At 36.9% G+C, this 60948-nt stretch overlaps 4 protein-coding genes across 12 annotated transcripts; 2 read left to right on the forward strand and 2 right to left on the reverse strand.

Moving 5' to 3' along the window:
* Positions 1-2352: 2352 nt before the first annotated feature.
* On the forward strand, positions 2353-21526 carry LOC128514369 (E3 ubiquitin/ISG15 ligase TRIM25-like). Its single transcript, XM_053488190.1, has 8 exons — positions 2353-3167; positions 3867-3962; positions 4147-4380; positions 10639-10792; positions 18136-18177; positions 18261-18299; positions 18380-18409; positions 18513-21526. Exons 1-8 carry the CDS (start codon positions 2580-2582, stop codon positions 19061-19063), a joined length of 1734 nt encoding a protein of 577 aa, XP_053344165.1. The 5' UTR covers positions 2353-2579; the 3' UTR covers positions 19064-21526.
* On the reverse strand, positions 19585-22282 carry LOC128513857 (uncharacterized). The gene is made up of 3 exons (XM_053487407.1): positions 22181-22282; positions 21614-21945; positions 19585-19589 (listed from the first exon to the last, which is right to left on the reverse strand). The coding sequence occupies exons 1-3, from the start codon at positions 22279-22281 to the stop codon at positions 19585-19587; spliced, it is 438 nt and encodes a 145-aa protein (XP_053343382.1). The 5' UTR covers position 22282.
* A 3533-nt stretch (positions 22283-25815) lies between these two features.
* Positions 25816-28425, forward strand: tmem14ca (transmembrane protein 14Ca). 2 transcript variants are annotated; one of them, XM_053488043.1, is made up of 5 exons: positions 25816-25923; positions 26212-26296; positions 26425-26526; positions 27909-27996; positions 28253-28425. In XM_053488043.1, exons 2-5 carry the CDS (start codon positions 26221-26223, stop codon positions 28308-28310), a joined length of 324 nt encoding a protein of 107 aa, XP_053344018.1. In that variant the 5' UTR covers positions 25816-25923; positions 26212-26220; the 3' UTR covers positions 28311-28425. The 2 variants fall into 2 exon arrangements, with proteins under 2 accessions (XP_053344018.1, XP_053344017.1); XM_053488042.1 differs by lacking the exon at positions 25816-25923 and adding an exon at positions 26052-26143.
* A 148-nt stretch (positions 28426-28573) lies between these two features.
* mak (male germ cell-associated kinase) lies at positions 28574-59914 on the reverse strand. Of its 8 annotated transcripts, none has more exons than XM_053488037.1 (15): positions 59836-59914; positions 56490-56612; positions 53415-53469; positions 53139-53260; positions 50936-51018; positions 48911-49043; positions 47522-47693; positions 44665-44832; positions 43678-43938; positions 37971-38149; positions 37708-37808; positions 37181-37312; positions 29857-29976; positions 29486-29581; positions 28956-29230 (listed from the first exon to the last, which is right to left on the reverse strand). In XM_053488037.1, the coding sequence occupies exons 2-15, from the start codon at positions 56588-56590 to the stop codon at positions 29079-29081; spliced, it is 1875 nt and encodes a 624-aa protein (XP_053344012.1). In that variant the 5' UTR covers positions 56591-56612; positions 59836-59914; the 3' UTR covers positions 28956-29078. The 8 variants fall into 8 exon arrangements, 7 of the variants coding, with proteins under 7 accessions (XP_053344011.1, XP_053344012.1, XP_053344010.1 ...); XM_053488035.1 differs by having other exon boundaries at positions 37708-37841; XR_008356445.1 differs by having other exon boundaries at positions 29135-29230; positions 29857-29920; positions 37708-37841.
* Positions 59915-60948: the final 1034 nt, after the last annotated feature.

The following is a 60948-nucleotide window of genomic DNA, read 5'->3' on the forward strand; positions in this document are numbered from 1 at the left end:
ATCCTTTAAAATAGCGACCCCTGCTGATATATTACTGCCATTGAAAATGCCACACAAATGACATCTGTTTCTTAACTCCACATTTTCTGTTTTCAACATATGACTCTCTTTTACAACATCTCTGTGAGAAGAGATCTTTAAAGAGAAATTTTGCTAGAACTGCGAACCTCATTTTCAAATTACCTGCAGTAAGAGTGTTTGTGTGCCTTATGATGGATTGCCACCCTATCCAGGATGTACCCTGCTTAGTGCCCCAAATACCCTAGAATAGGCTCCAAGAATTACGTATTCGCTCATGCTGGGTATTGTAGTTTTATTACTTTAAAGTGTGCACTTCGAAACGTTGGTTTAAGTATGAAATAAAATCAACACTAAAACTCACTCACTCACTCACACTTTATCCCATATACACAGGGTTGCGGGGACCTGAAGCCTTTCCCATAAGATTTAGGGCACGAGGGGGGTACAGACTGGACAGGGTGCCAATCCAACAATAAAACCTTTTTTTTTTTAATTGAAAACTTGAATTTTGTGGTTAAAGCATGCACTGTTTGCATAAAATAAAAAAATAAAATATATTGTAGTGTATAAATATATACACTACAAATTCATTATGAATGTTTTAATTCAATTATTAATAATTAATTTACATCAGCCGAATGTAATAGCGCATGGCCTATACTGTAGTACGTATATTTAAAAAGAAATAAAAAAAATTGGGGCACGTAGCCTGGTAACAAAATACCACATTAATTTATTAATTCGTACAGAAATGTGTTAATGGTTTCTAAAACACTGTTTCTGAATGTCTGAAAAACAAACTAACTTCTCCGCGGTCATATTCGCTCTCAGGGGCGTAGCAAGCTTTTCAAAAGTGTGGGGGATGAATGTGGTTTGTTTGTTAACAATAAAAATGATGAATACAATGACAGAAGGGTTCAAAAGGTATTAACATACAAGATATAAAAAGCTTTCAATTTAAATAAGTGATAGTGATACTAGAGTGATACTAAAAACACACTCAGAACACACTTGCTAGACTTGCTAAAGATTTAGAATCAGAAATGCTTTAATAATCTCAGGGAGAAATTATTTTGTTACTCCAAATATACAGACAACATTTCATACAAACAACATACTGTATATTCACAACAAAAATATAAACAACTATGTACATAAATAAATGCAACCAACAACAACAACAACTGACCAAATAATATATGACCAACTATATCTCACATTTAAAAGAACCAAAAGTGCTCTTTCTGCTCTTACAAGAGACAAACTGTTCAGCAACCTTTTTTCTGTTTCCCCTGTCCAGCTTGTCTTTATGTCCAGTACATGGCACACAGCAACACTGTTGAGGCGAGTTTGGGTCAGTGAATATTGAAAAGTAATACAATGAAATAAATGCAAACAGAATCTAATGGTACAGTAATAGGCTACTGTTGTTTAATGTCAACATTTTTCAACTTTCATCTCTCAACTTCACTTACAGGATTTCTCTTAAAAAAGGTGTCAATCTTCTCCTGCCTCTTTCTTTTCTGCATCTTAATGATACTGTGTGACAAAAGGACAGTGGTAAGCTTGATAGTGGCATGGGCCTGACAGGACTGGGACTGCTACATTTTGCTTACTTGCAGATAAGTACTGTAACGACTTGCAGATAAGCAAGTAAGCAATGAAGATATAAAACAAAAAAAAAAGTCCTCACAAAACGCTTTTTCTAAATAATAATAATATAAACAAAAGTATAATAATAAAAATAATAGTATAAATAATGTAACAATTTACTGTTTTAAAACATTAAAATAATACACACATTAAAATAACATTTTGCCATAGTCAACAGGTATGCAAACTGACATTATTTCTCACTTTTTTCTCCTCAACAGATACAATCAAACAACAGGCAGGTCAGCTAATGAACAAACAATGCTCAAAATATCAAAATCAATTGCACTGGCAATAAACCCATAAATACATTGCTTAACATTGTCATTTTGTCCCTCCTCTGTTAGCTACTGAACACTATCCCAATTAGCAATTGCCATTAGTTTAAAAAACGAAATATAATACAGAAAACATTCGACATGTCAACAAAACATAAAGAGAACATCTTCCCAAACATATATCAAGCTTATTTAAAAACCTCAAAAGCATAAACATTCAAAGTACCTGTAAAACGGAGATGTAAATAATCATAACAACCATAAATTCCCGCCTAATCTGCACGAGCTGACCGATAAATCTAACAAACCAAGAGAGGCGGGACTTAAGGCAGAACAGCCAATCATCAGCCGGTGTCATGTTTGAGAGGGAGGGGAGAGAAGAGCTGAAGCAAGCGTAGACACAGAGCGGCCTGAGAAACGGAGGAGCGAAGGCGTTTGTTTAAAACTGCGGGAAAACTGTAGAAAAAGTGTGGGTATTGAACCCTCTCACCGGGAAAAGTGTGTGTGTTAAAACACCCACATCCCCCACGGGTGCGACGCCCCTGTTCGCTCTCCAGTAGGGCGGTTAATATGCCACAGGAAGTACCGCTGTGAATCAAAGAATCAAAACGGAAAGCATATTAAGACATGGCGGAGGCAAATATTTTCGTTGATGAGGCACAGTTCTGCTGCTCGATATGCCTGGATTTGCTTAAGGATCCGGTTACCATTCCGTGCGGACACAGCTACTGCATGGACTGCATTGGGCACTTCTGGGATCAGGAGTTTCAGGTGAGAGCGTGTTGTTGTCCACAGTGCAGACACAGCTTTACAATCAGGCCCGAGCTGAACCGTAACACTGTCCTTGCTGAGCTGGTTGAGAAACTTAGACAAACTGGATCCTGTCGTTCTTGCCAACAAACTTCCACTTCACACGAAGGTGTCGTGTGCGACGTGTGCAGCGGAGAAAAACTTCCAGCTGTCAAGTCTTGTCTGGTGTGTTTGGCTTCATACTGTGACGTTCATGTAAAACCCCACTACGAGGCTTTTGCTTTTAAGAAGCACAAACTGATTCCGGCCTGCAACTGGCTTCAGAAAAAGATCTGCTCTGTGCACGACCGCCTTTATGAGTTTTACTGCCGCAAGGACCAGAAGTGTGTGTGTTACCTGTGCACGGTGGGGGAGCATCAAAACCACGACACGGTGACAGTAGAGACGGCGCGAGCGGAAAAAGCGGTGAGTTTAACTTCATTTCAAAGACTCTCAAAGTAATCTGCTGGCTACACTTACTGTAACTTTAAATATTGAGCATGGTTTATATGTGTTGTAGTTTAATAATAATAATAATAATAATAATAATAATCCGCCATAACATTATGACCACCTGCCTAATATTAGGTAGCCCCCCCCTTTGCTACCATAACACTGGTGCAGTGTGTTTTAACACCTTTCCATCACAAGCAGAATTAACCTTTTCCCTCAATTTGATCTACAGTAGCTCTTCTACTTTACCCTGTACAGTGGGGAGCATATATTAGGCAGCAACTGAACCTTTTTTTTTTCCTTAAGTTGATGTACTGGAAGCAGAAGAAATGGGCAAGGATAAGGACTTGGGTGATTTTGACAATAGCCAGATTGTGATGGCTAGAGGATTGTGATGTCTATTAAATTGATGAAAAGGTTAATGCTGGTTGTTATAGAAAGGTTTCAGAAGACCATTATGGCAAAAAGGAGGACCTATTTAATATTAGACAGGTGGTGATATATTATTAGTGATCAGTGTATCTCCAGAACCTATCTAAGGATGCTATATTTTTGTCGGCTGGAATACTGAAATGTACTGTATACAGTATCTATCTATCTACCTATCTATCTATCTATCTATCTATATATCTATCTATCGAATCATAAAATTGTTGAATTTATCTTTTCAAGGTTGAGCTTAGTAGGCTAAACAAGACAATAAATCAAAGGATACAACAGGAGGAGAAAGTGTCTGAGGATCTGAGAAAAACAATTACCAATACCAAGGTAAGTTCTGACTTAAAATATATTTCACCGAATTCTGAATCCAAAAGCTTACAGGGTTGCCTAGCAATGCTCTAAACAGTAAACATCATCCCAAGTTTTAAATCCTATTCAGAAGGTTGGGAATTTATTATTTTTGTATATGTTTTACAGTAAATGCTTATTGTTTCTGTGTTTCTACTAACAGCGTTTGGCAAAGACAGCTTGTAATAAACTGGAGCAGATTTTTGCTGACCTGTTAGCCTCCATAGAGAGGAGACACTTGGAGGTGATGGAGCAGCTTAGGGCACAGGAGGAGATTGAGTCAAGAGAAGCTAAGCAACTGTTGGAAAGGACTGAGCTGGAGATCACAGATCTCAAAAAGATAAGCACTGAGCTGCAGAAGACATTACAGACTGATGATCACATTGATTTCCTTCAGGTTTGTCCATAAGTACAATTGCATTATGAGTCAATGTAGAATAAATTAATTTAGAATATGAGCGATTCCCTTTTTAAATGAAATAATAATAATAAAAAAAAAACTTTTTCACAATATGCACTGTATGTTCACATATAATACATCAGTTTTTGTTCATCTTCTGTAAGTATTTTATCATAAGCAGGATAGTGGTAGATCCAAAACCTAACAATACTGGACATAATTTGCAGTCCCCATTCCATGTTTTTGCCGGTGGATAGGAAACCGATTACAACTCGGGAAAAATGCACAGAAGCTCTGTATAGACAGTAGCCTGGGCTCAGAATCTTACCAGGGACACAGTTGTGACAATGCTACTGTACCTGCTGCACTGCTTACTTGATTAATAACTAGCTTAAAAAATTATTTCATAGCTCTGCGATTTAATGATGATTTGTACATAAGCTAGGCTTGTGTAGGTAGGTGTATGTTTAACATTGGAAGAGGACAATCACTTGTACATTTACATTTAGGCATTTGGCAGACGCTCTTATCTAGAGTGACTTACAAAAAGTGCTTTAAAGTTTACATCACTTGTAGAAATTATGTGCCGTATATGGGTTATAAAAACAGTTTGTGGTGTATTACCTATATTTATTAGTGATGCTTCGATTGATCGGCCACCAATCATGATCGCCCGATATTGGTTCAAAATAGCTTGATCGAACCCCAAAAGCGCTAATCAAAAAAGCCGATCACTTGACGGAAATTACTCTCGCGACTTTTTCACAGGTGCATGCACGGCGCACAGGTAAACAACAGCAGAGCGGAGCTTACTCAGTGGCAACATGAGTTTTCCTGTCGTAAATTAAAATAAAGACGTAAATTTAGCCGTTTGCAATGTATTTCGTGATGAAATCCCTTGAGGTGGAAGCAAGCAATGGCATTTTAACACCACAAACATGATTAGGCATCTTAGAACCTGCCATACAACTGAATATGCCGAGTATAAGAAACTAAACCAGCCGAAGCCAACAACATCCCCATCCCTCAACCAGCCGACTTTGAGTGATGCATTTAAACAACATGAACCATACAGCAGGGATAGTACGAGGTGAATAGACATCACGTTCAGAGTTATGGAATTCATTGCCTTGACGAGCAACCTCTATCCGTTGTGGAGGATGAAGGGTTCCGTCGCCTGCTAAGCTGCCTTGATCCACGATACGACCCCCCAGGCAGGAAATACCTAACTGATGTGTGTCTTTCCACGCCGTACCAAACAGTGAACACGACCATTTACAGGCTTCTGAAGGATAGTGTATATATTAGCTTCACAAGCGATATATGGAGTGCAGATGCCTGTCCAATGTCCCTGCTAAGCTTAACAGCACATTTTATTGACTCAAACTTCGAAAGACACAACATTGTGCTACACTGTCAGGATTTCACAGGGTCACAATCTGAGGAGGCTTTGGTGAACGCATTTAGTGGCATGTTTCAGTCACGGGGGATCCAAAGAGAAAAAATCCACGGAATTTTAGCAGACAACATGTTTTTGTTTTCATTTTTGTTTCTCTGCCTTGTTATTTAGGAAGGATGGCATTGGCTTACAGTAGCTGGCATTATTTTATTTTTTGGATCTGATGTAGCTAACGTTTATAATAATAACAGAAAAAAATAAAAATTTAGTTTTGTCCTTTGTGGCAGTAGCCAGTTTTGGTGTAACAAGTTTTACATTTTGCTGCCAATTATAAACTGTAATCAGTGTATTGAGAGGCTACATCCCATTAGGCTGATCTGATATGTGTTGGTCTGCCTGACCACTCTTTGTTTGGAATAACAAGTTACTCTGTCTTATTTGGGAAAGATGGCCTACAGTACCTTTAGTTCTCATTTTCTAAAATTAACACTTGGTGGTTCTTCAAGATCTTGACTATAGCCTATTTCTATAGTTTTATTTCAATATAGTTAATTTAGAGTTAGTTTCATTTCTACAAATGGTGCAAGCTAGATTATAGATAAAAGATTCCCATTTCCCTGCCATTCTGTGATCGGCAGTGATCGGCAATCGGCAGATCATGATCTTGGTGATCGGCTCCAAAAATGCTGATCGGAGCATATATGTGTGTGTATATATATATATATATATATATATATATATATATATATATATATATATATATATAGTGGAACCTCGGATTACGAGTAACGTGGTTTACGAGTGTTTTGCAAGACGAGCAACAATTTTTAATAATTTTTTACTTGAAAAACGAGCATTGTCTTAGTTAACGAGCACCGAGTATCATGTTTCACGCATGCGCTTCTTGTTTTAACAACGAGCGTTACGTCATCACAAGTGAGCCAACGGTTTTTCTCTCTCTTGCAGCAGAACACACACACACACACACACACATTAACGGAGAGACCGTTTTTAAAACCGTTTAAAAATTAGCAAGGAACATCGCTAGTCACACTCCAGTGAGTGCATACTAACGGGATTACTAATGTAAAGTAAAACAACAACAACAACAAAAATTAAACAGCTCCTCACCTTTGAAAACAGTCGCGACAGAGAAGAGTTTGTGTGTTTATTTGGCAACCTGAGAGGAGGCGAGCTGTAAAGCCGAGACCTATCGTCTTCCCTGCTGGGTCTTAGTGCCTGCAGTGTTTTTGAGTGTGCGCGTGTGTTTGTGTCTGTGTAAGGCAGAGAGTTTGTGTGTTTGTTTGGCAACCTGAGAGAAGGGGGGCCGTAAACGCGATCGAGCCCCCCTTCATCCCCCCTCCTCTCAGGTTGCCAAATAAACACACAAACTTCTCTCTGTCGCGATTGTTTTCAAAGGTGAGGAGCTGTTTAATTTGTTTTTTGTTGTTGTTGTTTTACTTACAGCAGTGATCCTGTTAGTATGCGCTCACGTGAGTGTGACTAGGAATGTTCCTTGCTAATTTTTAAATGGTTTTAAAAAAGGTCTATCCGTTAATGTGTGTGTGTGTGTGTGTGTGTGTGTGTGTGTGTGTGCGCGCACATTTTACACACATACACTCTGCATGCACAAACGAAAACCCTTATCTGTCGGGGTTTAATTTTACATTTTTTTTAAGGTAAAGTACAGGTTAATTTGTTTTATTTTTACTTTATATTTTGTATTAATTATATTTATGTATTTATTTTTTTGGGCTGTAGAACGAATAATTTAAGTTTCCATTATTTCCTATGGGAAAATTAAATTTGGTTTACGAGTGTTTTGGAATACGAGCCCACTTCCGGAACGAATTAAGCTCGTAATCCGAGGTTCCACTGTGTATATATATATATATATATATATATATATATATATATATATATATATACACAGTGGTGTGAAAAACTATTTGCCCCTTCCTGATTTCTTATTCTTTTGCATGTTTGTCACACAAAATGTTTCTGATCATCAAACACATTTAACTATTAGTCAAAGATAATATAATTGAACAAAAAATGCAGTTTTTAAATGCTGGTTTTTATTATTTAGGGAGAAAAAAAATCCAAACCTACATGGCCCTGTGTGAAAAAGTAATTGCCCCCTGAACCTAATAACTGGTTGGGCCACCCTTAGCAGCAATAAATGCAATCAAGCGTTTGCGATAACTTGCAACGAGTCTTTTACAGCGCTCTGGAGGAATTTTGGCCCACTCATCTTTGCAGAATTGTTGTAATTCAGCTTTATTTGAGGGTTTTTTAGCATGAATCGCCTTTTTAAGGTCATGCCACAACATCTCAATAGGATTCAGGTCAGGACTTTGACTAGGCCACTCCAAAGTCTTCATTTTATTTTTCTTCAGCCATTCAGAGGTGGATTTGCTGGTGTGTTTTGGGTCATTGTCCTGCTGCAGCACCCAAGATCGCTTCAGCTTGAGTTGACGAACAGATGGCCGGACATTCTCCTTAAGGATTTTTTGGTAGACAGTAGAATTCATGGTTCCATCTATCACAGCAAGCCTTCCAGGTCCTGAAGCAGCAAAACAACCCCAGACCATCACACTACCACCACCATATTTTACTGTTGATATGATGTTCTTTTTCTGAAATGCTGTGTTACTTTTACGCCAGATGTAACGGGACACGCACCTTCCAAAAAGTTCAACTTTTGTCTCGTCGGTCCACAAGGTATTTTCCCAAAAGTCTTGGCAATCATTGAGATGTTTTTTAGCAAAATTGAGACGAGCCTTAATGTTCTTTTTGCTTAAGTGGTTTGCGCCTTGGAAATCTGCCATGCAGGCCGTTTTTGCCCAGTCTCTTTCTTATGGTGGAGTCATGAACACTGACCTTAATTGAGGCAAGTGAGGCCTGCAGTTCTTTAGATGTTGTCCTGGGGTCTTTTGTGGCCTCTCGGATGAGTTGTCTCTGCGCTCTTGAGGTAATTTTGGTCGGCCGGCCACTCCTGGGAAGGTTCACCACTGTTCCATGTTTTTGCCATTTGTGGATAATGGCTCTCACTGTGGTTCGCTGGAGTCCCAAAGCTTTAGAAATGGCTTTATAACCTGTACCAGACTGATAGATCTCAATTACTTTTGTTCTCATTTGTTCCTGAATTTCTTTGGATCTTGGCATGATGTCTAGCTTTTGAGGTGCTTTTGGTCTACTTCTCTGTGTCAGGTAGCTCCTATTTAAGTGATTTCTTGATTGAAACAGGTGTGGCAGTAATCAGGCCTGGGGGTGACTACAGAAATTGAACTCAGGTGTGATAAACCACAGTTAAGTTATTTTTTAACGAGGGGGGCAATCACTTTTTCACACAGGGCCATGTAGGTTTGGATTTTTTTTCTCCCTAAATAATAAAAACCATCATTTAAAAAATGCATTTTTTGTTCAATTATATTATCTTTGACTAATAGTTAAATGTGTTTGATGATCAGAAACATTTTGTGTGACAAACATGCAAAAGAATAAGAAATCAGGAAGGGGGCAAATAGTTTTTCACACCACTGTATGTGTGTGTATATATATATATATATACAAACAAAGATAATATTACTGTATATATACACTACCGTTCAAAAGTTCAAGAACTCCATGATCGTTTCTGGTTTTTATTTCTTTTTACATTGTAAAGGAATGCTGAAGGCGTCTAAAAAATGCATCAATCTCCTTTGAACAGTTGATAGAGATTTATCTGCTTCTTATGCTCTGTAAAGACTTCATAACCCCTCTAATCTGAGGTTAGATTGCTGTTAATTGGTCATTTTTCAGGCTGATAACTCTTAATGAAAAAAAAAAAGAAGAAAAAAAAAAAAAAAAAAAAATATATATATATATATATATATATATATATATATATATATATATATACTGTATATAGATATTGACTCATAGAAACTCTTTGATGTTTCAGTAGAGTATAACAAGATACTGGAATATAGTTTGATTCCGTTAATTATTCACCTTTGTTTAAATTAGAGAAAACACAAACAAAAAAATGAATCAAGCTTTATTAATTACTATAAAACCTACATGACTGAAAATGCCTATATCCACTAATAGTTCAATAACTATAATGGTTAAAGCAACCAGCGTTTAATCAATCTGACCAAGAAATTATGTCATATGTATTTCTGCTGCAAAGTAGGTGGGTAGTTGGACAGGTAGAGATTTGTCCAAGGGACATAGATCTTCAGAAAATAGTAGCATTTTGGGGTCATCAGGTCTCCAAATCAAATTTAGGTTCCACCACAGAGACAAAAATATAAATTAGTCACTGTTCATATGTTTAATACAGGGTGACCCAAAATTATAGATCCATATAAATTTTCACTTGAATAACATAAAATTTTTATTTTTTATTTTTATTTCACACTTAAAACAGCTACGAAGCTAAAAAAAAAAAAGGACGTCACATAGAACCAACTTCCAATCAACTTATTTCTTTGAGGTCACGTGAAGTCAGTAGTCTGCTGGAACAATTAGAACAATCATTGCACTAAAAGAGAAAATCATCTTTGCAATTAACATCAGTTCAGTTCTCATACATTAAGAAATTATGAACATTCTTGTATTCGACATAATCCTCTGCACTGAAAAGTCAGTGCCATTCACAGCAATTGATGTAATTTATTCTTTTTTTTTTTTTTTATCAATTGATCCAGATTTTTTGGAAGGGCCACCCTTGTATATAAAATATGCGAATAAGTTTATTATCCACAAAGACATCTAATGTTTTGACCCATATTTACTAACGGTACCAATAATACTGAAGCCGAATATGTAGATTATTTATAACATGTTGTTGTACCAATCCACAGAGCTTCCTGTCCTTGAAGTATCCATTGGAGTCTCACATCACTGTCAGGGCTACCCAGAAAATCACATTTAAGCATGTTGTTCAGGCAGTCTCAAAGCTGCAGCAGAGCATGGAGGAAATCTGCAATACAGAAATGAGGAATATTTCTGACACAAGTAAGAGGCTTATAATGTTTATCACCTAATAACCTATCTCTGGAAAACATGCATTGTATGGCCAAAAAAAAAAAATAGTGAGCATTGATATGACTAGTATACAGTAGGATCCAACGCATTATTCAACTTTTGAGGGACAGGGCTAGACTTATCAGCCTTTTGGAAGATATGTGGTTGGAATACATGAATGGGCCACTCCATTCCCCTGTGTAATCAAATCTAAAGGCAGTCAAATGAAGTCTTGGTGTGTGTAACTTTTTTTTATTTGGCCAGGCAGTGTATCTTATTTTCAACCCTGTCACCTATACAAGAAAGTTTATTTTGAAAGGTTAGATTAATTAGCTGCTTACTTGACCGATTGTGCCCCGAGGGACACAAGGGACGTAAAATGTAGGTGTTTGTCAATATAGCATATATATATATATAGCTACAACCGCTTGCAAAAATTATAGAATAACCACTCTCGGAAAATGTTCATTTAATCATGTAGAGAAAAAGAAATTACAGACATGCCATATTTTATTGAACATTCCCTGTTCTGACTGTAAGAAAATCTTTTTTTAAAATAATAAAAAAGAAAGAAAAACATTGTCAGTTGCAACTGTTTTTGTAGACCAAGCAGAGGAAAAAAAATGGAATCACTCAATTCTGAGGAAAATAGTATGGAATCATAAAATAAAAATACAACAGTATACCACCTTTGGCTTAACAGGTTGAATTCTCTGAGGCATGGCTATAACTATCGTCAAACAGTATTCTTCATCAATCCAGCACCAACTTTCTCTTAATGCAGTTGCCGGATCAGCTTTGCATGTACTATTTTCTTTAATTTCCTTTATAGATTTTCAATCAGATAGAGGTCCAAACTATTTGCAGGCGATGTCTTTGACATACTGTATGTCTTTCTGAAGGAACGTTTTCTCTGCTTTTTCCCTATGATAAGATGCATTATAATAATGAAAAATGATGTCATCGTCACCAAACATTTTTTTAATTTTATGGAATAAGAAAAGTGTCCAAAATTTCAGTATAAACCTGTGCATTAATTAAAGATGTTAGGACTGTCATTGTAACCTTGTTTTTTCTGTTCAGTTGTTAATGATGGTTTTTCATGGCTTTTGTGTACATAAAATCCCATTTCCCCCCATTTGTTCCTCATTTCTTTTTCTGTTTTTAAGGCATATTGCAAGTTTTCTTTCTTGATGTTTTCTAAGACTAAAAGGCAGATGTAATCTACATGGTGATTCCATAATTTCTTCCTCAGAATTGAGTTTAATTTGTTTATTTTTTTATTTGTATATTTAATTTTTATTTTAACAAAATTTCACAGGGAACTGATGCAGTGTTGGGTAAAATAGAAGTGATATGCTTGTAATCTTCTAGTGAAGTCTGCTGCTGCATTCTAACTAAAACTTGTTTCTGCACCTAATTGAACAACCAGACAGTAAGGCGTTGCAATAGTCCAATCTAGAGGTGATAAAAGCATAAACTAATGTTTATGCATCGTTTAGTAAAAATATCTTTCTTATATTGGCAATAATTCTGAGTTGAAAGAATGCTATCCTGGTAATATTATCTACATGTGCTTTAAATGAAAGACTGGAATCTATATTTACACTGGAGTCTTTTACTGTTGCATTTGATGAAACAGAAAGGCCATCTTAAGTTACAGTGTGATCAAAAAGCTTGCTTCTAGCTGCATGTGGTCCTATGATTAAAATGTATCTTATCAGAATTAAACAGAAGGAAGTTAATTAACATCCAGTTTTTTATGTACTCTTATGTACTTTACACATTGCTCAACTTTATTAAGCTGTATTTTTCTCATCTGGGTTTGTTGTGATAACTTTGTCATCAGCATAAAAATAATACCATGCTTACAAATTTTGTTGCCCAGAGGAATCATGTAAAGAGAAAAAGCAGTGGGCCTAAACCTGAACCCAGTGGAACACCAAACTCCACTTGAGAACATGCAGAATAGTCACCATTTAAATCTACAAATTGATAAAGATCATTTTCCAATCAGTGAAGGAGAATACTATCTGATTATTTTGATTTATACACATTCACATTTCATACAAACTTTCATAATTCATCTTATAGAAATTATGGATTCTGAAAAGCTGCTTTGCGACAGTAACAATTGTTAAAAGCGCTATACAAATAAAATTTAATTGAATGATACTATGATCAATGGTGTCAAAAGATGCACTAAGGTTGATATGGCCTGTGGTTGGACAGCTGACAGGGGTCGAGGCCAGGTTTCTTAATTAGTGGTTTAATAACTGCTTATTTAAGCTTTAAGATTTACTGCTTTAAGATTTTGGAACATACCCACTGCTGAGTGAAGAATTTATTCTTTTCAACAGGGGTTCTGTTATTGCCATACAGTAAGTGTAGCTACAAATATTAAGTCTGCTCAGTTGATCGAGCTAATTGTTACTATAGAGAACTTCAAATGCATTAAGTTTGCAGAAGCTTTATTTAATGCAACATACGCGTTCTATTTAATCCAGGTTTCTGTTAAACACAGTATATCAAACTCCTGAACAGTGATCGTTTCATTAACAATAACTGCTTTAGATATTAGAGATCTATTATTTAACAGCTTCAGATCAGAGGTTCTGGCTTTGTATTCAGTCTGCTCTGTACTTTTGCTCTCTATGATAATTAAATTACTAAAACAGACTTTCTGGGTCTTCCTACATTTTTTGTTTAGCTCGAGGTACAGACACAGTCTCAATATGGTGAACCCTGTGTGACGACTCTATGCAGCTGGCAGACGGTTGGTTTAGCTTGTTTGTCTGCTTCCTGGCCGGGGCATTGAGTAGTCACCAATTAACTAGGCCTTTTCTCGTACCATGAGGTATACCACAAGAAATGAGAGCAGCACCTTCCCGAAAACGATGGACGCCGTCCTGGCCTAACAGGCCAGCTTTTCCCTTAAAGGTACTCCAATTGTCTATGAAGCCCAAACTGTTTTCGGAGCACCACCTTGACATCCAGCGGTTCGGCGCCCCTTACCTGCTGTAAGATTTGTCACCAGTTCGCATTGGAATGGGGCCAAAGGATATTACTTCATTGGACATTGCCTTTACTAATTTAAACACTGTTAAGTTACTGTTACTTACCACTGAATGACGAAGGGGTTATATCTTCTACAACCTATGCCGTCCTACATACCTTAAAGATTACCTGCTATTCAATTCAATTTTATTTTATTTGTATAGCGCTTTTAACAATTGAAATTGTCGCAAAGCAGCTTTACACATTCAAAAGAATTATTTAAGTTTGTATGGAATGTAAATGTGTATGCATCAAAATGGTCAGATACTCCCTGATGAGCAAGTCGAGGGCGACAGTGGCAAGGAAAAACTCCCTGAGATGCCAATAGGAAGAAACCTTGAGGGTAACCATACTCCACTGGGAACCCATCCTCAATTGTGTGAAACAGAAAGCAGGAATCGATCTGCCTTTATACTAGGGCTGTGTATTGGCAAGGGGCCTCACGATACGATACGTATCACGATACATGGGTCACGATACGATAAATCACAATATATTGCGATACAATACATATTGTGATATATTGCAATATTTTGTATTAGTATGTGTGTCACATTATATTGACAACTTGATAAAGTAGGCAGACGAATTAAAATTCCAATTTATTTTCCATCCATTCCAATTCATTAGAATGGCACAGTGTGATTGAAGTCCATATTGTTATAAAACACTTAACACTTAAACATTCAACTAAAATGTATATGCCACTAAAGTTACATATAAATTAAATAAACAATTTATAAAACTAAAATAAATTTAAGCAAAAAAATTTAAGTTCATCAAGTAAACATAAACTGGAACATAATGCTCTAATATGAGGTATTAATTGTCACCAAACTGTTAGACCAAAAACTCTCTTGCCTCCAAACTATTAGAAACTTAAGTGTCTAAAATATTTTGATAACTAATAAATGATTACATATTAACCATGTTTTGACATGTAGCTTTACCTCTTCGTGAATTGTGGGCACTGCTACGTCCGTTATGTGTCTGCGAGTGGGGCTCACGTAGCGCGGCTCCATAGTATTCACCATATGCCTGAAGCCGGCATTTTCAACCACACTATACGGCCGCAAATCCTTACAAATGAAATGCACAACTGATTCCGTTATCTTCTTTGCGCGAGTTGAGGTAGAAGGAAGCTTGTTAGTGATGTTATCCAGTGTAGTTTGCCTTAAATCAAGAGGTTTCGGCTGAGGTCGCAGTGCCGCTAATTCATCTGCGTGGTGTCTTGTTAAGTGATAACGCAAGTTCGTAGTGTTTCCTGAATATTTTAGGATAGATTTGCAAAGCTTACAAATGACATTTGTTTTGTCTAATTCGTTACTCCCTGGTATCGTATTGAAACCGAAGTGCAGCCACACATCAGCCCTAAAAGCTGGAGGTGTTTTTATATTTTCCGCCATGCTCACTCATGTCTTGCTTACTTACTTGTTCTGATACTGTACTGCTTAGTGTTTTGTTGATAGCGAGTTAGCGACATCTTTTGGAGTTTTTTTGGCACAACTTGGATCGATACTTGAGGTTTGACTATCGATACACTATCGTAAAAGAAATTATCGCGATAGTTAGATATATCGATATTTTTGCACAGCCCTACTTTATACGGTGTTTTAGGTGTCAGGCAGTTCAGCTATAACAGTTGATGTTAATTTATGTTTATATGGAGTCCAGGTAGTTATTGGAGACTCGGATAGACTTGTAGAAAATTCCAGTCCTGAACTATCGAACTGTCAACACCAGAACCATCTTCTTGGTAGAGTGAAACCGTCCCCAAACACCAGATGCATCCCAAGAGACACACAGGGCATCCATGTGATGAGATCTCCAACCAGAAGCGGGGCACCAGGATGGGTCAGACAGGATGACCTGCTATATCCGGTGCTCTGGCTCCCGAATTACACCTAATCACTGCCACTGGCACCCCTAAAGGCCAAGCTAATTTCTTATGCCTCAATATAGAGTCTCCTATAACTAGAGCTCTTTCAGGTTTCTCAGAATGCAGGAGGAGAGCAAACCTGTTGGACACTTGAAGCGTGGAAGAGGTGTGCTTCGGTGGTCTAGCCTTAGCTTTGGCTGAGTGAGTATGCCACAGAGTCGTCACCCACTCACGCCCTGCTGTGAGTAGCGGGCTGGCCATTTCCGTATGTGGCACCCAGACTTTCCGCTTCAGGAATAACACTGCTCTCGCGCTTTCTAACCCTTTCTAAAGTCTGGATGCACTCCACTAACTCTAATATCTTCTCCATCAGAATGCTAACTTATATACACTTATCACAAATAAGTCTAGTCTAGACATCCTGCACTCCACACACTGAACAAGCTGAATATTAGCCATTATAGCGTACCTAAGTGGAAGTTTTGTTGTTCGGAGCTGGTTCTTCTTAGACAAAGAAACTCTCACATTCTCCAAAGTGTACAAAAATTAAAAAAGACAAAAGTGAAAAGTCAAATGATATTAAAACTTTTTTTTTTATGTATACATTTAAAAAAGCAAAATAATTTTAACGTTGATACAAACGAGGAACTTTCGCGGAAACAATTTAAAAACAGGAAGCTACAATGAGTGATTGCATTTTTTTCCCTCTGCTTGATCAGCAAAAAAAAAATTGTAGTCAACAAGTGACTAAAGTTTTTTTTTTTTTTAAGTGTTACTTAAAGCCAGAAGGTTGGAATGTTAAAAAGAGAATAGTTTTGTGTCATGTCTGTAAATAGTTTTCTTCACAATTAAACAATTAAATCAACATTTTTCAAGTGTTCATTCTGTACTTTTTGTCAGGGGTTGTATAGTGAATTGGAAAATTAACATTGTGTTAAAACCACCTCCTGTTCTAAGATGAAGATATTTGATGGCTTAGGTGATCTATTCCATAAACTTAGTTTAATGAAAGAAAAGGGAACAACCTTTAGAGGAAGAATAACATGTTGTTTTACCTGTTGTTCTAAATATAATTCACTATCATACTGATGATTTTTCATGTCAGCCAAGCTTTCTTAATGTTCCAACATGCTTTAAGTTATCATGGAACATCATAAAATATACTTCCACAAGTATATGCATGAGGCGCAATCAATTGAAATCGGGACTTGTGATTTTGCCAAATAACAGAACACAGTGATGACATTTAAAAACTACTTTCATTTTTCTATATAATCCCTGCTACACTATTGAACTTAAACCAGCATTTCACTAGTGCCTGGATAGAAGGTTTTTCCAGTACGCCACAGCATGATTGGGCTTCAGGTCTGAAATGCTGGCTTCCCAGGAACTTTTTTAGTGGCCCAAACAAGTGGAAATTAATAGATGGAGTCTAGTACTGTATGGGAATACCTTCCAGAAACTCCCAGCCAATTTTTTCTAATGTGCAAGTGGTGTTTGTGAATGAATGTGTGTATAGTTCCCACAGACAGATACATAGTTTCACTGCAATGTTTCACTGCGGCTAATAGTCTTATCACCGTACTGTGCTTGAAGTCTTCTGTAAATGTCAATTAGTTTTGTACCTTTTATTCATGAGAAACTTTCTCAAGAAAAATTTCATCAAAAGTCCTAGATTGACTCGAACACCCCTTGTAAAATCTGGAATTTAGAGACCTTTTTCTTCTAAGTCTGTTTAATTATTAAGTAAACCCTCCTCTCTGCCCCCTTGTTTATATAAGCCTTTAAGTGTAGTAGTGCTCTTCATGTCTTTATATACAGTATTGGAATAGTAAGGCCAATTCTTTTGTTTTATCTGTACACTAAAGACGTTTTGGTTTGATATCCAAAGATGAATATGAGATGGTGATTTGGAATCAGCTTTCTTTTTCTGATAATTACTTTACGTTTTAAACAACTTAAAATATTGCTCCTTTCATTTAATCCACACATTTTAATAAAAAATTTTTATTGAAATATATAATTGGTATATATGTTTATACATATAAACATAAATAAACTTGGCAGGGGCACTAAGCAGAGAACACCCTCAACGGGGTGCCAGTCCAGCACAAACGCATATGCCCTGACATATTACATTAGATTTTAGGTAATTTGTAAACACCAATTAGCCTAATCTGCTTGACATTGTACATAGTGAAGGGGATCCACCAAGCACGGGGAGAAAGAGCATACTTTAAAAGAGGTACAAGACCACTGTGCCACGATCAGAAATTCTGATCCATCATATTTATCTTTTAATCAAACCCAAAATGTCTTGAGCGTGTTGCAAAACAGGGAGATCTACAGTATAATCTTGTTGGCAGTCCATTACTCCGTTTCTTCTGTGTGTCTGTAGTTAAGGATGTACATATCTTTCATGGATGTAAGGCAAAGAGAAGTGAGTATGCAGATCATTTGTTATTGTATTTATTTTTACTTTTGGAAATGTGTATATTTCTGTTACTCTTTCTCTCTTCGCAGCCAGAACACCAAAACCAGAAAAACCAATTTCTAGCTCAGGTTAGTGCCCAAAATTTTAAATAAGCACATGAATGATCTTTTACCTGATCACTTATTCAATATGTAATCTGGTGTTTTAGAACCAAAGACAAGAGAAGACCTTTTACACTGTAAGTTTGTGTGGAAAACACACACACTAACATAATCAGAAATATAAAAATGATTTCTGGTATTTGGTCACAATTTCACAATTTCTTGTTATTGTAATTACAGATGCCTGTTACCTTACTTTGGATTCTACAACTGATAATCCAAATCTGCATGTGTACGACAGGGCAGTTGAGTGGATTATGCCTGTTGATCAGGCTCCATCAGAAAGCAGGTGGCCTTATGTGCTGTGCAGAGAACGGCTGACAGGACGCTGTTACTGGGAGGTGGAGTGTAATGGCCTTGGCATTTGTTCAATTGGTCTTTGTCAGGCAAACGAAAGTGCAACACCAAGTCTAAAGATTGGCTTTGGCAGAGACGATCTGTCCTGGGGCCTGGACTGCTTTCAGCTCACGTACATGTACCGTCATGCAGATGAAAACATTCTGATCATGGTCCCCAAGTCAACCAACAAAGTGGGAGTTTTTTTAGATCATAGGGCGGGAATTCTATCCTTTTATAGTATTACTGACACATTGAATCTTCTTCACCGAGTTCATACACACTTCACTCAGCCACTCCACGCTGGCTTTGCACTCTGGGGCAATGGCTGGCTGAGCAGCGCACGTTCAAATTTCTGGACAGGGTGTATGTCTGTTAAACTACTAAACCTATGATTGCTTTTTACCCCGAAATGTTTAGTCAGTATTTACTTAGTGCTCAGAAATGTCCAATGTAAGGACAGAGCGAGCCCGGTGCAGCTCAGCTTAACCTAACTTTACATTTATATAAACAATTTAAATATTATACACGTTTTACTAATATTTAGAAGCACATCTAGGTAAACAATATCTTCCAATCGGTGGTCCTGGAATACCCCTTGCCCTGTTAGGGTTTTCATTTTCCTAAATGCATCTGATTGAAATAATCAGTTATGAATTACATGATGTACATGTGTTAGAGCAGGGAACACACTAAAATGTGCAGGGATGGGCGTTCTCCAGTACCACTATTGTGAATCAGTTAGTTAATTCTGTAGTTTTTTATTCTGTAAAACTGCTTTGCAACAGTGATCATTGTTAAAAGCTCTATACAAATAGAATAGAATTGAATTAAGTAATTATCACTTATCACACTTTTTCTTTTGCCATTTTGCGTTTTTCATCACAGCTTTTTAGATATTTGCTGACACAGTCGTTCACGCTAAAGCAAGATATAGATGTTTTTGTACATCACCCTTCACATGGTTAATGTTGATAATGCTAAGTACTTTGATTATTTGAAAATGGCAATGCAGTTTTGATATGCGAGAGCCTGTAATGTCTATGCAATTGGCCCCCTGGAATAAAACAAAAAAAAATCAAGTTTAGAACTTTTAAAACATCATGGCAAAACCAATTGGTCGGAAAATGATTAACAAGCTACATAAATTTGTTTGTTATAATGCAGTTTTTTTTTTTTTTTTTTTTTTAAAGGGTGTAAAAATGTGGATGAATGATAGAGGTTAATTTCATGCAGACATTTTAAATAAATGCTGAAAAGATGGAATTTTACAAGTACATTCGAAATCACTTCATTCATATTTTAATTCATGTTAATTTAATTCATGTTAATTTTATTGAGATTTCTTATTCTTCAAGGTTTCTTCCAATTGCTATCTTGAAGAGTTTTTTTTCTTGCCACTGTCACCCTCAGCTTGCTCATCAGTTACAGTCTGATAATTTCTTGCCTTCATACTGTGCTTTAGACTATCAGTTGACTTGTGCAGAGAAAGGGTGGGTACAAAGTCAATAGCCCTATTAGTGCTAATGGGTCATTGACGGACAAGACTTTTTAATAGGCCAATTTTAAAATACCAAAAATATGGATATGTTTGCCAATTTTCTAAACATTTGGAATGTAGTGTACACATGCCTTTATAAAGAAAAGTAAAAAAATTGACATTTTAGTGTTTTTTACACTTAAGTTAATAATACATAGCCTTAAAATGTCATCTGGGGAGACCGTAATATATCGCAAAATTCACATTTTTATGTATCATTAAGACTAGTTGAACTCATATCAGTAAGTAGATAAACTGATGAAGAAAGATAAACTTTAGTGCCCTTTCATTTTATGAAAACCATTATTTCACAAGTTTATTCTATAATATCAGAGTCTCCCTCATTATCCAGTTACAATACTGATTTTTACTTCAAAAGCAAAAAAACTGATTTAGCATTTATACAGATATTACACATTCAACAATAGCATACCACTGATTAATATTTGAGGCTAAACTGATAGATATTTGGTTATGAATTTAGTGTAATTATTGCCATTTTTTGGTTACCCCACATGACATATGGTCGCCCCAAATGATAAGGAAACCACAGGTATAAAAATTTCAGTTAAAATGTACACAAAAGAGTTCAAGACGAAAGAAAATTTAACTCTTTTTATTCGAATAACATTTCAAAATTTAAATATAACAAATCAGAAGGACATTAACATTTAAAATTATATAATTATTTTTTGCAACACACATTAAATGCTTAAGAACTTAAGAAGCTAAGTAAAAATCTCTTTTTTGGAACCTTTTTAAATTTATTGGAAAGGGGTGAACACTACTTGCATCTCAATTAACCTTTCAACATTCAAATATCACAAATAATAAGTTTATTTTTCTGGCCCTTTCCTTTTCTTTTCTCATTGAAAGGGCCATATTTCATTCTTGTAATTTGTTGTTGTGTTTATTTCATTTCAATTTGTTAGTTAAGCATTATACATTTAGTCCATTGAGTTTATTAGTTTAAGCACTCAGTATTATACTCGTAAGTTGTATTGTGACATCATTTCATAAGTTCTGTGACATCATCCTACAGTTGTGTAGCTGCATGTCTATCATGCACGTTAGTTGTAAGTTGTTGTTAAGACATGGAAGGATACAGAAAGGTGTGGAGAACACAAGCTTTTGACCGTGATACTGTAAGCTAAAGGATACAGTAAAATAAGTTGTTGTAACTGTAATCTACCGAAGCTACAGAACACAGCAAACGACTTGTCGTGACTACAGTGGATTTATGCAAGAAACTGTAACAACCGTTGTACTTTGATGTTGAAAATAAAACAAGAGACAAAGAAATCAACGGACGTCTGGAGTCGTGAGTAACACTGTGTAACAAGAAAGAAACGCATCAGAACTTGTGAACTTCTTAATTCATGCTTCTCAGCCTGGAGTTGTTTACAGCGTTTCTCAGCTTTCTTTTCTCTATCTTTTCTTTCTGGTGTGGAGGACATTTGTGGATGGAAATCCTCATTTTGCGGTGGAGCATCCACCACCACACATCCCCCTGGACTCTCTTGCTGCCCCTCCACTGCTTCTACACCTGCTGGATCTGGCAAAGTGTTCTTTATGGATTGAGGCGTCAGGTCCAACATTGCCTTCTCCATCTTTCTTCTCTCCCTGTATCCTCTGGATGCAGCCTTCCACTTGTTTCTCAGATTATTCCTCTCCCTCTCTGATAACTCATCTGACTTCACATATGGAATCTTCCCCTCATGCTTTCTTTTTTGGTAGCTGAAACAATAGTGTACAGAGTTGTTCATCAACAACAAGATAAACATTCTACACCTGTGCTCTTTCCTCTTTATCCTGAACCTACTCTCTTTAGAGAACAGCTGTTTCGTTGACCAATGTTTAACAGCTCATTGTAGCATACAGTCTAAACTGTTTATTTGATCTACCCTGGTCTCCTACTTTCTGTAGCTCTATTGACTCTAGCTCACTGCTACAAAAGCTCTTACTTCTTTACCTCTCTCTTTTCCTTGCATGATACTCTGCTCTTGCTGCAGGGTCGGAGTTGACTTTCTGTCTATGACGAGCAGTCTTCTCTTTGCTTGTTAATCGTGCCATATAGGAAATAGGTAAAATAGGTTAAAACTTGTTTTAAATGACTAATTCATGTATAGTCACATAAATAGAATGTCATTGTGTAGTTGTTTTTGTTTTTAAACAAAAAAAAAAAAGATAAAATATACAAATAATGATGCTTAAACAATTAACTCTATGCATATAATTGATGTATAGAATATGAAAACTACAAATATAGGACATACAGGGGTGTGAAAAACTATTTGCCCCCTTCCTGATTTCTTATTCTTTTGCATGTTTGTCACACTTAAATGTTTCTGCTCATCAAAAACCGTTAACTATTAGTCAAAGATAACATAATTGAACACAAAATGCAGTTTTTAAATGAAGGTTTACGTTATTAAGGGAGACAAAAAAACTCCAAATCTACATGGCCCTGTGTGAAAAAGTGATTGCCCCCCTTGTTAAAAAATAACTTAACTGTGGTTTATAACACCTGAGTTCAATTTCTGTAGTCACCCCCAGGCCTCATTACTGCCACACCTGTTTCAATCAAGAAATCACTTAAATAGGAGCTACCTGACACAGAGAAGTAGACCAAAAGCACCTCAAAAGCTAGACATCATGCCAAGATCCAAAGAATTCAGGAACAAATGAGAACAAAAGTAATTGAGATCTATCAGTCTGGTAAAGGTTATAAAGCCATTTCTAAAGCTTTGGGACTCCAGTGAACCACAGTGAGAGCCATTATCCACAAATGGCAAAAACATGGAACAGTGGTGAACCTTCCCATGAGTGGCCAGCCGACCAAAATTACCTCAAGAGCGCAGAGACAACTCATCCGAAAGGCCACAAAAGACCCCAGGACAACATCTAAAGAACTGCAGGCCTCACTTGCCTCAATTAAGGTCAGTGTTCACGACTCCACCATAAGAAAGAGACTGGGCAAAAACGGCCTGCATGGCAGATTTCCAAGGCGCAACCCACTTTTAAGCAAAAAGAACATTAAGGCTCGTCTCAATTTTGCTAAAAAACATCTCAATGATTGCCAAGACTTTTGGGAAAATACCTTGTGGACCGACGAGACAAAAGTTGAACTTTTTGGAAGGTGCGTGTCCCGTTACATCTGGCGTAAAAGTAACACCGCATTTCAGAAAAAGAACATCATACCAACAGTAAAATATGGTGGTGGTAGTGTGATGATCTGGGGTTGTTTTGCTGCTTCAGGACCTGGAAGGCTTGCTGTGATAGATGGAACCATGAATTCTACTGTCTACCAAAAAATCCTGAAGAACAATGTCTGGCCATCTGTTCATCAACTCAAGCTGAAGCGATCTTGGGTGCTGCAGCAGGACAATGACCCAAAACACACCAGCAAATCCACCTCTGAATGGCTGAAGAAAAACAAAATGAAGACTTTGGAGTGGCCTAGTCAAAGTCCTGACCTGAATCCTATTGGGATGTTGTGGCATGACCTTAAAAAGGCGGTTCATGCTAGAAAACCCTCAAATAAAGCTGAATTACAACAATTCTGCAAAGATGAGTGGGCCAAAATTCCTCCAGAGCGCTGTAAAAGACTCATTGCAAATTATCGCAAACGCTTGATTGCAGTTATTGCTGCTAAGGGTGGCCCAACCAGTTATTAGGTTCAGGGGGCAATTACTTTTTCACACAGGGCCATATAGGTTTGGATTTTTTTTTCTCCCTAAATAATAAAAACCATCATTTAAAAACTGCATTTTGTGTTTACGTGTGTTATCTTTGACTAATAGTTAAATGTGTTTGATGATCAGAAACATTGTATGTGACAAACATGCAAAAGAATAAGAAATCAGGAAGGGTGCAAATAGTTTTTCACACCACTGTATATCTATTATTTAAAACACTCAGCAGTGGTCGCCCCACATGATGTTTTCAAGTTTACTCAAGTATAACAGGCTAACAGCTAGCCTCAGAAACCAAACTAGCTTCTTCTAGTGACAAAGCACTATCAAATGTATTATCAAAATATAGATTTGTGTGAAAAAAATTATAATTCACAGTTTTGGGGTGGTCGCCCCACATGATGACCAAAAGTGACTACGACATTACAGCAGTTAAAAAACAGCTTTTTCTTACTATATGAAAGAGACTGATTTACCTTACAGTTGTTTCCAGGGGGTCTTCACTTGTGTCTGGTTGATGCAGTATCCCATCCTTGAGATGTTTTTCAAAATAAAAGTCCCAAAATTGTGGTTTGTTGATGGTCGCCCCGGATGATATGGATAGAATCAACATAATTCGGACAACATGAGTTTGTATATCATGACAGAAATATATGTGCAAATGATTTATAGTTTTGTCAATGGATGTAAAACATGTTTGAAATTATGCCAACTAGGAAAAGTGATGTATTTAAGTTGATTTAAAGTGTTTTCAAACCACTTGTCCTAACCAAAGTCAAGGCCGGACGGTCGCCCCATCTGAGGTTTTGGCACTTCGGATAGCAGAAAAATGTTGAAAAACTTAAAAATTTGGAGAAGTTAGAGTGGTTTAGTAGGTAAAGAAGGTATAACAAGTAAATGAGAAATTTTTATGTATTTTTTAGTTTTTTCTGCAAAATAAAATTAACCCGGACAGAAAAAGGGGGAGTCACGTCATTGACCTTAATACATCTACAGTAATCCATATTATACAGTAGTAAGAAACACTCAGTTAGATAAAGGAAAAGACAGTCCATCAATACTTTAAGAAATGGTCAGTCAATCTGAAAAAATTCAAGAACTTGGACTTTTGAACCATCAAACGCTGTCATAAAACTGGCTCTCGTAAGGACAATTCCAGGAAAGGAAATTAAGACTGCTGCAGAGGAGAAGTTTATTAGAATGACCAGCCTCAAAAATCTGCCGATTTACAGTTAGTGTTTTATCAGCTTCCAGTTCAGATTATCTAAAAGGCGAATTAATGTTTTTTAACTGAAGTGGGTGTGATAGTGCAGGCAAAACACAAAAATGTGTAGAAATTTGGGAACCGCTAATCTAGGATGTCCCAGTATGATTTAAGATTTCCCATCACTAAAACAGAGACCTGTTTGATAATGCCCCTGGTTCACACAGTGAGGTCCATGATGATATGATTTGCCAAGGTTGGTGTAAAAGCACCTATGATAGATAGAGTAGATAGATAAAGAAAGAGAGAGCTGTTGCTAACTGAATGTGCAGTCTGTGTGTTTACGCTCTAACCTGTAGGGGGCAGCATAGGACTGTTCTTTTTGTGATAGATATTGATACACGTAAATATTTACTTGTAAATTTAGCTATACAGTTATAGTGTCGGAAATTGTGTATTTTATTTTGTGTGTGTGTGTATGTGTATATATATATATATATATATATATATATATATGTATATATATATACACACACAAAATAATATATATATATATATATATATATATATATATATATATATATATATATACACACACAAAATAATATATATATATATATATATATATATATATATATATATATATATATATATAAAAATTAGTTGAGGGCGTATTGTCTTGAAAAACTCAATATCCCGTGATTCATGAGGTCAGCGCGTCACACCGGAAGCTTTCTGAAGGATATTTCAGCGGTTGGTTTTGCGAGGACGTCGACTCCAAGTTGCTAGCTGTTAGTTAAAGCGACTCGTTAAAACGTGAGTATATAATATTATGCGTTTATTCTGTTTGTTCGAATCAGAGCAGTTGTAATATAAGCCGAGCAGGACAGCCTTTTTGCACACATAGTTTAAAAGATATTTAACTTTAGCTCAGTGTATTTAGCGTAAACTGCAGGGCTCCTGTTTCATAGCTGCTTCAGCGGTGTGTAAAGTGTTTTCGGTCATGAACTCTACTACAGTTGTTGTTTTTAAGCAGGTATGTGTATGGCAGAAACAAGAGTTTCCCTTTTGGTTATTAAGTGTCAAGGGTTTGTGCACTGACAGGCGCTGGTGATGGCTGTGGACTGGGCTGGATATGGATATGCAGCTCTCGTGGCGTCTGGAGGAGTCCTTGGTTATGTCAAAGCAGGTCTTTTTTTTAATCTTTATACAATATAATAAACGCAATCTATTACATTTAATGTATGCTTTATTCAGTTATTTGTTTGATTTAGTTTTTTACATGAAAAATGGTATTCAATGTTTCTCTTTCTGCAGGCAGTGTCCCTTCTTTAGCAGCTGGACTGCTGTTTGGAGGTCTAGCAGGTTTTGGTGCCTACCAGATATCACAAAATCCCCAGAATATTTGGGTGTCTTTAGGTTGGTATTTATAGTCATTTATGCATTTGTATAATAATCACATCAAATCATTCTGGGGTGGGGGGAAACTTCGATAATTAACGAACAATTCATGATAGAGCTTGTTATAGAAAAATAATCATGTGATCTGGTCAGATGCTAGGTGTTTTTCACTCAAATGTTAATCAATTTCCAATATTAGCCTTATATCATAGCATGTTTTCTTATTTTGTTTCAAGACAACAAGACAAGTTATGTCACAAAGACATTGGAAAACCTTTTGTCTAAAAACTTATAACCTTTTAAGGGTAGGGTGGGGAGGGCACTTTTTTTAACAAAAACATTTTCAAATTTATTGTACAGACTGATGACATCAAGGTTTATTGTATAAAGTTGTACTATGTTGTATAAAATTGTATTATGTTGATCAACAAAGTATATATTATCCCTGCTCTCGTTCCCCACTTTAATTGAACAGGTGAGTAATACTCCCAATTCTATGAGGGGGTGAGCAGGGATGATATATTCTTTGTTGACCAACATAATACAATTTTACAGTCTCCACCATTAACACGTGACATAAACAAAACACATAAACTCTTTCATGTCCACTACAGGAGGTAATTTAAAATAAGTTAAGGATAGGTATTGGAAAGTGCCCTTGAAGTAAATTTAGGACAGATTAACTAGACAGTGAGAAGACAATCTAGAATAATTAATATTTTTTAACAGACCAACAACAACATTTAGTTTATGCAAAGAGTTTATGGCAATATTTACCTTTTTTGACCAGATTCTGACTGGTGGCAGCCCATTCTTGCATTATCAATGCTTCATCAGAATTTGTGGTTTTCTGTTTGTCCACCCACCTCTTGAGGATTAACCTGGGAAGTTTCCTGTCCGTAGACCCAGAATGTTGATGTTTTGTTGTTGAGCCACTTAGTTATCACTTTTGCCTCATGATAAGGTGGTCCATCATGCTGTACAAGGCATTGTTGGTCCCAAACTGTTCTTGGATGGTTGTAGAAGTTACTCTTACTTAAGGGATGTCCTTGAACAATTCATTATTCATGGCTGTAAATATAAATGGCCTCAGGATGCTCAATTATGTGAAGTCTAGCTAAAAAGCCTTATTTTTTTTTATTTTTAGCATTTTTCATTAGACATATCCCTGTCAACAGTCAAGAGCCTATTTAACTTTGTCAGGGAACTGTTTACAATAAGTTGAATACTGTCAGACAATCTGGAATAATTTATAAAGCAATAAAGTAATACTGAAATTAAGAAAATCTATGGATATGAAATGTGGAACTCTAATACTTTAATTTTTTTTTAATGACTGAACTGCATTTATTAGAGACATCCTTTACTGCATATTTATGATTATCATGTTTGTTGGCTAGCTACATCAGGCACCTTGGCTGCTCTCATGGGGAGACGATTTTACAACTCAAGAAAAATGATGCCTGCTGGAATAGTGGCTGGGGCAAGGTAATTAATGTTCACACTTGACAGACTGGAGGTTGTGATTACAGGGCTTTCAAAAATATTCACATTTTACTCACATTATCCTTTAATAATCACAGAATTCTACAGCAGATAAGATTCTGTTTAAACATATTCTTACACTAAAGGGTCCTTTGCTAGTTATACTAATTATGTGGCTGTGGGCATGACGTGTCCTGTCTCATTCATAGGTGTGTGTGTGTGTGTGTGTGTGTGTGTGTGTGTGTGTGTGGTTTTACAGTATTCTGATGTTGGCGAAGCTTGGTATTGGAGTCTTGCAGAAGCCTCAAGATTCATAAACAGTGCTGCAAAAAATATTTTGTGCTTTACCTGTACAGCTTTTAAAATAATTTGACATAACAGGTGTCATTTTCTAGAAAATGTTTAATAAATAAAAATTTAAGCAAATGTAAATTCTGCATTTCCATTTTAATTCACATGATTAATTATATTTTAAAATACTTATAAAACTCTTTTAACAAAGCTAAAAACCAGATTATTTAGATTTTTTACAAATCTAGTGTGGATCCTACATTTTAAAAAAAAAAGAAATGAAAAAAGGGCAGGTTGTTATTGGATAATAGCAGATTTTCAGCTGTGTCTGTGTTGGTTGTTATTATTATTCAATGGCATAGCATTTCACCATTTTCAAAAGCCTTGGTAATCCTATTCAAAGATATCAATAGCTGAAGTATTGCTGGACTAGAAAGGCTTTTCAGTTTAACTGTATACCAGTCATTAAAATGCCCCAAACTGACTTCCTCAACAAATAGTAATTTTGTGTGTTCTGCATTAATCAAGAAAATAAATAAAGTATTAATATAATTTCAAGATATTTTACACAAGCATGACCTCCTTGTAGTTATGTAATAAAACTAGGATCTGGTTTAGAATGAACAGCTCAATACTAAATCAAGGAATTTAGTCCATTGACAGTTAAAAAAAAAAAAGAAAAGTTTTGATCCAGGTTGAAAATCTTTCTACAAAGCAATTTTGAGACGGAGATGTCTGCCACCTTTGCATTGAGGTAAGCAAAAAAATTGAGACAGTGAAGATTTGAAGATGTGCTACCGATGACTTCCATACTTTGCTGCCCAGTCCACTCGACCATGGACAGGTTGGACAGGAGCAGCATGAGGGACAATACTGCCAGAGTTCTTCCCCAGGACTGAGTAGCTTGTACCTTTGACTTGAGGTCTTTTTTTCCGTCCATCGGCATCTGAGGACCATTTCAAGAATGTTATATACATATGTCATAATATAAGAATGTGTATGTATGCGTGTGTATATCTATCTATCTATCTATCTATCTGTATGTATATATATATATATATATATATATATATAAAGAACATAGCCTATAAGTTTGCTTTATGAAAAAATTTCATTTTGTTATTGTATGTGATTTCACTCTCACAGCAGGAACAAAATTGGTTAGAATTGCCTAAATGAACTGTATGGCCTTAGGCGTTACCTTCAGGACTTGCATTTAATAAGATGGAAGCAGTAGGTTTTGTAGTTATATATTTTATTGTGCCAGTTTTAGAATCAGCAGTGTTGGAGAGATCAACTAAAAGAAAAACAATGTAGAGGTAGAGAATAGGAGAGCATGAAAAAGCAAAGCGAAGACTTGATCAATTCAGTTAAGGCTGCAAGCCAGGGGAAATATTCTGTTTAGCTATTGCCTTTCCAGCTTATTGTATATTAAGTGATTTGCTGATTTAATCTCTGCCTTGAAACTATATATTTGCATGGAAAATTAAATTTAATGCATGTGAGGTGAATGAGAAGCTTAACCAAGATCAGGGGGGGAAAAAATTATCAAAGATTCACATTAGTACATACGTGTTTGCTGGTTTCCACTTGGTGCAAGCTGTATCCTTTGGCCAACTGATCCAACCTCTTTCTTCTGGAAAGATGGAATATAACCTCCAGAAAGTTTATATGTAGTGGTAACAAAGTTTCCTAAAAGCCAACGTCACACTGTTACAAAAAAATCCATGAACGACTTTAACAACATATATACCAGTTTATCTACAGAGACTCTCACTTGCACAAGCTCGCACACACACAAACACAAAATAAAAAATGCTTTACACATGCACACATTGTAACAGTGTATATGGACGCACGAATGGTAACTATATGAGTGATGCACGTGCACTGAGCTCAAGCATGGGAGCCGATTACCCTCAATACTGCTCGTATTTCAAGACCTTGGTCGTTTCCCGAGTTAAAATTTATTTTTAATTTTTGCTCGTCTTGCGAAACACTTACAGACCAAGATACTTGCAATCCAAGGTTTCACTTTATATTTTTTTGTGTGTGTTTGCCAACATGGGGGTAACATTACATGATGTGACAAATCTCCAGGAGCGAGAACATTCTTTGATCTGTCAACTCCATGAGAGCAAATTAACAAAAATGTGGAAACTAGCTATATAGTCAAGATTCATGATCAAGATTCAAAGAACCATATTAATCCCAGAGGGAAATTGCTTATGCTAGGTTACAGTTGCTCACAGTTGTTATCTAAGGAAAGGTAATAAATAATCATATAATTCACATAATCATATAATCAATCCTAAAGTCCTAAAACAGTAAGTACAAAAATATGACTCAAGAGCATTTGTAAATATTGCACAGTAATCTAGTATATGTATGTAATATTGTATTATTATATGTTATATTGTATTACATATTTTATTGGGAAGTAGTATTGCAATTATCATATCATACAAATATTATTGATTACGCTCACACCAGGTAACAAAGTCATCCACTACAGATAGGTACTCTGAGGTGTCACCATCCTTTATACATTCACCAACCACGGAGTTGTTAGAGAACTTCTGCAGATTGCATGACTCATCCATATCTAAAGTCAGATGTATAAAAGGTGAAAAAAAACGGAGACATACAGTCCCCTGGGGAGCTCCGGTGTTGCACACTAAAAAATGCTGGGTAATTTTTTTCTACCCAAACGCTGGGTTGCTGCTGTTGGGTCATTTTTCTGGGTTATTTACAGAGAATTATGTAGTTTTGTGTAACCCAGCTGCTGTGTTAAAGTTTGGTTGTCCCCTCCCGCAAAGTTCACGGGTGTATTCAGCGGCTGTCAGCTTTGTCTTCTCTTTTGAGCTCCCTCACCGCTGATGACAGTTCATCCTCCTTAAGCATTTAAGAGGTCTGTATACACATGTTCACTCACCTAAGTAACATACATTAGAGGTATAAAGCTAATGAGCCAGACAATGAAGCTGTGGGAAAGAGTAGTGGAAGCTAGGTTAAGGGCAGAGGTGAGCATTTGTGAGCAGCAATATGGTTTTATGCCTAGAAAGAGTACATCAGATGCAGTATTTGCTTTGAGAATGCTGGCGGAGAAGTACAGAGAAGGTAACAGGGAGTTGCATTGTGTCTTTTTAGATTTAGAGAAAGCGTATGACAGGGTGCCAAGAGAGGAGCTGTGGTATTGTATGAGGAAGTCTGGAGTGGCAGAGAAGTATGTTAGAGTGGTGCAGGACATGTATGAGAGCTGTAAGACAGTGGTAAGATGTGCTGTAGGTGTGACAGAAGAGTTTAAGGTGGAGGTGGGTCTGCATCAAGGATCTAAGCCCCTTTTTGTTTGCTCTGGTGATGGACAGGATGACAGATGAGGTAAGACAGGAGTCCCCATGGACTATGATGTTTGCAGATGACATTGTGCTCTGTAGCGAGAGCAGGGAACAGGTGGATTAAAATTTGGAGAGGTGGAGGTATGCTCTGGAAAGCAGAGGAATGAAGGTTAGCCGCAGCAAGACGGAATACATGTGTGTAAATGAGAGGGACCCAGGAGGATCGGTGAGGCTACAGGGAGCAGAGGTAAAGAAGGTGCAGGATTTTAAGTACTTAGGGTCAACGGTCCAGAGCAACGGAGAGTGTGAAAAGGAGGTGAAGAGGCGGGTACAGGCAGGTTGGAATGGGTGGAGAAAAGTGTCAGGTGTGTTGTGCGATAAAAGAATATCAGCGAGAATGAAAGGAAAGGTGTACAGGACAGTGGTGAGACCAGCGATGCTCTACGGCTTAGAGACAGTGGCGCTGAAGAAAAGACAGGAGGCAGAGTTGGAGGTAGCAGAGCTGAAGATGTTGAGGTTCTCTTTGGAAGTGACAAGGATGGATAGGATCAAGAATGAGTTTATCAGAGGGACAACCCACGTTAGATGTTTTGGAGATAAAGTCAGAGAGGCCAGATTGAGGTGGTTTGGGCATGTTCAGAGGAGAGATTGTGAATATATCGGTAGAAGGATGCTGAGGTTGGAACTGCCAGGCAGGAGGTCTAGAGGAAGACCAAAGAGGAGATTTATGGATGCAGTGAGAGAGGACATGAAGTTAGTTGGTGTGAGAGAAGAGGATGCAGAGGATAGGGTTAGATGGAGGCAGATGATTCGCTGTGGCGACCCCTGAAAGGGAACAGCCGAAAGACAAAGAAGAAGACTCACCTAAGTAACATATAACTGAAAAATTACCACTATATGTAACATTTATTACTGTTACCGTGTTATGGTTACACTCAAACTTTCAGGCTGGTCTGAGGTATGATAATTTAGCTGACAATAGCTGCTAGATAGCCAAAGAACCCCAACTGTGTATGAAAGAAACAGCTAAGATGTCTGAGCTTTTTAGCTTTCTTTGTAGAATGCTTACAGGGTGTACGAAGATGGTGAAGTGTTAACTGTAGTGCTAGCATGATGCTAGCATTTAGTTAGGTTGCTAGCTTTAGCAACCACATTAACTAGTCTGACTTAAAAAATATATATTTAGGAGCTTTATCCTAAAAGCCATGCTTATTTTGCTGTTTTATTTTTGGTAGTAGCTGTCTCCATGTTTTTGTTTCAGGTTATCCATACCCTAGCTTTGTCATTTTTTTTATTTAGTATCAATCCTATTACATGCTAAATTGATAGGCTTATTCAGTTGAATTTTTGCTATTCAACTAAATTTTTACTTTCCTTCATTTCTTTCTTTTTAGGGTTGGGACCAACATAGTGGAGTACCTCCAGCAGGCTGAAGTGTCAAGACCATACCCCTACATCCTGAGGTTGGGAAATAATGACCAGCACTGCTCTCAGGCATACGTCATTCTGGTGGGACAGGCTCTAGAGCAATGCACACTACTTGGGGCAGTTGATGTGTGCTTTAAGGCATTTTATATTTTTAAAATTAACTTCAAAGCAGTGTGCTCAGGACTTTTTGTGAATTTGCTATGAAATAGCGAGGCCTACTTGAAAAGTCATAGACAGTGTTTGTATGTTAAAATAACCCCAGGGCTGGATAGTTTTGTTCTGAAGAAAATAATTCTGAAGTCACAGAGGGATCCTGCTCTGTAGAAGCTGCCTCAGCCTATTTGTGCAATTAATTCATTCTGCTCTTGTGAGTAATAGTATACAGTAGTAATGATGTCGCTGTTGATTATCTGCTCTTGTGCTTTTGAAAAATAAATGTTTTTTCTATGAACATTTAATAGGATGTTGTTTATTGCATATATGTATGGTTTGCGAAACTTGGAAGTTTTTTGTAATAGACCAGTATATCAAAGTAATTTAACTGTTTAATAGACATGGGTAGTTTTTATTTATTTATTTATTTATTTATTTTTATACAGATTCACTGTAAAACATGAAAATAATAAAAACCTAATTGTGAGGTAGAATCAACCCAACATTCCAGTTAAAATGAATCAACATCTGGGTAGAACATTTGACCAATTTATGTGGTAGAATTAACCCAGCATTATAGTTAAATATGACCTAGCATTTGGGTTGAATATTTAACGTATATACATGTATACATATATACACTCACCTAAAGGATTATTAGGAACACCTGTTCAATTTCTCATTAATGCAATTATCTAATCAACCAATCACATGGCAGTTGCTTCAATGCATTTAGGGGTGTGGTCCTGGTTAAGACAATCTCCTGAACTCCAAACTGAATGTCAGAATGGGAAAGAAAGGTGATTTAAGCAATTTTAAGCGTGGCATGGTTGTTGGTGCCAGACGGGCCGGTCTGAGTATTTTACAATCTGCTTAGTTACTGGGATTTTCACGCACAACCATTTTTAGGGTTTACAAAGAATGATGTGAAAAGGGAAAAACATCCAGTATGCAGCAGTCCTGTGGGCGAAAATGCCTTGTTGATGCTAGAGGTCAGAGGAGAATGGGCCAACTGATTCAAGCTGATAAAAGAACAACTTTGACTTAAATAACCACTCGTTACAACCGAGGTATGCAGCAAAGCATTTGTGAAGCCACAACACGCACAACCTTGAGGCGGATGGGCTACAGCAGAAGCAGAAGACCCCACTGGGTACCACTCATCTCCACTACAAATAGGAAAAAGAGGCTACAATTTGCACAAGCTCACCAAAATTGGACAGTTGAAGACTGGAAAAACGTTGCCTGGTCTGAGTTCAAATGGTAGAGTCAGAACAGAATAAGAACATGGATCCATTATGCCTTGTTACCACTGTGCAGGCTGGTGGTGGTGGTGTAATGGTGTGGGAATGTTTTCTTGGCACACTTTAGGCCCCTTAGTGCCAATTGGGCATCGTTTAAATGCCACGGGCTACCTGAGCATTGTTTCTGACCATGTCCATTCCTTTATGACCACCATGTAACCATCCTCTAATGGCTAATTCCAGCAGGATAATGCACCATGTCACAAAGCTCGAATCATTTCAAATTGGTTTCTTGAACATGACAATGAGTTCACTGTACTAAAATGGCCCCCACAGTCACCAGCTCTCAACCCAGTAGAGCATCTTTGGGATGTGGTGGAACGGGAGGTTCGTGCCCTGGATGTGCATCCCACAAATCTCCATCAACTGCAATATGATATCCTATCAATATGGGCCAACATTTCGAAAGAATGCTTTCAGCATCTTTCAGAATCAATGCCACATAGAATTAAGGCAGTTCTGAAGGTGAAAGGGGGTCAAACACCGTATTAGTATAGTGTTCCTAATAATCCTTTAGGTGAGTGTGTGTGTATATATGTATATATATATATATATATATATATATATATATATATATACACTCAACAAAAATATAAATGCAACACCTTTGTTTCTGCTCCGATTTTTCATGAGATGGACTTAAAGATCCAAAATTCATTCCAGATACACAATATTACCATTTCTCTCAAACATTGTTTACAAATCAGTCTAAATGTGTGATAGTGAGCACTTCTGCTTTGCTGAGATAATCCATCCCACCTCACAGGTGTGCCACATCAAGATGCTGATCTGACATCATGAGTAGTGCACAGGTGTACCTTATACTGCCCACAATAAAAGGCTACCCTGGAATGTGCAGTTTTGTCTCACAGCAAAATGCCACAAGCATTGAGGGAGCGTGCAATTGGCATGCTGACAGTAGGAATGTCAACCAGATCTGTTGCTCGTGCATTGAATGTTCATTTATCCACCATAAGTTGTTTCCAAAGGCGTTTCAGAGAATATGGCAGTACATCCAACCGGCCTCACAACCGCAGACCACGTGTAACCACACCAGCCCAGGACCTCCACATCCAGCAGGTTCACCTCCAAGATCGTCTGAGACCAGCCACTCAGACAGCTGCTGAAACAATTGGTTTGCATAACCAAACAATTTCTGCACAAACTGTCAGAAATCGTCTCAGGGAAGCTCAACTGCATGCTCGTCGTCCTTATCGGGGTCTTGACCTGACTCCAGCTTGTCGCCGTAACAGACTTGAGTGGGCAAATGCTCACATTCGATGGCGTCTGGCACGTTGGAGAGGCGTCCTCTTCACGGATGAATCTCGGTTTACATTGTTCAGGGTAGATGGCAGTATAAGGTACACCTGTGCACTACTCATGATGTCAGATCAGCATCTTGATGTGGCACACCTGTGAGGTGGGATGGATTATCTCAGCAAAGCAGAAGTGCTCACTATCACACATTTAGACTAATTTGTGAACAATGTTTGAGAGAAATGGTAATATTGTGTATCTGGAATGAATTTTAGATTTTTAAGTCCATCTCATGAAAAATCGGAGCAGAAACAAAGGCGTTGCGTTTATATTTTTGTTGAGTGTATATATATATATATATATATATATGTTGCGTTCTTCACCGCTAGGAAGGAACTTGGAGAGACGAGTGAGCTTCCTTGCTGCCCAATGCAAATGGCTGGGAGTACTTTATTAAGCACGCAGTTATTCAATGAGCAACACCTTCACAATAGAACCACATCCAATTTAGCCTTAGCATAAATCAGAACACATTCAATAGAACACACACCTAACACCAACACACAAAACATGGCCGAAGCCACTAAACCCCACCCCCATGTTGCACCAACAACCATGCCATGCTCAAAATTGCTTAAATCACCTTTCTTTCCCATTCTGACATTCAGTTTGGAGTTCAGGAGATTGTCTTGACCAGGACCACACCCCTAAATACATTGAAGCAACTGCCATGTGATTGGTTGATTAGATAATTGCATTAATGAGAAATTGAACAGGTGTTCCTAATAATCCTTTAGGTGAGTGTACTGTACAATGTATATTCATAAGAAATAAAGGCTGTAAATTGCTGCAGAGTTTAAAGCATATACTGTATAAGTGTTCAAAAACTGCTTTGCTTTAGTCATATGTTATTTTTGACTTAGGAAACTCACATTTCATTAGTCTGTGGTAGTTGTATGGTAAGATTGTGCTTTACCAGGGTATGTCTGTAGTGATTCACTTCCTGCATGGGCTACAAAAACTTTGAACATACTCTCCAAATTTGCATCACTGTGCCATCTCTTCATGACCCTTAAGTTTGCGTCAGCCTATCGTTGGTCATATATAACTTCTTCTGTGTATTTTTCTATATTTAGTAATATTTGATCATAAGCACTGTAGTGACAGTGTCACATGAAACCAAGGAGCTTTATGCTGCAGGATGGTATCATGGGTAAGTGAAAACTTTAAAAGTTTAAGTTTTTTTGGAATTTCTGTTGATAATTGTGATAAGTTGTAAATTTTATTTATTTTATGTTTATGGCTTATAAAATCAGATTTCAAAATCTTGGTAAGCACAGTTTCAAAACCCACACTGATTTGTTAAAAAAAATGTGGAAAAGTGGGAACTGTAGTTACCCTAACACAAAAGCTTACCTGCAGTAACTCGGGTAAATGGGGCTCCACTGATCGGAGCAAGTGGTTTCTTTTGATGTATTGACCAGTTGTCCCACAGGTCCCTTTGGGCCTCCTTTTCCACAGTTGATGGGGAGCTTTTACTAATCAAACCTAAAATAAAGGTTTAAAAGTAGTGCTTATATTACTTCCCCTTACACTGAAATAACATGATAATCCTGTCTGTTTTACTTCTTTATATTGCAGGTTAGTAATGTAACTATTACAGTAATTGCAATAATTAGTAAGTATTACAATAATTTTGGTCAGGGTTGTAATGGATTTCGAGCCGATTCTAGGGACAAGGGTTACTCCTGTCCATCCTTGCAGGAGTATATCCTAGACAGGACACCAATCCTTCTGTGCATCACACACTTGAACTCATAGGGGCTAAATTAGTGTCACAAATCCGGAGACCAGCATGTTTTAGAACGTGGGAAGCATTCCAAACCCACATTAAATAACATTTCATTAGGAAATGAATTGGCACAAACATATAGCAGACCTACCAGGCAGGTATCTTGATTGCTGCAAGTAATGCTGTCGGGCTGAGCGGGTGCTTTGCAGACTGGAGTTCATTTTGATGCTACTTGGTAGCTTTGTAACGTTGCTGAAAGTGTAAATAGGCTTTTGGTCTTTTGACCTAAATACGTTTGTCATTAGAAACAGAAAAATCAGCAGAATCGAAAGAACAAAACTCCATCTTAATAAAACATTTTACCAATCTTAAATAGCCACTTCACTGTAAAGTCCAAATGAAAAAGTCACTAACTCAGACATGAACTCATTGATGGGTCTGTCCTCTTCTGCTCCCATGCTGTTTTTTTTTGAGTTAGATGCAGCTGTGTCTGAGGGATCTGACTCGTCCCAGCTGTCAGAGAGTTTGGTCTGTCCCCAGCGTCTCCGCCCACTTTTCATTCCTATTAGGCTATTCTCGTTTCCCACAGGCCTCTTGGAAAATACAACCACAAATTTAGTACTATTTAGTTTGTAAAATTTAGTTTGACGTGTTTGCTGCGCAGTACATCTTAAAAGATTATATTGTGATTTTTCCCCCATATTTTACTTTAAAAATGACACTCATATATAGTTGTGTATATTAAATGCACATTAAGGAAAATATGTCAAGCCTTTTTTTTAAGGATTAGTGCTTATAGCTTATGAAAATCAAAAATCCAGAATCTCAAATCATTAGAATACCCCCCTTAAGTTTTAGAAAATTACTATTTATACAGCAAACACACAGTGTATTTATTGGTCAAATAAAGTACACACCACCACAATCATGGTGAAGACTTATGACTTGACATCTGTTCACAATAAGGGTAAGACAAATGGTGATCAGTGAAAGGACTGGCTGGTAGAGTGCTCTATCGAAGCATATTTATGGAAAGAAGGGAAAATCAATGTCTCCGAGACTGAAGTGGAGAAGCACAGAATCCAAGTTGTTTGATATCCGGTGTAAAATTTCCAGAGTCAGTGATGATTTGGTGTGCTATGTCATCTGCTGCTTTTTATTAAGCTTACAGTCAATGCAGCCCTCTAACAAGATTTTAGAGCACTTCATTCTTCAAACTGCTAACAAGCTTTATGGAGATGTCAGTTTATTTTTTCAGCAGGAGAGTGTACCTTCCCACAGTGCCAAAACTACCACTTTGCTGACCATTATATATTACTGTGTTGAGTGGCCAGCCAACTTACCTAACCTGAAGCTCATAGAGAATCTGTGGGGTATTTTCAAGGGGAACACCCCACCCAACAGTAGGAGCTGAAGGCTGCTATCAAAGCAATCTGGTCTGCCACAGGCTGATAACCGTCATGTCATTGTGCATTGTTGCAGTAATCCATGCCACAAGATTCCCAAATAAGTACTGAATGCATAAATTAACATAATTTTTTAGAAGCTGTACATTTTTGTATTGTAAATCATAGGAATTATATTATTTTGAGAACCATTTTTGGATTTTTTATTTTCATAATCATTGAAATTAAAACAAAAAAATAGCTTGAAATATTGTACTCTGTGTGCTGAATCTGGATTTTTTGCATTAAAGTATGAAAAAAAGTTTTTGTGACATATTTTAGTTGCACAGTATAAAGTCAGGACCATAAGTTCTGAATATTAATATTATATTTCTGTTCATAAGTTTTTTCATTAATTAGAACAATGACCCAATATTTTTGCCTCCATATCCCTCCAAAATGCATTTAAATTAAAATTCACCTTCAGCTTAAATTCCAGTGCTTTGATTTATACAGTAGCTACTTTTTGTATAGCCTATTTTCACAGAAAATAATTGGTCAACTAAGAAATAATTAGACAACCGATTGATAAGCAGGTTAATGCTCACCCGTGGCCTGTTTCTTATTATTTTATGATTAGTTATGGAAAAAAAGATGTTTCCAAGTGTTAATGGTGATTGGTATGTGCATGAGCACTTTCAATATATATATATATATATATATACCGTTCAAAAGTTTGGGGTCACTTGCAAATTTCTATGTTTTTGTTAAGTGATTTATTTTTCACATTCTACAAACCGGATTCCAAAAAAGTTGGGACACTATACAAATCGTGAATAAAAACTGAATGCAATGATGTGGAGGTGCCAACTACTAATATTTTATTAATAATAGAACATAAATCACGGAACAAAAGTTTAAACTGAGAAAATTTATCATTTTAAGGGGTAAAAATATGTTGATTCAAAAGGCCATTTTCTTATCTCCCCTTCTTCTTACAACACTCAACAGACGTCTGGGGACCGAGGAGACCAGTTTCTCAAGTTTAGAAATAGGAATGCTCTCTCCATTCTTGTCTAATACAGGCCTCTAACTGTTCAATCGTCTTGGGCCTTCTTTGTCGCACCTTCCTCTTTATGATGCGCCAAATGTTCTCTATAGGTGAAAGATCTGGACTGCAGACTGGCCATTTCAGTACCCGAATTCTTCTCCTACACAGCCATGATGTTGTAATTGATGCAGAATGTGGTCTGGCATTATCTTGATGAAAAATGCAGGGTCTTCCCTGAAAGAGATGCATCTGGATGGGAGCATATGTTGTTCTAGAACCTGAATTTATTTTTCTGCATTGATGGTGCCTTTCCAGACATGCAAGCTGCCCATGCCACACGCACTCATGCAATCCCATACCATCAGAGATGCAGACTTCTGAACTGAGCGCTGATAACAACTTGGGTTGTCCTTGTCCTCTTTGGTCCGGATGACATGGCGTCCCAGATTTCCAAAAAGAACTTCAAATTGTGACTTGTCTGACCAAAGAACAGTCTTCCATTTTGCCACACTCCATTTTAAATGATCCCTGGCCCAATGAAAACGCCTGAGCTTGTGGATCTTGCTTAGAAATGGCTTCTTCTTTGCACTGTATAGTTTTAACTGGCAACGGCGGATGGCACGGTGGATTGTGTTCACTGATAATGGTTTCTGGAACTATTCCTGAGCCCATTCTGTGATTTCCTTTACAGTAGCATTCCTGTTTATGCAGTGTCGTTTAAGGGCCCGGAGATCACGGGCATCCAGTATGGTTTTACGCCTTTGCCCCTTATGCACAGAGATTGTTCCAGAATTTCTGAATCTTCGGATGATGTTATGCACATTTGATGATGATAACTGCAAAGCCTTTGCAATTTTTTGCTGGGTAACACCTTTCTGATATTGCTCCACTATCTTTCTGCGAAACATTGTGGGAATTGGTGATCCTCTACCCATCTTGGCTTCTGAGAGACACTGCCACTCTGAGAAGCTCTTTTTTTACCCAATCATGTTGCCAATTGACCTAATTAGTGTTAATTGGTCTTCCAGCTCCTCGTTATGCTCAAATTTACTTTTTCCAGCCTCTTATTGCTACTTGTTTCAACTTTTTTGGGATTTGTTGACACCATGAAATTTTGAATCAACATATTTTTCCCTTAAAATGATAAATTTTCTCAGTTTAAACTTTTGTTCCGTGATTTATGTTCTATTCTGAAAAAATATTAGAAGTTGGCACCTCCACATCATTGCATTCAGTTTTTATTCACGATTTGTATAGTGTCCCAACTTTTTTGGAATCCGGTTTGTACAACAATACTGGGAATTTCACAGGGGTCAGCCTTTCTTTAAGAGTTCTTGCAAGAACAGTATTGTCAAGTGCATTTGCAAAATCCGTCAAGCACCATAATGAAACTGGCTCTCATGGAGGCCATCCCAGGAGGGCGAGACTAAAAGCTACCTCTGCCGCAGACGAGAAGTTCATTTAGAGTTATCAGCCTGAAAAATTACCAATTAACAGCACCTCAGATTAGAGGCGTTATGAAGTCTTTACAGGGCATAAGTAGCAGATACATCTCACGGTACGAGTTAGAAAGTAACCCCAAACCTTTGAACGGTAGTATATACAGGTCCTTCTCAAAAAATTAGCATATTGTGATAAAGTTTTTTATTTTTATTTTCTGTAATGTACTGATAAACATTAGACTTTCATATATTTTAGATTCATTACACACAACTGAAGTAGTTCAAGCCTTTTATTGTTTTAATATTGATGATTTTGGCATACAGCTCATGAAAACCCAAAATTTCTATCTCAAAAAATTAGCATATCATGAAAAGGTTCTCTAAACAAGCTATTAACCTAATCATCTGAATCAACTAATTAACTCTAAACACCTGCAAAAGATTCCTGAGGCTTTTAAAAACTCATGGGTTCATCATGGGTAAGACTGGCGACCTGACTGCTGTCCAGAAGGCCATCATTAACACCCTCAAGCAAGAGGGTAAGACACAGAAAGAAATTTCTGAACGAATAGGCTGTTCGCAGAGTGCTGTATCAAGGCACCTCAGTGGGAAGTCTGTGGGAAGGAAAAAGTGTGGCAGAAAACGCTGCACAACGAGAAGAGGTGACCGAACCCTGGGGAAGATTGTGGAGAAGGACCGATTCCAGACCTTGGGGGACATGTGGAAGCAGTGGACTAAGTCTGGAGTAGAAACATCCAGAGCCACCGTGTACAGGCGTGTGCAGGAAATGGGCTACAGGTGCCGCATTCCCCAGGTCAAGCCACTTTTGAACCAGAAACAGCAGCAGAAGCGCCTGACCTGGGCTACAGAGAAGCAGCACTGGACTGTTGCTCAGTGGTCCAAATTACTTTTTTCAGATGAAAGCAAATTTTGCATGTCATTCGGAAATCAAGGTGCCAGAGTCTGGAGGAAGACTGGGGAAAGGGAAATGCCAGTGTCAAGTACCCACAGTCAGTGATGGTCTGGGGTGCCATGTAAGCTGCTGGTGTTGGTCTACTGTGTTTTATCAAGGGCAGGGTCAATGCAGCTAGCTATCAGATTTTGGAGCACTTCATGCTTCTATCTGCTGAAAAGCTTTATGGAGATGAAGATTTCATTTTTTAGCACGACCTGGCACCTGCTCACAGTGCCAAAACCACTGGTAAATGGTTTACTGACCATGGTATTACTGTGCTCAATTGGCCTGCCAACTCTCCTGACCTGAACTCCATAGAGAATCTGTGGGATATTGTGAAGAGAAAGTTGAGAGACCCAAACCCAACACTCTGGATGAGCTTGAGGCTGCTATCGAAGCATCCTGGGCCTCCATAACACCTCAGCAGTGCCACAGGCTGCTTGCCTCCATGCCACGCCGCATTGAAGCAGTCATTTCTGCAAAAGGATTCCCGACCAAGTATAACTGAACATAATTATTTGAAGGTTGACTTTTTTTGTATTAAAAACACTTTTCTTTTATTGGTCGGATGAAATATGCAAATTTTTTGAAAATAATGAACTTTATCACAATATGCTAATTTTCCGACATACTCCGTGTTTGATGCGTAATGACAGCGCGAACGAGACGGGAGGATGGGAAAGGCGTGGCGACAATTTCGGCTTTTATTTTCTGCGCTTTCTTACATTTCGGCCGAAACCGATAATGCTATTTTGGCCGAAAATTTTCGGCGGCCGAAATTTCGCTGCATCCCTAATATATATATATATATATATATATATATATATATATATATATATATACATACATTGGTACATTCTTAAAAGAGGAATAATAATTGAATGCAGTGGCAAGCTCAGTAGCAACAAAAAGCATGGAAGCCCATTCAAGACCACTACCATAAAAAACTGCTAATTTTTTACCTAAGTGAAGAACAACAGTACATTCTGTTTTGGTTGTATATGTTAATTAAGACATTATATCCCTGATGTTTAAAAAATTCTTAGCAAAATACTGTATACTGTCAGCACCAGACACAATACTAAATCCAATAACATATAGTCTTCTGTATAGGTTCTGTTTCACTGCTTTACATCTGGGAATGTGGATAGATAATGATTCTAGATACATTGTCTGTCAGATGTGTCAATGTACAATGTGTATAACACAAATAAATGAGGGTCCAAAGGTCTGAGCATCTGTTTTTATTTCCCTTCGCTCTTGAGGATTTAGATTTTATGTCTTTTACCTTTTGTGTATGGAGTGCTAGAGGCTCAGCTTGGTGCTCTGCCTTAACAGGTGCTTGAGGTGGGAAGATCGTTTGCAGGGGCTGATGATAAGTCCTGCCTTGGATCTTGGCCTGAGAGGGCAGGGCTGGCTCAGAGGCCGATTTCAGCTCCGATTTGGTCATATTGGGATGAGCTGCTTTCACCTGTGACTTACGAAGGTCAGGAGTTTGACACTGTTGTCCCAGCACCTGGCCCACTTGGAAGTAGGGGTATCTGAGTGCCTGGGATGGTAAAAAAAAAAAAAAAAAAAAAAGTTTTCTCAGCCAAAACTGAGAATTGATTTTTGCTGTCAAAATGTTAAAATTAGTAGATTGTTTAAGAGAGACACATAATGATAGTTAGGCCTAGTGATTACCAATATAAAATGTTGAATCTAAAAAATATATTACTCTTACAACATGGATGCATTATTTTTTACTGGAATTTACACTGAAAATGACCAAAAACATACTGACAGTGATTTGGACTTGTATACATGCACTTGAGTTACCTTTCCGAAAGAGCAGTGTTTCCATTAGTGTGTGGAACACTGTTATGTCGAGAAACTTCTTAAACAATGAACCTCTCTAATGACACCTGCATGTCTGCATGCGCAAACACACTAATGGAATTACTGCTTTCTGTTACATGCCTGAGAGACTCTGGATCTTTAACAAGGACCCTTTCTAATGACATTGTTTGATTTACGCACACACACATGGTCACAATGTTATAATAAGCAGTACATGCACCCTCATATTTATTAACAAAGTGACGAACGCGCACTGAGACTGGGAGCATGGGAGACAATTACCCATAATCCCGCAGTGTGCGCAAGAGAGGAGCATGTGTAGTACTTGTATATTAAGCCCTCACTCGTTTATTAAGTTCAAATTTAATAAAAATTTGTAATGTACTAAGACACAAACATATTTTTATATTATATTTAGTACTAAGCATCTGTATACCTGCACAGCAGTCGGCCTCTTTTTTGGGTCCCAATGTAGTAAATCCTTCATTAGTATCAAAGCCTCTGTGCTGGCATTAGGTATGAGGGTTTTCAGAGGTGTGGGAACACACTGAGGAAAGCGGAAGTTCATTGCCGCAGCCAGCTGATGACCCTCCAGCCAGTCTGTCTGAATGTCCAGAGAAAATAAACACTGGAATTAACTAAACAATAAAGGAATTATTTATTCATTAATGCAATAACTTAAAGTTTTTAAACATAAAAAATAAGGACAAATAAAACAAACCAACAACCACTTACCATCTAATTTAGCCAAGTCTCAAACTTTATTCTTTTTGCCATTTTTGAACCTACAGTATATACACTGCCTGACACAAAAAAAGTCACTGTTGCAGAAGGGACAAATTGTTGGCCTGCTATCAATCTTAATTGGATTAAGAAACCACAAACACATTTTTAAAACCCCTAAGTAAAGTGCTCAATTGTTGACATTGTACTGTAAAAGAACAGTTTTTTCTACAATGTTTAGTGAAATTGCGTTGTATAAAAAATAACTTTCCCTAAGACAACCACTTATTATAATTCAAATTCAAATTCTATTTGTCACATACACAGCCATGCACAGTATAATATGCAGTGAAATGCTTACTACTTAATACGCCTGTGACCTAAAAAAAAAAAAGGGCTTCTCTGCGAGTATAAATTGTACTCGCAAGTGCAATAAATAAAAAAATTAAGTTTTTAAATAAAGAACTAAAATATGAAATAAGAGAAAATTATACAAATTTAGTAACCTTTTAGCTGAAAAATCTATATAAATAAAAACATTATTTAGTTACTCGCGCTTTTCATTCATATAGTACAGTGGAGGACCTAAAACCACTTACTCATCTTTTATATCGCTTTATCCTGTATTCAGGGTCGCGGGGACCTGGAACCTATCCCAGGAGGCTTAAGGCACAAGGTACATCCTGGACAGGGTGCCAATCCATCGCAGGGCACACACACACATTCTCATTCACACACACACTGTGAATGTCTAATTAGCCTAATCTACATGTCTTTAGACTGTGGGAGAAAACCGGAGTACCCGGAGGAAACCCACCAAACACGGGGAGAACATGCAAACTCCATGCACACAGAGCCGGTAATTCAACCTGGCCGGGAATCGAACCCGGACCCTGGAGGTGCAAGGCGACAGTGCTAACCACTCCACCACTGTGCCGCTGACCTCAGAAAAATTTCTGTCTGTATGCCTGCCTGTCTGTCTGTCTATATTTCTGTATATCTGTATGTCTGTCCAGACTATTTTGTCACAGCATCAATCAAAACTGGCTCGACAGAATATAATAAAACTTTGCCAGTCCTTTAGTATTTGCCTGAGGTTAAATCAATGCAATAAATTAACTAAAAATGTTGAGGAGAAGAGATGTTATAAGCAGTTTTGTGCCAGATTACCTCAACGCCATCACTCTTTTGGACGAATATAGCAATTGTGCCTTAAATAGGACGTGGCTATACGCGTCACTCAACAAAGCCAATCAATGCAGCAGCTTACCATAAATATACAGAGTATGCGGGAAACACAGATATGACCATGACAAAGCTCCCAAATCATTATAAAACACAAACAAACACACATTATCAACCCCTTTGTCCTGCTGACATTTTGGAGGAGGTGGTTTATTTGGCACCAGTTCTTCAGATTTCTAATCTCCTCCAGGTAGGCCTTCTCATTGATTTCAGTGTTGTTAGCAAACTTGATGGTGGTGGAGTTGGTAGTTGCCACACAGTCATACATGTACAACGAGTACAGGAGGGGTCTCAGGACATAACCCTGGGGAGCTTCAGTGTTGAGGGTAAGACAGACTAAAACATATTAGGAATAAGGAAGTTGGAAATCCACTGAAACAGACATGGAGTCCCAGGTGCTCCATCTTGGTAGTGAGTGTGGAGGTAATTACAGTACTGCATGTTGAACTGTAGTTAACAAACATCATTTTAACATAATTCCTCTTCCTACTGTCTAGGTGAGTGATGTGTAAAATAGGTGAGAGATGACATTATCTGTTGATCGCTAAGCAAACTGTAATGGGTCCAGTCTGTCAGGCAGTGAAGAAACCACCAGTTCAAAGCACTTCATCATGATGCTCGCATTGTTAGCATTGTTACCTTTCTACGCTTGCTTCGAGGCATGGAACATGTAGATGTTGTTATTGTTCTAAGTCACTGCCACAGGCTTCCAGAGTTAATCTGTTGGAGCTGTGATTCTAGTTTCCTCACATAGCACTGCTTCGCCTCCCTCATTGCTTTGTGAACGTTGTATGGTGCAGCCTTGTACAAGTCCTACGTTATAGACGGCGGGTAAGATCTCAGAATGTAGCAGAGGGTTTTATCCACCCAAGGCTTCTGATTGGGAACTGTTCTGATGGCCATTTTTTGCACGGTATCATTTATTTATTTCCCTCTTAATCCAACCACTGCTTTCGTAAATATGTTGATGTCATCAGTGCAGCGGCGTAACATATCCAAGTCATCGAGTGCGTCATGTAGGGTGGCTACGATTGGTGCGTCCAGCCCGCAAACTCCCTCTGAGCCGGAGCTTCCTGTTTAAGCTTTTGTTTATACTCTGACATGAGAAAGATGGCAGCAAGGTCGGATTTCCGGATCATTACAAGTGTATTTTTGCACCTTCATACAAGTATGCAGACATTCTAATATACAGTATGCTGACAGTGGGAAATAAGACCTCACACCAATATAAAAAAAACAGGGATGCCAATGATGATCGCTACAAATTAGTCACTGAAGCAGAGTCTTCTCTAAGACATCAGTTTTTGGCTTACATATTCAATTACCTTCTTCACTGTGCCAAGGACCTGGCAGATCTTGAAGATCTCATCGACCTCGCTGTTGCCAGGAAATAGAGGGCGTAAGGTATAGAGCTCTGCCATAATGCAGCCCACTGCCCACATGTCTATAGGAGAGCTATAAACAGATGACCTCAAAAGCACCTCTGGAGCTCGATACCTGCATGCACACACACAATATTTTTTCTGCTGGACTTAAACGTAAAGAAAGTGCATATTAATATTTAGGATTAATCCATGAGTGAAATTCTCAAGTGAGATTTTCTTTTATCCATACCTGGGCCAAAAACTAAAATTGCCCCTTACCCTTTGTTAAAGATATGTCGACTATTTTACTTTTAAAAGGGCAATATTATGCATAATTCAGTTTTGGTCATTTTGAGGACTCTCATTGGTCTTTATTGTGTTACCATGCAAAAAGAACATGGAAAAATGTTTACTTCATTTTCTTATTTAAATGTTTTTATACTTTTTATTTATTTACCAAAGATGATGGGTACCAAAATAATAAATAAATAAATAGAAAATGTGTTAAAACCCTCCACTAGCTTGGGGTTCAGCTCTGCCCTGACGTCACCATTTTATTTATGGCCAACTTGTGTTGTGAATTAAGCATTAGATATTCACAGCGTGACAAAAACAGCAAAACATGCCCTGTTGGTTTATGGTCATAAAAACCGCAAACTCTCTCTGTTTAGTACTAAGGAAGTAAAGAAGCTTTAAGTGACAATTTTCCTACTCATAAATTGTATCTGACAAAAATCTGAAAAAAAAAAATTTTAAAGCTGGTTTTACATCACAACTAACACTCAACGTGGACCGCGACTCAACTACATGCTGAAGCTGTGCACTTGAAGTTTAGCATGTTGTCAATATGTCCCAGAGAATCTGTGTTTTCTTGCTATTAATAGTGACAGATACTAGCTAGAGTAAACAAAAGTGAAGTTTTAATACAGTCACCAAGAACTTGTATGGATAAGTTAAATCGTTACTTGCCACCTTCAGTTTTAACTTGTATGATCAAATCGATAATAAGATGTAACTTATATGGCACTATGGCACTATATATATATATATATATATATATATATATATATTATAAGGATAGGGCTGGCATTAGTTTAATAAGCTGTAATGTACAGAAAAGCACTATAGAGTGTATTGGTGTAAAATCAGCATAATATGTTAATAGGTCTGCTATACAAAAGTGGCACATTTTTGCTGTATTAGGTTTCTTTTAGTCTATGTCCTGTGATGTTTAATTTAGCTTTAGTATAAGATCTCTGAAATCAGGACATACATGTATGTATCATATCTTTATGATCTGCTGCTCATTTAGCCTATGTCTCCATGAGAAGAAAAAGAAAGCTCTCTCACCATCGTGTGGAGACATAATCTGTATAGGGAGGCTGAGAACGGATCTCTCTGGCAAGACCAAAGTCTGCTACTTTCACCAGTTCAGGACCCATACAAAGCAGATTCTCTGGTTTTATGTCCCGATGAAAAAATCCTGAATCAGCAAAGCAATTTACAAATCACAATTAGCAGCAGCCATGACAAAGTGTATGTATTTCAACAATATAATTACAAAAATAAAGTAATGCAGTATAATTAAACTTGGCACATGATACTCAGGAACATCAGAGAACAAACACAGGGACTGTTTCTCCATAAAATGACAAAGTGTTTCTCCACAAACAATAACTCCAAAATGCCTAACAACAATAAGAGAAAATATGAACTGAATAAAGTCACCCATGAGAGTGTAGGTGACATCCCAGCTCAAAGCTGGGAGTAAAAGCAAAAAATTTTGTTTTTTTTTCTTTCATCAATTGTTCAAAGTTGGTTGGTTCAAAGCACCCAATAAATCCAAATGTTAATAAGGGTAAAAATACTTTTTAATTGATAGGTTTTTATTTGTTTTATAAATTCCAATGGTATTTTGCTATTTTATGGTTATGTGGAAGGCTAAAGGTACAGTATTAATATATAATGCTTTGAAGCAGTAGAGGTTTGTAAACTTGACATAGTAATTAGAAATTCTCAAAAATCACTATACTGTTGAAGTCAGAAGTTTACAGTACATGCACTCAGGTTGAATTGATTTTTTAACCATGTTAGATTTTATGTTAAGAAACAATAGTTTTAGCAAGTCAGTTATGGCATCTTGCATCTACAATTCCCGGCCAGGCTCGATTCCCGTCTCTGTGTGCATGAAGTTTGCATGTTCTCCCTGTGCTTGGTGGGTTTCCTCTGGGTACTCCGGTTTTCTCCCACAGTCCAAAGATATGCAGGTTAGGCTAATTGGCGTTTTCAAATTGCCCGTAGTGTGTGAATGTGTGTGCCCTGCAATGGATTGGCACCCTGTCCAGGGTGTACCCCGCCTTGGCCCTAAGCCTCCTGGGATAGGCTCCAAGCTCCCCGTGACTCTGAATACAGGATAAAGCAGTATAGATGATGAGTGAGTGAGTGAGGGTTTACAGATAGAGTGTTTAATTTTAGTTATTCTTGGAAATCACTGTATCACAATTCCAGTGGTCAAACGTTTACAGACACTCAGTTAACTGAGCCATTGAACAGCTTGAAAAATTCTAAAAAAAAATTATGTCATGGCTAGAAGATTCTTATACTGTATCATTTGCCTCTATTAGTGATGTACCTGTAGGTGTATTTTAAGTCGAAGAACAAGTCGCATTTTCACACCATCCCAACTATGAAGCATGGGGTGGCATTATGTTGTGGGGGTGATTTGTTCCAGGAGAAACTGGTGCACTTCACAAAATAAATGGCATCATGAGAAAAGATGATTATGTGGATATATTTAAAAAACATTTCAAGACATCAGCCAGGAAATAAAGGCTTGTTCACAAATGTGTCTTCTAAATGGACGAAGACCCCGAGCATACTTCCGAATTTGTGGCAAAATGGTTTAAGGACAATAAGGTCAAGGTATTAAAGTGACCCTGTCCTGAATCCAATAGACATCTGTGGGCAGAACTGAACAACATGTGCAAACAACGAGGTCAAGAATCCTGACTCAATTACACCAGTTTTATAAGGAGGATTGGGCTAAAATTCCAGCAACTTATGGTATGAAGCTCATGAAAGGCTACCTGCTACATTTGATCCAAGTTAAATGATTTAAACCTCTGTGATAAAAGCTAAACTAAATTTTTCTCTACTACGGTATTATTCTGACAGTTCACATTCTTAAAATAAAGCAGTGATCCTAACTCACTTTTTATAATTCCTATTTTGTGAGGAATTGTACAACAATTTAAAAAAAATTGTTTAAATGTATTTGGCTAAGGTGTTTGTAAACTTCCGACTTCAACTTTAAGAGAAAGTTAAGGAAGGTCTAAGGAAAATTCAACTGAGGTTACAAAAATATTTTAATCTTACCATGCTTGTGCACAAATGCCAAACCAGAGAGCACTTGAAACATGATGTTCCTTATTTCATTTTCAGTGAATATCTTATTTTCTCTGATGGCAGAGCATTTGATGCGCATAAGAAGAGAGAAAAAAAGAAGTATAGAAAAGAATAATAAACGGAACTCCCAAAAACATCTCATCCATAGGTTGTGCAAGACAAGTGTTTAAAATGAACTCAGAAGTGAATTTTTCTAGTTTTTGTCTACACATATCAATTTGTAATTAAATATGTGCCTTATCAACGTCTGAGCCACTCAAACATTTAGTCACCAAATAGATAAAGAGAGAGTCTAGTCTTTTCCTAACCCATGAATGACTGCTTGGCTTTCACACAGATGTTCTTCTTTGTTAAGGAATATCACAGTGCTGAAACAATAACCTACCATGCTTATGAATAAATGATAGCCCCTGCAATATCTGAAAGGTTATGTTCCTGATGACTGACTCAGGAAACAACTTGTTTCTAGAGACAAGGAAATTAACACAGATGTCAAATGACTCTGGGATTAATTCTTAAGTGCTTTTTAATTTAAATGTAAGTGTTTACAGAGTATCAAAACATATAGCCAATAATTTTATATTATAAGGTTGAGCAATCGCTATGACTATCATGGTTTATGGTTTCATATAAAAATTAAGAAACACTCAGAAATAATTTTTTATTTGTTTTTGGCAGTTTAACGGAATTTGACAATGAAAAAGAATTACTACAAAACGTAATACTAGGGTTCGTAGGTTGTGTATGTGAAACCTACATGGTTTTCATGACAAATGACATAACTTAGTACATCTCAAAAATTACATCTCTCAAGAAAAGAGTTTTTTCCCTGTAATTTAACTCAAAAAGTTAAACTCATAATTTGGGAACATGTAAAATATTTAAAGCGTTTTTTTTTTTTTGTCACAGTTGATGAAATAAAAAAAATACAGTCTCTCAAAATATTTCATCTTGAGTAACTTATTATTCCTACAGTTTAAATACAGTCTATCTATCAGTCTACCTCAGTACATGATCCACAATCATGGGGGATACTGCTGACTTGACAGCTGTCTAGAGAACGATTGATACCCTCCACAAGGAGCATAAGTCACCGAAGGTTATTGCTGAAAAGGCTGGCTGTTCACATGGTGCTAAAGTATAACAATGCATATTCATGGAAAGTTGACTGGAAGGGGAAATGTGAAGGAATTGTACAAGCAAAAAGGATGACCGTCACCTTAAGAAGACTGTTTAAGATTTAAGGAAAGTTTCATAAAGCAGAATCCAAGCTGCCTAAAGTCCAGTGTGCTTTCCACTGTTAGTGATAAGTTCTATGTTTTCTGTTGTTAATTGTCCACTGTGTAATCATGTCCAGATTACTTCAGGCTTCCAAGCTGCTGACAAGCTTTCTGGAGATGACCATTTCCTTTTCCAGTAGCACCTGCTCACAACTACCATTTACTGCATTGCTGACCATGATATCAGTAGGCTTGATCAGCTAACCAGAAACCCCATAAAGAATCTATGGGGTATCATCAAGTGGAACATGAGAAACACCTCAACCAACAATACGGACAGCTGGTATCAAAGTAACCTAGTCTTCAGTAATAACTCAGGAGTGTCACAGGATGGTTGCCTCCATGCCATGCATTTATGCTAAAGGAGCCCTAACCAAGTAGTATAGCAGTAACCTACTATATAGTGTATACTGTAAGTGAAGTCTCAAAATCTGGTTATTTTTGTATTGTAAATCTCCTAGGAAATATTCAAATATTTTGAGGTACTAGATTTTTGATGAGCTGTATATTGCGATTTTTCTTCATGAGCTGTATTTCACGTTACATGTAATGAATCTAAAAAATATGAGTTTCACTTTTGAATTAAATTACATAAAAAAATCTTTTTTTAAATATTTTGGTTTTTTTACAACTTAAAAAACACAAGAAGAGTAAGCTTGTCATTTAAACTTTATCATCAAAGTCAATCATTAACATCAATGATGCCTTTAAGAATAAGCCTTGATAAATGTTTATGTACTGTAGTTGTTGTGCAATTTTTCATGAATGTCTTACTGTATGCCATCTGGCCCTATCAACACTGCCAAATGTTGATAAAATATAAAACTACCTCCTTTATATGCAGTGAGAAAAGTCAAGGGTCATTCTTTAAAATTTACAACACTGCTTCATACCTGTTTTTCATCAGCTGGTAAAGATTCTCTTTCATGTACTCAAAAATAAAGTACAACTGGTCATTTTCTCTGATTACTTCTTTTAGTTTCACCACGTTGGCATGATTCAGTTTCTTTAGCGACTGAAACACACCAATAAATATTTTAAATGTTTTACTCAATGCAAATTTGATAACATTATAATAGGAATCAGAATACTGTAAATATTATTTTAATGCATTGTGCTATTGAACTGATCATAGGATTAAGATATCATATTCCTGGTCTATTTTGTACCTTTACTTCTCTTAGGTTCATACACTCCTCCCAGGAGTAGAACTTCCTCTTCATTCTGTGAAACAGAAAAAATGGACAAATACTATTCTATTACTTCATTAGCAACAGCAGAACACATGATTGTTAAATTTGGAAAGGCAGGTTTTGTAAAACCTTTCCTCAAGTAATCACAACAGTCAATATATGTTATGGGGAAGTTAACATTAAAGACTGTAGGTTTTTCTGCATTCACACATGACACCGTCATAACTTTCTATGAGGTTAAGCTTATCATTTTGGCAATGTGTTTTTGTTTGTTTTGTTTATTTATTATTATTATTTTTTTTTAAATCCTATATTTACCTACGTTTACCGCTTGCAAAAAATAATAATAACTACACAGTCATAATTATCCCTAACTAGCACATTTCACCTGAGATATTATCACCAAGAACTGTGTCAGCAGAAATAAACATTACCCTTACAGAACACATACATCTGACCGCAGTCTATCAGATACAGTATATGAAGTTATATTAGCAAGATGTGGCACAGACTGTGTTTGCTGATTATTAATACTCTATGTCACCATGACTAGCACTAATCAAAAATGCCAAACAGGGGATGGTTGGAGAATCAAAATTGTATCGCCCAGCCACTTTACAGATAGGCCTCGTTAACTCCAACCTTTATTTATTTAGGTTGGACCTTTCAAACTGAAAATTTATCACTAATCCAATGTAAAAAACAACAATGACATCCAAATATAGATTATATATTTACTTTAGAACTGAGGATGTACTTTATTGGGAAAATGAGCACAACGCATCAGAAGATATCCGTCATTGCTCATAAGACAGTATAAATAGAAGGCCAACACTCTGAGGCCAATATTGCCATGCCAACACACAAACTGATTAGAGCCTGTAGTAACTGTAGTAATAGCTTCAGTGTAGCAAACTAGTGAAAGCATTCAATTTTTACTTAGGAAATAGTACTAAGTAAAAATACAAGTGATAAACAGTAAAAACTCCACACTACAACCAGTTTTACTAGGAGCACTAACAAAAATTCCAGGCTCTAGTACAAAATGTTGGGTCCAACGTTGCCATGTATAACACAGATTCCCTGCAAGAGTTAGTAACTAAGAGCTAGTGTATGCAGGGACATACGCCTGACTGCAGGTACAATAAGAGTTAGGTAACCCAAAGCATGTTGTAGTGATATTGTGCATTTGTTGATGTTACACCAAGGTGACATAGGCCTGTGCACTTTCACTCCTTCTTTCACCATCACTGGAGTATCATTTTGCATGGTAACTGTTTGTTCTGGACAGCAACAGTGTCTCAAAGGGTCATTTATAATTCAGCTTACTTACCCCTGTTGAAAGAAGACACATGGTGTGGACTACTTTGTGCTCTGATCAGCACTGGATATACTGATACTTATTAAAATTATGAGGTTAATATAGGGGATGATACTGATGACCAGTACGTGGTGTGTTGATTACTGTTGATAACATAGTTATTTACATACTGTATGTTGTTTATTTCTGTACAGAGTGGAGATTCCCTAGAAGTGTTTGCTTGACATCCTTTGCAGCACTATAACTACTATTGAATCTGGAAGTCTTATTTTGACATTCATCTGTTTATGCAATCCATGTATTAATAAAAAATAAAAAATCCATTACAGTTCTGATGGGATTTTGTGCAAGATCAAAAACTTAATAAATGGCAAAAATACACATACTAAATCACAGTTAATGTATAATAAACCACCATTATTTTACCATAAACACATTTACAACTCTTTATTGCAAACTTCTTCTTCACAGCCAAAGATGAATATGACCTTTCCTGATAACAAAACCTAATCTATTTCTTACATAGATTAAAATTATTTTCCAGATTGCTTCAACACTTATTGGTTTTCTTTAATTAACATGTGTTCTCTACAAAACATTTAGAATGCTTCACCTGGTTTATATCATCCCAAAGTTTTCTTAAGTGATGTATCTACTGAGGTTACTTTACTGTTACACTGATGTGCTTGCATTTCAGCAACCAATTTATCCAACTCAAGGTTTGCTAAGAAACTAGAATGTACAAAAATGTCATGGATGTCTTGACTTTACTAAGGGCCCAAACCTGTTCCAGCTTGACAAGAGCACTGTGCACAAAGTGAGCTCAGTGAAGACAAGGATTGCTAAAGTTGTATTTCAAAAAATTGCATGTCCTACACAGAGCCCTAACATCAACCTCACTGAAGAGCTTTGGAAGGAATTTGAATGCTGTGTGCCAAGCCACTTTGCCTGACATCAGTGCCTCACCCTACTAATGCTTTTGTGGCTGAATGTGCAAAAGTTCCGACATCCAGCTTCCAAGATTAAAGGGAAAACCTTTACTGAAGACTGGGCGTTATTATAGCAGCACAGGAGCTACCTACACTACATTAATATGCACACAGTAGTTTAAATGACATGAAACAAGCATGGTCATGGTCATCAGGTCTCCACATACTCTTTGCCATATAGTTATGGTACAGTAGCTTTTTATTTTTTCTTTGTTTTATTTAACATTATCATTAAAAAAATATCTTCTTTTTTAGTCGACATTTTATAGCCCAGACTGTTTTTAGGCTTAAGCATGTGTATACAGGTGTTGGAGACACATTAGACCTCTGTCTCTAACACTTCTGTTATCTTTTATTATATATAAGCAACGTCAGATGCAAAGGACATACGCCTGACTGCAGGTACAATAAGAGTTAGGTAACCCAAAGCATGTTGTAGTGATATTGTTCATTTGTTAATGTTACACCAAGGTGACATAGGCCTGTGCACTTTTACTCCTTCTTTCACCATCACTGGAGTATCATGTAGGTAATTTCAGAAAATCAAGTCTAACAGCTAACTTAGTGGGTAAATATAAAAAATTTAATATATAATAATAATAATAAAAAAATAATAAAAATATTATTTAAAATACAATTAAAAAACTATCTTGATAACTGCAACTGCACTGCATACTGCAAAAGTTCTGGTAACACAAAACTATGCAGCAGCGACTGAACCACATAAATCTTTATTTGTACCTTTTGATGGCCACAAGCTCGCCAGACTCATTGTTTCTGCCCATAAGCACACTGCCATAGGTGCCATCCCCCAGCTGCTTCAGAGTGGTATAGCGGTTCATCTTTGTTGATGCAGCTTCCTCCCTTTCCCAGATGGAAAAGAATACAGATGGTCACAGATCAAATCACACATGTACTGTAAGACTGTAATAATCAGGTTATCTCCTACAACTGTAAAGACAAATATATTTATAAATTTTATAAACTACCAGCTGGTTATTTAAAATGATATTATCATCAACTGTTATATACTGTATATGTATGCATGTATGTATGTATGTATATGTAAAAATATACACACTACCAGTCAAAACTTTGAACACAACTTCTAATTCCATTGTCTTTTTTGATTTTAAATTTTTCTACGCTGTAAAACTATTCTGAAGGCATCCAACATATTGAATAACCTCCTCTAAACAGTTGATATCGAGATGTGTCAACTACTTTTGCTCTGTAAATCCTTCATACCAGCTCTAATTTGAGGTGCTGTTAATTGGTGATTTTCAGAGCTGGTAACCCTAAATGAACTTCTCCTCTGCAGCAAAGTTCTTTGCTTTCCTGGGATGGTCTTCATGAGTCCCGGTTTCTTCGTGTTGCTTAATAGGTTTTTTAAATGCACTTGAAAATGCTGTTCTTGCAAGAACTATTCCAGAACAGCTGACCTTCAATAATGTTGTTTACACCAAATTAAGACCCTATTATTCGAATGTTGCAGCAGAAATCGAGATTGTTAGACCAGGCAATGTTTTCCAATCTTCTTATCTGCTTTAAGGTTCAATAGGTTGTGCATTCAGAGATGCTCTTTGGCATACCTCAGTTGTAACAAGATCTTATTTGAATTAATGTTGCATGTCTGTCAGATCAAACCAGTCTGGCCATTCTCCTTTGACCTCTGGCATTAACAAGGCATTTTCACCCAGAGACCTACTGCTGCTCACTGGATTATCTCGATTTCAGAACATTCTCTGTAAACCCTAAAAAATGGTTGTGCATTAAAAGCCCAGTAGATCAGCAGCTTCAGAAATAATCAGACCAGGCCACCTGGTAACAACAACCATGCCACATTGAAATCACTTAAATCATCTTTCTTACCTATTCTGATGCTGTATTTAACCTACAGCTCGACCATCTTGACCATGTCTACATACACAGTTACTGTACTACCATGTGATTAGTTGATTAGATATTTCAGTTGAACCTGTGTACCTACTAGACTGTGTACCTACTACACAGTAAGTGTACAGTATGTATATATTTAAAGCATGTCAAAAAATTTAATATTTATTATATATATCATTATCAGAGACGCGCACAAGTATGATTAGGAAAGTTCTATGAAGGGCTACTGTGTGAGACAATTTTCTCTCTCTCTCTCTCACATACACACACACACACACACACATACACACACACACACACACACATACACACACACACACACACACACACACAGAGGAGTCACTGTTGTAAATTAAAAATAAAATAAATTAACCTGCACTTTAACTTTAAAAAGCATCACGAGCAGTGTTTCCGTTAGTGTGTGTTTATATATATATATATATATATATATATATATATATATATACAGTATATATATATATATACACACACTAGATTCATTACATATCAAGTGGCATATTTCAAGCCTTTTTTTATTTAGATAATTATGGCTTACAGGCCATCAAAAACAAAAAAATTCAGTATCTCAAAATATTACAATAGAGTGGAACCTTGAATTGAGTGTCCAAGCAAGGGATTATAGGTAATCATCTCCCATGCTCAGTCTCAGTGTGTGCACATCACTCGTATATTAAACATCTGTGCATTTTTTTAATTTCGTGTCCAAGTGTAGTGACTGTTCTTTAGTAACTGTACTGCAACAAATGTTTGTATGAATTAATTTATTATGACTATTTTGGGTTGTGGAACCAATTATCAGTTTCTGTTATTTCTTAGGAGGAAATTAGTTTTTTTGTGCTTTGATATACAAGCACACTTCCAGAATAAATTATACTCGCAATCCAAGGTTTATCTGTATTTCCCAAGATCAATCAAAAACGGATTTACAATACAGAAATGTGTTTATTTATTCACTTAATACTTAATCATGGCTATTTTAACATGAATTGCTGCATCAATGGAGGCAATCAATGGAAGCAATCTGTGTGGCACTGCTGAGGCATTGTGAAGACCATTGCTTTATTAGAAATCTTTAGCTCATCTGAATTGTTGGGATGGGTTTTTCTCAATCTTCCTCTTGACAGTGTACCAATATTTAAAACAGGCATGATTCAGAGAATATGAAAAAGATTTATGTCACGTTCAGAAAGGAAATACATTTTCACTGTTGGACAAATTCTACATTTAATTAAGCTGGGTGAATGAGCACAGATGGAGAGTAGGATTTTGAGCCATTATAATGCTGTCAGTTCCTGATCAGCCTGATCTTCTAATTGGATTTGAAACCAGATTAGATTTTTTGTTTCTGTACCTGTTCCACTGCCTATTTTTCTTTTTATACCAGAGTGAAATAATCAACTTTTTATTAGGATTATGAAAAAAACATCCAGCACATGTGATTATTTATATTCTTTACAGTGGCAAAGTTAAATAAATAACCAGATATACTTCAACAACTTGGAAATGTATAATAATAATAATAATAATAATAATAATAATATTTTTCCTGTAATGAAACTTTTGTCAGGTTGAGTACGTCTTTGCAAACATAAAGTAACAAAACACGCACTTTATTCTCACCTTGTGTTTTACACGGCAGAGGATTAAGGCAGTCTGTAATGGTTTTCAACACTACACTGACTGAGCAAGCCATAGTCGGTTAGAAACATGTATTAGTAGTGTTCTCAAGGTTGATTAATGATGTTATCTAGCACATCATTTATATAAGGTTAAACTTGAAACTGGTAAACAATTTGCTTTAAGTTTATACAAGAAAGTTGCTGTTGTCTACCATGACTACAGTAATTGGTTTCTATTGATTTAAGAGAGATTACATGATGCAAAGCATGGAAGCATTACATAAAAGACAAGGTTCCAGTCTGTGCCGCTAAAACCTGACTCTTGGCAAATGGCTAATCGTAACCACTAATTGACTACTATAAGTAATTCTACATTATTTTTATTAATGTATTTAAAATGTGAAGCCATTACACCAAACTAAAGCCACAGGACTAGATAATCGCGTTAAGCTTGTCTGAGACAGCAACAATGTAACGGCTAACTCAGTGATTCAGTGGTTTCAACAGGCCTATGGTTTAACTGATATGATGATATTTTTGTAACTCACCGCCTTTTCCGTTGTCTGGGTAAGACGATAGTGAAGTTCGTGTGTAAGATAGGGGTAAATTTGCTCGTCTGTCCTGAAAAGGCGTGTACCACTGTCTCCATGGCAACGATGACTTTCAACACACTGCGTCACGTGGACGGACAGGGATTGTGGGATATGTTGTTTGCTACTTTCAAAACGACTCGGAGATTTGTGTATAACTGGATTTACTGTTTTTAAAAGCTGCTTTTAGATTAAAATGAATACGCATTATGTAACTCGCTAAGAAAAGGCGAAAATCTAGTTTGTATAGCCCATAAATCATCTTGTTTGTTTAAAACGTAAAACACTCCGAACATTTCAGTATTCACATTTTATAACGACGTTAAAAATGTCTCAAGATGACCGGCAGGTGGAGCCACTACTGCAAACAAAACTAGTCAAATCTACCCCAGGACTTTGAGCACAATGGTCGCTGCTTCTTGGAACTTCTCAGTTATACCTGGCTGCTTTTGACTAGCTGCAGCCTGGAGAGTATTTTGGTCTTTATTTTGTATAAATCATCTGCAATGCAAATAGGTAAGTATACTCTTTAGTCTATGCATATAAATAAATCATCTAGGTCTAGTGGTTCTAATAAAAATTAAGTTATAATACTTATCGAAACAAGGAACTTAAAAACTTTAGGTTTAATGATGAAATAACCACTATTAGTAATATATTTTTGCTTCAGTGAATAGGTTAGGCCCTATTCCTTATAGATTAGCCTTCTTTAGGATCTAGGAACATTTTATAATAAAACAAAGTATTAGTAGTAATATTCATAATAATAAAAATCTGTTTGCTGAAAACACCAAGCACAAATATTAGGGCTGGTTAAATAACTACATGTGCAGTAATGTGGCTTAATTAGCGCATAATTAATTAATTAAAATCATACATATAAGCAATTAATTAAATTAATAATTAATTCCCAAGCCTCAAGGTACCGTGCTCTTCTGTCTGTGTGGTAGTACCACTGTTAGTCGCTAGGGTTAAAATTTTTTTTCAATATTTTTTTTTTTCCCAAGCTATTGAAAACCAGTTTGCATTAGCTCAAGTGGTATTTTTGTAGAAAGGTAAAGTTTTTTTGCT

This window comes from Clarias gariepinus, chromosome 26 (genome assembly GCF_024256425.1).
Source record: "Clarias gariepinus isolate MV-2021 ecotype Netherlands chromosome 26, CGAR_prim_01v2, whole genome shotgun sequence".
NCBI lineage: Eukaryota > Metazoa > Chordata > Actinopteri > Siluriformes > Clariidae > Clarias > Clarias gariepinus.

Bases quoted from the DNA above. Each gene is read 5' to 3' on its own strand.
- LOC128514369 (XM_053488190.1), top strand. From the start codon at position 2,580: ATGGCGGAGGCAAATATTTTCGTTGATGAGGCACAGTTCTGCTGCTCG. The intron at 18,178-18,260 runs GTGAGTATGCAG...CTCTCTTCGCAG, and splicing joins TGGATGTAAGGCAAAGAGAA to CCAGAACACCAAAACCAGAA. The intron at 18,300-18,379 runs GTTAGTGCCCAA...CTGGTGTTTTAG, and splicing joins AAAACCAATTTCTAGCTCAG to AACCAAAGACAAGAGAAGAC.
- LOC128513857 (XM_053487407.1), bottom strand. From the start codon at position 22,281: ATGGCACGATTAACAAGCAAAGAGAAGACTGCTCGTCATAGACAGAAA. The intron at 21,946-22,180 runs GTAAAGAAGTAA...CTATTGTTTCAG, and splicing joins CATGCAAGGAAAAGAGAGAG to CTACCAAAAAAGAAAGCATG.
- tmem14ca (XM_053488042.1), top strand. From the start codon at position 26,111: ATGAACTCTACTACAGTTGTTGTTTTTAAGCAG. The intron at 26,144-26,211 runs GTATGTGTATGG...GTGCACTGACAG, and splicing joins CAGTTGTTGTTTTTAAGCAG to GCGCTGGTGATGGCTGTGGA. The intron at 27,997-28,252 runs GTAATTAATGTT...GTGGTTTTACAG, and splicing joins GGAATAGTGGCTGGGGCAAG to TATTCTGATGTTGGCGAAGC.
- mak (XM_053488035.1), bottom strand. From the start codon at position 56,590: ATGAACCGCTATACCACTCTGAAGCAGCTGGGGGATGGCACCTATGGC. The intron at 53,261-53,414 runs GTACAAAATAGA...GGTGTGTTTCAG, and splicing joins TGAACCTAAGAGAAGTAAAG to TCGCTAAAGAAACTGAATCA. The intron at 51,019-53,138 runs GTATGAAGCAGT...CTCTGCCATCAG, and splicing joins TACCAGCTGATGAAAAACAG to AGAAAATAAGATATTCACTG.